At 41.2% G+C, this 72089-nt stretch overlaps 2 pseudogenes; one reads left to right on the top strand and one right to left on the bottom strand.

Moving 5' to 3' along the window:
• Positions 1–15481: 15481 nt before the first annotated feature.
• LOC149159660 (ABC transporter G family member 35 pseudogene) lies at positions 15482–56708 on the bottom strand (annotated as a pseudogene).
• A 4-nt stretch (positions 56709–56712) lies between these two features.
• On the top strand, positions 56713–57300 carry LOC149159659 (ATP synthase subunit gamma, chloroplastic pseudogene; annotated as a pseudogene).
• Positions 57301–72089: the final 14789 nt, after the last annotated feature.

Here is a 72089-nt window from a genome sequence, read left to right as displayed (position 1 = left end):
TCAACACAATGAAGGGGGGGTTTCGTGCCTCGTCTAACCCCCCGGTTAACTACGTGGGCTAGTCGTGGAAATAATATAACAAAAAGCAACATTCTCCCACTTGTTATTTTCTTTCCACAAGGGGCCACAAGAGAGCTTAGTCATTTATCCAGCCCTGCAATGCCCATTGTTTCTCTACACCAAGAGAACTTCTCAGAGCTCACAGATTTTGTCAATGCATCTGCAATATTCTACAAAGTGTCCACCTTTACCAGCAACACCTTTTTGTCTTCTATCATATCCCTCACAAAGTGATACTAAACATCAATGTGCTTTGTCTTTGAATGATATGCAGGGTTCTTTACCAAGAAAATTGCACTTTGGTTGTCACAGTATATCCTTACAACTCCCTGTACTAACCCCAATACTTGAACACAATCTCTGCAACCAGACTGCTTCCTTACTTGCATGAGTGGCTGCCATGTATTCTACCTCTGTAGTTGATAGTGCCACTACAAATTGTTTCTTACACATCCAACTGACTGCACCTCCAAATAGGTTAAACACATCCCACTTGTAGATCTTCTCTGATCCAAATCTCCAGCCCAGTCTGCATCAACAAAGCCACGAATATCCAACACTCTGTCCAATCCTGGTCTTCCTTGGTAGCACAAACCATAATCACTAGTGCCACGCAAATACCTGAAAACCTGCTTCACTACTGTCCAATGCTCCGTTCCTTGTTTTGACATAAACCTGCTCAATACTCCCATTGCATGTGCAATTTCTGGTCTAGTACAGACCATTGCATACATCAGGCTGCCGAATGCACTTGCATATGGAACACGAGACATGTCCTCTTCCTCTTCTTGTGTCTTGGGACACTGTTCAGCATATAACTTTACACCTATAGGAATAGGAACCTTCACCAATTTACTATCCTGCATATTAAATCTCTGCAATATTGTCTTGACATACTTCCTCCGGTTTAACCAGAGCTTCCTCTTTGCCCGATCTCTTTTAATTTCCATGCCCAAAATATAGTTTGCATCACCAATATCTTTCATGTCGAATTTGGAGGACAATTGGGTCTTCAAATCCTGGATAATTTTTTTGTCATTTCCAACCAACAACATATCATCCACATACAAGACCAAATAAATAACATGGTCACCAATTAATTTAAAATACACACAGTGATCTTCTTTTCTTCTGGTGAAGCCAAGTCCCCGTATAAATGTATCAAATTTCTGATACTACATCCTTGGCGACTGTTTTAACCCATACAAATACTTCTTTAACTTTCATACCAGTTCTTTCTTACCCTTCACCACAAAGCCTTCAGCTTGCTTCATGTAGATTTCCTCTTCCAGATCCCCGTGAAAAAATGTTGTCTTCACATCCATTTGTTCTACTTCAAAATCAAAAGTAGAAACAACAGATAAAAGTAATCTAATAGAAGTTACCTTGGCAACAGGAGAAAAAATATCACCAAAATCAATTCCCGGCACCTGGTAATAACCTTTTTCTACCAACCGAGCTTTGTATTTCTCCACCTTTCCTTCTACATTTGTCTTCTTCTTGAACACCCATTTAATACCAATGGGTTTCCTTCCAGCTAGCAACTCCACCAGATCCCAAGACTCATTTTTGTGCAAAGATGCCATTTCATCAACCATGGCCTCTTTCCAGAGTTTTCCATCCTCTGAATCTACTGCTTCCTTCACAGTTTTGGGATCATCATCAGTAATAGATAAAGAAAATTTTGAACAGAAAGAAGATGGACTATACCTTTCTGGCTGCCTTCTTTCTTGAACTAATCTTCTCACACTCAGAGTTTGTGGCTCTTCGTCTTCTGATTCCTCCTCTACTGTAGAGTATGATTCTTCCTCCTTTAGCTCAAACTCTATCTTCTCAGGTTCCTTTGGTTGGACTTCATGTTTAATAACATCTTTCACCTCCTTTGAACACCACATCTCGGCTATACAGAACCTTCCTTGTTACTGGTTTCCAAAGCTTATAACCCTTTAAACCATCCTTATACCCAATAAAGATGCACTTTTCAGATTTACTATCCAACTTGGTTCGTTTCTCCTTTGGAACATGTACATATGCATCACTTCCAAATACCCTCAGATGTGAAAGAGAGGGTTTTTTACCAGTCCATACCTCTTGTGGAGTTTTATCCTCCAATGCTGATGAAGGTGATATGTTGACCAGGTAACATGTTGTCTCCACCGCCTCTGCCCAGAATTCCTATCCTAACACGACACCACTGAGCATGCTTCTTGCCCTTTCCATCAACGTCTTGTTCATTCTTTCTGCAACTCCATTTTGCTGAGGTATATATGGAGTAGTCTTTTGCCATGCTATACCACACTTCTTACAAAATTCTTCAAATTACTTACTATAAAACTCTCCACCGTTAGCTGTCCTCAACACCTTTATCTTCTTCTCTGTCTAGTTTTCCACCAGAGCCTTAAATTCTTTAAACCTGTCAAAGACTTCAGATTTCTTCTTAAGGAAATATATCCATGTATTCCTTGAGAAGTCATCTATAAATTATACATAGTACATAGACTTACCCAGTGATGGAACCTTCACAGGCCTAAACACATCACTGTGCACAAGTTATAATATCTATTTCACCCTCTTACTACCAGAGGGGAAACTCACCCAATTTTGCTTCCCATATACACAATTTTCATAGAAATCAAAATCCAGAGAGCTATTACTCATACCTTCTACCATACCTTTACCATGAAGTATTTGAAGGCCCTTCTTTCCAATATGTCCAAGCCTTTGATGCCACATCATGGTATTCTCTCCAGAGACCACTAGATTTTTTGCTCCACTTTCAGGAACCACAGAACTGTTGCACCCATCAACAACAGTGCTACCTTGCAGCTTGTACAGAGTTCCAATTCGAACTCTCCACATCAATACCAGTGCCCCCTGTAACATCTTGCAAGTATCCTTCTCGAACACTATTTTTACACCTGCATCATCCATCTTGCTTACAAAAATAAGATTTCTGGCTAATGTAGGAATATGCAGAACACCTGGAAGCATTCTAACCCTTCCACCTTGCAACTTCAACTTTACTTTTCTGTGACCAACGATTCTAGCCTTCCTGTCATCCCCCAAGAAGACATTACCACCATCATATTTCTCATACTCGCAGAACCACTGTCTATGGCGAGTGAAGTGAAAGGATGCACCTGAGTCAATCAACCATGCCTCATGATCTACATGTGTACTTGAAGAAGCCAAGTACACATCCCCACCTTCATCTGAGGTGGTTTTCACCTCTACAGAAGGAGCATCGTAAGATCCCTTTCCTTTGTCAGGAGCTTTAGATTTACAGTCCCTTTTGTAGTGCCCTTCCTTTCCGCATTTCTAGCACACCACCTTTACAGGTTTTCCTGGAGATTTAGATCTCCCACTCGATGACTTATTTTTGTTCCTGTTCTGGGACCGTCCTCGTATAGACAAGGCATCACCATTCTAGCTCTCCATATTTTTCCATCTCATCTCCTCCGTCAGCAAGGATGAGACTATTTCATCAAACTGCAAGGTAGTTGCATTACTACCTATTGCAATAACTAGACTATCCCACAAATCTGATAGAGAACACAACAAACTAATGCACTTATCTTCATCTAAAATTTTGATATCAACAGATGATAACTAGCTTACCACAATATTAAACGCATTCAGATGCTCTATCACCGAGTCTCCATCATTCATCCTCAGGTTATACAACTTTTTCCATAGGAACAATTTATTCACTAGAGACTTAGATTGGTACAAAGTCCTTAACTTTTCACACATAGCCTTCGCCGTAGCTTCCCCTGATACATTCAAAAACACTGAATCTGAGACACACAATCATATTGTGCTCTTTACCTTCTGATCAAACTTCTTCCATTCTTCATCGTACACTCCCATTGGTTTAGTACCCAGATCTATCGTGATCCACTTATCTTTAACCAACAGATCCTCCATCTTGAGTTTCCACAACTCAAAACTCTAACCATTAAATTTCTCGATCTCTATCTTTCCACTGCTCACCATCTTCTTTCACCACTAGAATCAATCTCACAGATCTCCCACTGAACAGGGTCTACCACAAGCCCGAGTGAAACCCTTCAACAACAAAGGCGTCCCCTTGAAGCCAAAACACCTTCGATACCAAATGTAGGTTTTAACCCCACACAAAAATTACCTGCATACGAATTCTAAAACATAGAAAATAGACAATGCGAGAGCATAACACATAAAACACATATACACAGAGATTTTCCCTTGGATCCCAAAACCGAGACTACTAGCTTGATTTTTCATTATGTTCCTTTCAATGTTACAGTACATATTTATACATGCTAAAGCATCCAATACCATGGACCAAAAACCATCACGTCCAAAAACATGTGCAAAAATCATGCACAAAACCATAGGTGGGTCTGCCCAACCTAACATAGGTTCCAAAACCAAAATTTTCCATGGCGCTACCCTAGACCCCATAGAGTGGGGTTACCTACACCCCTCAAACCCCCTGTGACCCCCCCCCAGCTACGCAATCGGCACAATGAAGGGGGGGCTTCGCCCCCCCTCTAACCCCCCGATTAACTACGTGGGCTAGTCGTGGAAATAATACAACAAAACCCAACAATAATTAGATCATTCAAGATAGGGACATAAATGTAGCTAGGGAATTTGGTATATGCATCATCTTTATGCTTAGGGTTTTCTCCTAGCATTTGTATGACGTTAGGGAAACATCACAGAAGGGTTATTCATGTATCACAAGAATATTTTCCATCTCCAACAATGCCATATTGACATTAATGACAAATTTGACCAACACTATGCAGGAGTGCCAAACTCAAATGTTAAGTACCTAATGGCTGAGAATGAACAACTAGAAAAGAAATTGTAGGATGCTAGGTAAGAAGCAGAACAACTTCGATCATCAACGCAAAATGCAGTTTCTGCAATGGGAGAAAGGAGGAAAACGATACTTGTTGAAGTATCAACACTTGAGGGTACCATGTGGAAGTTCTATGATGGATTTGTCACCATGCATAAAGCAGTTGTCTGTGTGCATGGCCTACAACAGTGGAGCAAAGAGTTTATTCAAACTCTCAAGAACATACATGCTGCCATCGCCCATGTACAAGAGTGGACAATGTGGTACAAAGGGGCCTCACTTGACTTACTTAAGAAGATGAAGTGTAGAGCCTCATGAATGCTTCATCTTAACACTCTTCTAACTCATTTTGCTTCTCCTTGACCATTTATTTTAACTTGATAGGCATCAAATTGCAGGTTTTTGACGTAGGTAAGGTAGTAATTATCCTATTTTTCATATTTCCTTAACGTTCCTTATTATTAAGTTAAATTTTTCATTGGCTACTGGATTCGTGCAATCCTGCAGCTAACATCAGTTTCTGTAGCCAACTCCATTTTTTAACAGGGTCCGAGGCACCATTCAAGAAAAGATAGATATGGGAAAAAAAAGTTTGATCCCCTCAACGATCTCCTCCTATTCATCTGCACCAAATCTTTAGAAGAAAGCTCAAATCACGTGGTCAAAGGAAACGATCAACACATAGCTAGAGCAAGCGAGTGAGAGTTTGAGATGAAAATGCCTCATGATTTGCTTTGCTGAATAGAAAATCATTATCTATTTCTCAGTTTGATAGTTAAATTAGAACTATATTATCCAAAAGTAGGCATGAAAGCCTCAAACAATTATTAAATGGCTTTTATAAATATCATAAGGTAGGACAAAACAGGGGAGGATGTGAATGAATTTTTGGTGACTGTAATCATTTTAAAACTCTGTGTTTTTATTTAATGGAAGCGCCTTTGAAGACTTGATGCACATTTAATTGTTCATTGGAGCTTGTGACCGCCTGTTTGTGGAGGGCCCCTGCAAACAGTGAGGGTTTTTAACTCATAGATTTACCTTTCTGTTATTATTTGCTATAGTATTTTCGTACATGTTCATTTCATAATTCTTAGTTTGATTTTAGATTGGATAGAAACAATGATATTTCTTCTAAATTGGATAGCCTTCATGATTTTGGGGGAGATTGTCACAGGATTTCTTCGAATATTAATCCTAGCCATTTGTAGTTTTGGTATTCTTATGATAGCATTACAACTCTCTTTTATAGTTTATGCAGTTTATTTGACTCATTAAAATACGAGTGTGTGATTTCTTTGGAATTTCATCAAAAAGCATTTCAACTTCATAGCATAATATGTTTCTCTCTATATATTTAGGTATATAGATTCCTCTCAGCTTTATGTTTAGAGCATTTTTATTCAAAAGTTTTCTTAGTTTAATTTCAAAAAGAAGTGTGGTTTGATTGTAGTTACTTTCTTGAACTTTCAATTTTGAAGCAAGTGTGAGTTAATATAGTTTTCATTCAGCAAGTGTGAGTTAATATAGTTTTCATTCAGCAAGTGTGAGTTAATCTAGTTTTCATTCTGCAAGTGTGAGTTCTTTATAGTTTCATTTTTCAAGAAAGGAATATTGCTTTAGATTCACAATCATTTTATTTTCACTAGATAACAATGTTAATTTCATTTTTGAAGTAGGAATACAAAAATTAAAAACACATTTCCCATAAATCAATCAATTAATAAATCAAACTTGATAAAAAGGATTCTAGCATATATTGTGCACTTGCACTTCACAAGTTTATCAAGTCCGGTCGATAATTTATGTAATCAATTTAAGACAAAAAAATTGACAAACATGAAGCCACAAGAAGAGCTAGAGAAAGAAAAGGTCCAGATATTGATCCAGAACTATGAGCAACTCCCCCCCCATTCATCAATAACATACAATCCTCATGTGTGTGGTAGTAAAATAGTTTGGATGTCATGGTGAGGAAGCATAGGATCCCATCAATCGATTCCTTCATCACTGCTAGACCTGAGAACCAAGTTCGACTAGATATTGATGAGTACATGGAGCAGCGAAGATGAGAGGTCACCAGGGAAGACTTGGAGATGGACTCACACAACATGTAGAAGTACATCAACAATGTCAACAACATGTTTCACATGCTTCAGAACAAGTTGGATACAGGTTCCAAGACCATATACCCGGATGCCATGGAGGCAAGATTTTTCTTTGAGAAAGACACCATAAAACATTTTGGGGACACCATCATGCAGTACCAAGCTTGGAATCAATATGTGTTTGAGAAGCACCAAGTGGAGGTTACCGAGTTGGTATTTCCCCAAACTTCGGAGTCATGGTGGTTTGTCTTGTTAGGTTGTCTCTAGCCTATTTTGTCTCACATGGGTATATGTGGAAAATGTAATATTATTTGTAAATATGTTGTAAGTGAAATTTCAAGTGTCATTAGTGGAATGTGAAAGGTCATCATGTTATGTAATGAGTTACTTATAAAGAAGTTGAAGAGTCATGAGGGTAGTCAAAGAGTCACAAAGGGGAATGTCAAGGGTCACCCCACCCTTTGTTATAAATAGAACCTCATAACTCATAGAAGAGGCTTTTGGGAGCTAAGATTTTGGCTAGGCTTAGGCTTAGAAAAGGCTTGGGAGTATTTTGAAGAGCCTTGGCTTCTCCATAGTGTAAAGCAAGTATACCTCTTTAGAGTAGCAGGTGTTCTTGATTGTAATGGTTCACTATTGGGGCTAGTGGTCATCAATTGTGAATGTATGGATGGAAATTTCACTTATAATAATAATATCAGAGCCAACATGCTTTCATGCATATGTTTTTAATGTAGTTGGACTATTCTAGTTGCTTTAGCAATGTATGTTGTTTAACTTACACATTTTCTTATGAACTACTTTGTATGCAATTGTACGAATCATGTTGAATGTGTGTTATTGGATTAACTCATCACTTTAATTTGTGGAATATTCTTCATTTTATCTTGTGATGTCATTCCGCTCGTCTGTTCCTTTCAAGTTGCGTACTATTACAGGCTTCTACAGGGTGCACTTCCTTTTACCCTCCATGTGTCAAAACCTTCATGCATTGAACTTGAATCTTCATAGGGTCATAAACTTTCTCTCACCCAAATTTATCATACTTACCTCTACGCGCTACCCCGGTCAAGGCATTACACTACCACCCACTGTTGAGACTCTTACTCCAAACGATTTGAGGTCTAGTTGGGACATCATATCAGGGAGATCCCTTGAATGTTGGCGAGTTTAGAACCATCAAAAAATATATACAATCTCATGTTTTAGCCTAGCCATGCCTTGATTCAAAATAGTAGTAGTAGAGAATATTTATGTGAGATATGGTATAGGAGGATGACTTATTTACATCATGGAGCCTTCATGATTTTGGAGGAGATTGTCACAGGATTACTTGAGTTCAACATGGAGCATGAGGATGTGTACAGAAGGTGTGATCTCGAGAAGCACACTAAGACTAGTTTTCCAAGGAGTGATAGCAGGAAAACATGTATACTTGGTTTGGTTCATTTTGATGTATGTGGTCAAATGTCTTTAACCTCACTTAGTGCTTATAAGTATTATGTTATATTCGTAGATGACTTCTCTAGGAAGACCTAGATTTGTTTCATAAAGACCAAGGATGAAGTATTCAAGAGGTTCGAAGAGTTCAAATCTCTTGTGGAGGGAGGAAGATATGAGTGTGGAGGTCAGATAATGGGGGTGAGTATAACTCCAACACCTTACAGAACTTCTGTGCACAGGAAGGAATTAAGAGAAAGTTGACAGTTCCTTACAACCCGCAGTAGAATGGGGTTGTTGAAAGTAAGAACAAGGTCATTGTGGGAGTACTAGTTATAGCTATGTTGCATGATCAACTTTTACCATTCTTCCTTTGGGTTGTGGCTTGTAGCACCACAGTATATGTTTAGAACGAGATTCCTTATTGTGCGAAAAACTCCTAAGGAGGCTTTCTCTGGGAAGAAACCTGAGGATAGGAAATTTTGGCTCTTTGGGCGCCTGACATGGTCACATGTCCCTTCAAAGAAGAGGAAGAAGCTAGAACCCACTATAAAATAGGGTACCCTTGTTAAGTATAGTGAGACTTTGAAGGCTTATCACATATACATCCCTTCCTTGAGAAAGGTTGTTTTGAGGGATGTGAAATTTGAGGAGGATAAAGCCTTTCAATGATCTTTATAGGGAGAGAAATATGCACCTTAGGCATAGGTTACTCAAACCCTAGGGTCATAGGGTTTAGGAGGTACAGTTTCATCTAGCATCAGTTCCACACCAAATTCAGTTATCACTAGATCCCATATTGTTAGTTCATAGGGTACTAGAACACCTAGTTCAATGTCCAAGAGAAATGGGGGACAATGTTTGAGTGTATAGTATTCATCTAAACCTTTGGTAGATGAGGAGGACAAGCAAGATTGTTCCACTCCACTAAAGAAGAAATTCAAGAAGTTGCAAGAGTTCTTAAAAGAAGCTAAGAGTCAGTAGGGAGTGTTGTCAGGGAGAGTGAACCACTAGAGAGGTTCTGCATTTATTTGGCTATGGTGAGCAACATCTAAGAGGTAACCTTCCTCATATGATGAGGTTGTAGATCTGTAGATCTGGAGAGTTTCGATGGCAGAATAGTATGCTTCCACCATGAAGAACTAGGTATGGGAGGAGGTACCAAGACCAGAGGGGAAGTAAATTGTGACTTCTAGGTGGTTGTATAAGATTGAGTATGTTACGAGTGGCAACATAGAGAAGTACAAAGCACGATTTGTGGTGAGAGGATTTTCATGAGTGGAGGGAGTTGATTATGATGTTACATTCACAACTATTGCTTGATACACTTGGATCAGAGTAGTGATGTCCATTATGTGTCCATTATAGCATAGATGGGGTGGAAGATCCACTAGATGGATGTGAAGACTGCGTTTTTTAATGGGATTATTTAGGAGGAGGTGTACAGTTAGAAACCACGGGGATTTGAGATTCATGGGAGAGAGTCTCATGTGTGTTGTTTGAAGAAGGCATGAGGGCTTCACTCAATGAACCTCTGACCTATCACGTGCATTCGTGGCATATTAAACAATACCCTTATTTGACTACATATTGGAAAATAACCCTAAAAATAACATTATTTAATCCCCTACTAATACAAACCCAATACACATTACCAATTTAAAAAACCCCTACTTACACTAAATATTGTAGGTATCCAATTTTTCATTAACATTTTTTATACCCCTTTATATTTTTTCATTAACTTTGAGGTCCATTTTTTATACCTACCAATATAAAAACCCTTTACCCCCTATATATCCCCCAATATATTGTGCCATTTTTTCCTCAATATATATCCCCCAATATGAACCCACGTGGTATGGTATTGCTCACTCTGTGAATCCCTTGTGGAAGAAGACACTGTATGGACTGAAGGAAGCTCCATGAGCCTAGTATTCATCGATAGATACTTACTTGCAGCATATTGGTTTCAAGAAAAGTGAGACAGATCCAAGAATGTATTACATTTGTATTGGAGGAGATCCCCTCATTCTTATTCTATATGTGGATGAATTGTTCATGACAGGAGAGGAGAGACTAATATCTACTTGCAAGAAGGCTCTTGATTTAGAGTATAAGACGAAGGACCTTGGACCGATGCACTACTTTATGGGGATTGAGGTGTGGTAGGAGGATGGGCATATATTTTTGGGATAGGGAAAATATGTAGTTGATATTCTAAGGAGATTCGAGATGGAGGGTTGAAGGCCTATGGCGACACCGTTGATCACCGAATTTCAAAAGCTTAACACTTATGAGGACGAGTTGGTGGTCCCCAATTTATATCATCAACTCATGAGGTCATTAATGCATCTAGTCAACACCATGCTAGACTTGTTTTTGTTGTTAACACTCTTAATTTGTATTAGTTAGAGCCTAGGAGAGTGTTGCTTGGATTGCAACAAAACATGTTCTAAAATACTTGTAGGGAAAAATGGACAATGGACTTGACTATGTGTGAGGGGATGGAGACAACCTAGTTGGCTACAAGGATTCTGATTAGGCAGGAAATGCAATGGACTAGAAGAGTACTTACAAGTGTTATTTTAGTTTGGGCTCGGTAGTTTTATCTTGTCTAAGTTGGAAATAGAGGTCAGCGACACTAATTTCTCCAAAGGAAGAATACATGGTGATTAGTCAAGTGAGTTGTATGGCCATTTGGCTTCACAATCTGTTGGTGGGTTTTTTTGGTCAACAATTGGAGGCCACCATGATTTACCATGATAATCATAGTTACATAAATCTCTTAGATAATCCAATATTTCATCAATCCAAACATATTGACACCAAATACTATTTCATCTCAAATTATGTCCAGAGACGAGAAATGAAGTTGAGATGCATTTCCAAAGATGAGAAAGTTGTAGAAATTCTCACGAAGTCTCTTATGAAGGGAACTTAGTATTTTTCAAGGACAAGATGGGAGTGGTGAAGAACACTTTCACTAAGAGCGAGTGTTAAAGCTAACTAGGATAATTGTCTTCCACATTGGCTTGGGGATAGCATGTGGGATAATATCCTAAAGTGACTTGGGAAACAAATTAACTTTATGAGATATAAAGTTAAGAGATAAAGTGCACTTTAAGTGAAGTCAACAAAAGATTAAAATATAGTCATTGGATAATGGGGGGCTAAGACCAAATCTTAGCCATTGATCTTGCAGGCTAGTTGGAAGGTCAAGGGACATACCAATTTGACTTTTTAAGTGGAACAAATCCCAAGGAGATCACATTCACTCATTTGTATGAGAGATGCAAGAGAAGGTGAGAAGGAAGAGGGCTTGAATCTGAAGAAGGGAACAAATTTCTAGAGAGGAAGAACAACTTAAATAAAAGGGGAATGGAATTCTAGGCTGAGATGGCAAGAATTTCGAGCAGATATCTTTAATAGTTAGCAACAAGCTACAACACGATTTTCGAGGGTGGATTCCATCATTTATTACTCTATTCGTACAACATTCTTAATGCATTTTTCAAAGCATCCATGTAACACCCAACCAAAAATTTACCCACTTTTATAATCTCTCTAGGGTAAACATGAGATGAGAGTTACTATGCATGACCCAACAACCAAGCTCCAATTATGGAAGTGGGGTCTACCATACTAAATCTCACCGCAACTTCCCAAGGATATCAGACCACCCAAATGTCAAACAACATTCACTAATGATATTAACCTAAGATTGAACTATCTTTTCACCTGACCTCAAAGCCTAACCACACTCATGCAATGTAGAAATTATGTAGAAATTTGATATAAATTGCAAATGCTCAAGATTTTGAATTGAAAAGAAGAAGAAGAAGAAGAAGAGACATAATTCTACTCTACTAATCTATGGAATAGAAATCACAAATTAGAACAACATGCAACAAGACAAACCACAAGTACACAATGATTTATAGGGGAACCCAATTGGGAAAAACCCCTCAAGCCTCTTTGCATTAACTAGTTGAATAAAAAAACTATTACAATTGTTTTCTCCAACTCTGAGCACAATATTCAAAAGAATAATTGTTTTATTTTCTGAAAGAGAGCCTCTATCCAACACTTAGCCAATTTTCTACTCCACCAGCCTCCTATTTCCTTGTGCAAATCTGAGCAAATTCGAGCTCCTATACAATAGGGAAGTCCCTATTTCCTTGCTCAATTCCCAAGGAATTGATTTCCTATCTTCATGCAACAATTGTACACTCAACTAGAATAGAACTCATGTTACACTAGCCTTGTCTCCTTCACCACAACTGACAAATTCAAATTCCATGCATGCATGAGCTATTTTGGGTTGATTGATCAATTTACTGACAGATCTCAGATTTAGACTATTTCCCCACTACACAACTGACCTTGAATTGACTTTATCAATAATTAGAGGTCATTTAACTGAGTACAACTGAAAATAACTTAACTAGATTGCTAAAATTTAGCAATCACACATGCATGACTGAACTCCAAGCCCACTAACTCGAATTTACTAAGCTAACTAAGTGACAAAATCCATGTCACACTAGTTAACTGCCTCCAAGTTTTCCTCCTGGTGTGGAAATTCAATTTACTCAATTTGACTAAGGCTAAAGTCAAATTGAGCCCTTTATTGCTACATTTTTTAACACTCCCTCTTAGAAAGAAAGGGGTTTTCCACCACCCCTATCTTGCCCCTGTGGAATTCGAATTTACCTCTTGATAATTCCTTTGTCAAGATGCCAGCATATTTCTCCTTAGTTGGAATGTACTATAGCAACATAATTCTCCTTTGTGCATAGTCCGGTAAATGATGATACTAGATATCAATGTGGTTGGACCTATCATGAAATTCGGGATTCTCAGAGAGACTAATGTAACTTTGATTATCACAATATGTCACTATCGAATAATCTCCTGACTGAAAAGACCCACAAATGTTTTCCTCTTCCATATGGCCTCACATGTTGCTTGACTTGCATCCATGTATTCATACTCTGCTAAGTTGAGCGCCATAGACCTCTGATTCCTATTTTACCAAGAAATAGTTCTGGACCTAACACTGAATATAACACTTGGAGTACTTTTCTTATCTAATGGACTCCCTACCAAATTTGCATCGATGAAGCCTTAGAGCATCACTCCCTAAGCCCTCCTGTATCATAATCCAAACTCAGTAATGCCTCTCAGCTATAGTAACACATGCTTAGTTGCCTTCCAATATATCTTGGTGGGCCTTACCATAGATTGACTAAGCTATTTTACTGCATAAAACATGTTGGGTCTTGTGTTCACAAGATACATCAAAGACCCCACAAGATGCCTATAAATGGTAGCATCAACCTCTTCACCGGAAGTGGAATTCTCCTTCCTCTAGTTTGCAGCTAGAGGTGTGTCCATAGGCTTACAATTCTCCATGTGAAATATATGAAGTATTTCAGAGGCATACTTCCCCTAAGACACAAAAAATTCACCATCACCTTGCTATACTTCTAGCCTTAGGAAGTAATGCATTAAGCCCGTGTCTTTCATCCCAAATTCCCTTACAATATCGGATCAGTTGCTCATCACCTGCCAATATTAAATCATCAACATACAAAACAAGAATAAGAAACTTACCATCTACTATAATCTGATAAAGGTTCACATCTGCTTCACTTTGGTGAAGCCTAATCCACTGAGATAATTTTCGATCCGAGTGTACCATACTCGGGGTTCCTATTTGATACCATATAATGCTCTCTTGAGTCTGCACACATGTGACTCCCAATCATATGTCTCAAATCCTTCTGGCTACTCTATGTGAATTTCCTCCTCAACAACACCATTTAAAAAGGTGGTCTTCACATCCATCTAGTGGAAATTCCACCCCATCTCTATAGATATTGCAAGAATTGATCTGATGGAGGGATACCTTGCCCCAGGGGAAAATGTTTCCTCATAGTAAACTCCCTCTACCTGAGAAAATACTTTGGCCACAAATGTAGTCTTGTATTTCTCAATGCTCCTATCAGCTACATGCTTCACTTTGTAGATGCATCTGGAACCAACCATTGATTTCCCTTCTGGTCTTGAAACCTCCTTGTTGGCTACGTGGGGCCTGACTCAGGTTTAGCAATGAGTTTAGCCAAGTAAATCCCGGTACTACTGACCCTTTCGGCAACAGTTTGCAGAGTGCAAACTGAGGTCTCACCCGAGGTAGTATGGGAGGGTGCTGGAACTAGGTTTCCGCACCCTAGGGATGTCTTGATGTGGGAGATCGGTGCCTGATCTACTCTTCATGCTTACTAGATTACGCATACCCGAAAGCTTCTGGTGTTCTGTGGAACCGCGTAGCCTCAGCCACAGTGCGATCAATGATAACTACCCAGTTCTTCCTTAATTAGGGTTTGTTCGTTAATTACTAGGAATATTCTCAATCATAAGCATACATATAAGTGCATGCAGATAAATAAATAGGTATTATCAACACATAACTTTCAATTACAGATCTATGAACCAGATGCACAATATATCAAACCAACTGATCTTTATTAATAATGCCTTCAAATCTTGATCAAGTACATACTCGACTCCTTCCTACGCACTTAGCTGCAAGGGTCCGCACACTCAGCTGCAGACTCTACTAGGCCTCTGCGCACTCAGTTGCAGACTCTACTAGGCCTCTACGCACTCATTTGCAGAGCCTCTACCCTCTACTATGACCCAATACACTTCAGATTCATTGTTATAGTCTAACCATGCCCTCGCATCTATCTATTACTTCTTAAAATACTCAAGACTGACTTTTACACTTAGAGCCTCGCTCTATTTATACAATCCCATGGTCCACGGACCATGGGTAGGCCGACACACTTTACATTATTTTAGACAACCCTAGACTCTCGTGCTCCACACCCGCATTTTGTGGGGTCTTTACATTTCATTGACCAAAACTCGGGCTTTAAGCCCCAAAAACTTGTTATGGGGGGGATCCACTACCCAACAGGCCCCCAACATAATCATCATGACTCGTCCCAAGTCACTCGGCTGGTGCGGTGATCTTCGTGCGAAGTCCATTCAGGAGGTCGTGCACAGCTTGGGTATCCACAACACATTGTTTGGCTGTCTGTTGTATCTGCTGCATCCGAATCTCCGAACTCTTGGAAGCAAGGTCACCTTCCTGTCCAATCATAGAAAGTGCCTGCATTTGTGCCAGTTTCCCTTCAATGGTAGTGGTAATGGTGAATGCTTCATCTATCCATGGTTGGATGCATTCCTTGAGAACTGCTTCATCTTGGCACGCGACGTCTAGTTGGTCCTTTAGTGCCCTTGCCTGCTACAGTCAGGCAAGTTATTGAGTAAGGGAAACCGTCTCTACGGTACCCCAACATTGTCGTACTCCCGCTATAACTCGCGCGTCTTAGCCTCTAGGTGTTGCAGATTTGGGTCTTCCTACAGGTGTGTCAACATGGTAAGTGCTTGCTCCAGCAACCTGGTGCAATCCTGTGTTTCCTGGCCAATCTGTTCCAGCCCCAGTTGGATAGCGTGGGCACGCTGCTCTCTGACTTTGGGGGGTGTGGAGGGCTACGCCTTCAAACGCAACTCGGCGATCTATAGGTTCAGCTCCAACTGAACCTTCGCTGCCACCTCCTAGGCCTTGCGGACTCCAGCCACCATTTGGTGAATCTTTTCTACTGTTGGGAGTTCCGTCAATACAACCAACTCTAGTATGTTGCTACAGGCCTCCTCCATGGCCTGTTCCAATCCTCGGGTCTGTGCAACCAGGTCGTCGCGCTGGAGGTTGAGCTGTTCGATATTTCCCTTTTGCTTGCTTAAGACCTGGAGGGCGTGGCCCTCCCTGGTATGGAGCTCAGCAGTTACCCCATCCTGTAGCTGGTATAGGGTTTCCCTGGGAAGGGTGGCCAAATTCAACCCCCAACCCTTCATTTGACTTGTCGTGGCCTTGTCGCCCTCGGCTGCGGCTAAGACTGTGCCTTCTGGTAACACCAAAGTGTTCACTGTGCAGGTGCGCAACATCTGCTCAGCTTTGGATGTACCTGCCGCAATGTGTGGTGTCATCATTCCTGGGGGTCGCACCTGTAATGCCTGCAACTATGCTCTGAGCACCCCCAACATAGTTGTCTGCTCCATCATTAATTCTTCAAAAGCATCCTTTGTCTTTGATACCTTTGTCTTTTTCCACAGGGCTGACTTCTCCTAGACGTGCGGCCTCTTGAGTTGAGTCGATGTCGGTGCTGGGTCTGTGCGTTCCTCTGTCTAATCCTCCCCCTGTATGTCCCATTCTGTAGACATTTCCTAGCTTCCCTCAAGCTCTTTGACTGGCACGGTTGTAGTCTCTGCCGTCTGTGCTGCCGCTGATGCCTCAACCGCCTTCAGCTACATGGCCACCTCTTGTTCCTGGTGCCTTCTTTTAGCTAGCTGCGCGATGTGCAGCTTGGTGTCCTTCTTCCCTTGCTACTCGGCAATCTTCTCCATTGCCGCCAAGTCTAGGTTGAGCCACTCTGAAGGCCATGACTCATCATCGCAAAGATCGCATCATCGGTTGTGATGAATGGGAGCTTCACCCATTTGCGTGCGGGATCCTTACGTGCTCAGATATACAGGTTATGCATATCTGCCTTGAAAACTGCCGCGCTTTGCAAGCTATTATGCACGGTAGGGGACAAGCGTGGCTTGCCATTGATCCAAGTTCATATGCTCGCCTCCACAAACACCCATAACACCTTTATCTCGCGAACCCTTGTTGCGTCCTTCGTAGCCCAGAGTGAGGTGTACCTCGCGGCTTCGGGTAGCTCATTCTTAATCATGGGAAATTGGCTGTCCTTCGGTAACTCTCCTGCAACCAATAGGATGGATAAGAGCAACCACGCATAGTGGAAGGTCTTACCTTACTCCTAGGCCTCCCTGTAGTTTGTCAAAAACTCGTCACAGAGGAACTACACCTAGTTGAACTGGACCCCCTCTGCGCATTGCTCTGCCAATGCAATTATAGACGTTGACACTTCGTCTGCACGACATTTCCTCATCATCTTGCCAGCCAACAGCTGGGTGGCTACGCACACCCCTTGGTCCTTGATGCTTGCAATTGCGTACCCTTGCTTCCTCTTCTCCAACTTATATTTGGCCTTCATAGCTTCTGCGAGGGCCAAGTCGCTACTCTTTCCTGCTATGGCTGCGGGGTCATTTCCTTTGATGGGCAGCCGAGAAATCTAGTGAATTAGATTGGCCGTGATGGGAATCAGCTCCTCCAGCCAGAGATACCCATCATGTACTAGGCACAGTAGTTGCCGGATGACAAAAATGGTGACGGGCGCGCGGTGGTAGTGGGGTATCCATCGTAGATGGAGTAGCCCAGCCTTCTCTACACCATGTAGCCATTTTTGCTTCAGTAATTTCTCCACGGCCAACTGTGGGAACTTCTCGCCGTCTACAAGGTCCTAGTCTTCGAACTTCATATTAGGTACCCGTCCCAATGGCAAACCTTCAAACCTTATTTCATCAGGAAGGAGTGGGGTCTGGAGCGCACTCTTCATGGCCTCTAGATCCTTTGGTATCTTGGCTTTCCCCTTCCACGGGAGGATGTAGGGGGGTAACTTTATCGTCGAAGGCACTTGGGAGACATTTTTCGCCTCATTGTCCCGCGATTCAATTTGGGCGATCAAGGCTTGCAAATCTTCCTTCTCTTCCTTTGTTTCAAGGGTGACAACTCTGCCCTTCTCTGCCATTGACAATTACTAAACTGTGGGTTCCATGGTGATACCCAGACTGGCCCCATCATTTTCTTTTCTTTCTATGGTCACGACGTGTGTGGTGACTTTGGAACCTCTGGTGCAGCTGCCGCCTCTCTAGGCTCCTCCTGGATCATATGAGGCTCTGGGGTAACTTCCACGAATCACACTCTGGTTCTCGCAGCCATCATCGTGTCTACACTGGATCCATTCGGTCGCGTACTCAAGGGTGGCAAGAGTGCTTGGTGCTCAATGCTCTGTACTGGCTCAAATCTTAAACAACCAAGTGTTGCCTCGAGGCTAGCCCAAGGGATTTTATAGTATCGTTTGAATTTGAATTTGACCATTCCCTCCACTTCTAAGTCATTAATACCTTCTTGGCAGCAGATCGTCTCGAATCTAGCTCTTAATTCCTGTCTTAATTTCCTGCCGCCCGCTCCTTTCTACCTTAAATTGGACCTCTTGTCATGAACAGTGACATCAACGGTCACCTTCTAGCCTACCTGCACAATAGCGCAGTCGCTTATGCGCGACCGCGACCCCTGCGACATACTAACCTTGCATGTAACCTCCTTCCCTTCAACTCCTATACAGACTTGTTTATAGTCTCGCGCTCTCTTTCAACGACTTGGAGTGCTAAGACTATGCTTTCTATGGATAGTCAGGTGGGCACACCACCTGCACGAAGCTTCCCTACACCTGCCAGCCTAGTCTGCGGGCACCCCTCAATTACCCTCGCGTCAGTCAGCGTGTCGCATTCTTCCTTATACGGTGTGCTCCCTCGGTTCCTTTGTCTAGTGAGGTGTAACCACAACCATGGTAGCAGAGCCACAAATCCTTCTAATGCAGTAGTATGGCTGCCTCCCTCTTGTTCTGTCGTACTTGGTTCCTTCGGTGCGGCCTGCCTATGTGATTCCAGTTTCTAGTTTGTTGATTTCTTCGTCCAAGATCCTACTTTTATTCCTCAGACGTACTTGATCTTCTTCGAGTTCGCAAATTTTCAAGTACCCCTACCGAACGGCTTCCTAAATCTACATATGTTTTCACCTGCGTGGTTGCATAACTCCTTCACCCTGGTCCCTACGAATCGTTCCAATTATGTGAGGATTCCTTCCTCCCAAACCTATGGCCTTGACTCTGCCCCTCATCTTTGGGAACGTCTCTGCACTCAGATTCTTGTACATGGCCCTATTGGCCCATCTAACCACTCGTACGCATCGGTCCCAAGCAGTCCGTCTAGCTTTGTGAACCTTGTTCAGAATCTCGCATGCCCTTTTGAATGCTTCTATGTGGGACTTTTGCGGTGTGCGTAACTTTTCCTACCGTTGTAACTGGTTCCGAGTGTCGATCCATAGTCTGGAGTGTGTGGTTGTGAACGGCACAACCCCCGTTTATACCCATCGACATACGTGAGCATGCAGACTTCTCTGTCCTGGCTACCCGATTCTTGTTCGGCAATGAGGGCTTCCAACCTGTAATCACATCTACCTTTTACCTTCACGCCAGCTTACCATGGTCTCTTGTTGTGTACTCCATCCCCGTACAGGTGTTGCGCACAATATCCCTTCCAACGTAGCGTATTGTTGTTGTTCCGGTACTACGCATTCAACCTTGTCTAGGAATTCCTCTACCACCGTCACGTCATCATATGTTGGCAGTTCCCTTGCTTTTGTCATTACGCGACATAATGATCTAATCATCATGTTGCAATTTAATGTCATCACCTCGTGCAACTAGTTCTGCCAGCATTCTACTTCCTCATCTAAATCCAAAGTGCAAGAGTTGTTGCACTCCCACGAGATTCTTCCATCTGTAGTTGGGTTAACCTGATCCTAATCTTGCGCAATTATCTGGTAAATGCAATCCAGCTCATCGTCGGTTTCATCGTCGTGCACGAGTTCAGTGTAGTGTGCTCCTTCGAATGGGTCTAACGGGACTACTACGTGTAGGGGACTTTTTCTCGAATACCATCTTCCTCTTCTTCAGGTTGATGACACCATTCATATCAGTCGCCCAATCTATTCCTAACAACGTAGGATAAGGATTGCTATCATCGAAAATCTCTATCACTTCAAAGTTTGCCTGTGTGTTCATGCCTTCAATATCAACTGTCACTCCTTGAAACCTTCCCATGGGCACGATCTTATGTTGGTTCACCATTCATAATTGAATAGGGGACCACTACAACGCCGGGCTACCCATGCGTTCCCAGGTTTGCTTAGGTAACACATTCGCGTCTGATCCCAGTTCCAAGATTACCTGATCCATTTCATATTCACTAATCTACACCATCTATCTCATCTCCCTTCCAGTGCGCAATGTATGCTTTCCCAGTTTCCGGACCTCGTGCCGTTCACTCGACCCCGTGCACCTAGTGATCATCTCTTATAGTCCTTTAACTGCCTTATTGTCACGCGTCAATTTCATACATTTCTCCAGAAAGGTAGTAAGCATGAAAGGATCCACTCCCAGCTCTAGTTGATCCTTACTACCTAAAGTGCAGGCCTCTGTGAAGCTCTTCTTAGCTTCCATAAACATCTCCTTTGCGCATTCCAAGTCAAACTCAAGTTCCTTTGCAGGAGCTTTGCAAACCCATGTATCTTCCTCAGGCTGCTTCCCCTTGTCTTCCCCTGTGGTTACACCACTCCTAAGCATCATGTTCACGTTGGGGTCTTCTTCGTGTGGTTCAGACCTCATCATCTGGATATTCTGAGCCGGAGGAGGCTGGAGTACCCCTTTCTCGTGCATCTGTGTGATCAATGTAGGACAATCCACTGGTTCATGATCAAACAGAGCATAATATGAACAAGATATTCTCATCGGATTGGTGCAATTGCGAGCGTAGTGCCATGGTCCTCCTTAATTGTAACAAATCCACTATTCGTGGCCCCTTCCTAGTCCCATTCCTCCTCATCCTCGACCTCGCCCCTGAAATCCGGCACGCGCTATCCCCACAGCTGGGTCTAGGGCTCACATTTCTGTCTGCATCCTATATGCTAGGGTCTGATCCATAATTAACTCGTAGCTGCGAAAAGTGCGCTTGTCGTGGCCTATCGACCTATAGAAATTACAAAACAGTTGATGTGGGGCCTGTGTATACTTCTGCAGCAAGTGACAATTGTCTGTCGTGTGTTTTCCTCCTATCTGACAGATCCTGCTCCATAACACTGGTGTTGCATTCAGCCCTATCTGTGCTTCTAGTATCAACAGCATTGGTCCCCCCTGCCAAGTAGTTCGCGAATACTAAACAGTGGTCCTTGTCATGGCCTTGGCCTTTGCTTTTTATACACCACACTTCTTCGTGTGCCTCTGGACATGGTGCCCTATCCTGCTTCAAACTTTGCATCTCCAAGCATATATTCTGTAGTTGCGCATGGATTTGTTGAATTCCCAACCCAGGATCTTGTATCACGGTCTCATGCAACCTCATCACCATTTCCAATGCTTCAGCCTAGGTTGAAAGCTTCTGCTGTGACAACGTCATCCTCAGGTGCGGTGTCAGAGATGCCACAAACCATGCGTGGTGCTGCGCCTCTGTGAGCATCATATTAGCCTCATGGATCGTACTCTTCAGTCATTGATCCAGATCCCAGGGGATCTCGCCCAGGAGCATCACGATCTCTTTAAACCTAATGATTGACTGTGTCTCGGACTTTGGTTAGCTAAATTATTTGTTCAACGCATTCTGGATCTCTGCTATCCCTACATTCGGGTGGTTGTTAGAGTGCTTAATATACCACATTAATGCGTGATACTACAACACACTCACCAATGTATCCTTCTTAATGTTGTCATCTGTGACCCTTTGAGCTTCCCACACTGCTCTTACCACAAACCAGAACTGGTTTGGGTCCTCATTTCCTACTCCTCTGAATACGAGTAGCTTGATCATGTTCACCATGCTGAACTATGGGGTTAGTGGAGGTGGAGTGGGTGAAGATGGAGGTGAGGGAGGTGAAGCGGGTGGTGGCATGGGTGGAGGTGGTAACTGCGGGACACGTTGCTTTACCAACCAAACCGCACTTCTCATAGAGAACCGAGTGAGCTCTTCCTCGCTCTATCGCGACGGTGAAATTAACGGACTATTCTCTAATTCTCTGCTACCTTTGTAGATTTTTCCGCTCCGCATCGTTCCAAACATTAATGTATTCGCATGACCCAATTTTCACATAACAACATCTTAATCTAGGTATTCAAAGATTTAATATACTTACCTCACGATCCTTTGATAAAACATTTTTTTGCTTTGCTATAGCTCACATTTGTGTCTATCGCAAACTTAGTGATGAATCCCCCTATTATCTGGTCGAGCCAGTGGTCCACAGCTCTCACGATCTTGTGTTCGGATGCCTCTGGTCTGCGCACCATCTCCAAGATTCACACTATCGGTTGGTTGAGCTTATAACTTCCTTGGCTGTCGGCTACTCTCGCGATGTAGCTCTGATGGAAAGGATGCAAAGAAAATCTCGTGGATTTCTGTATACATGTAGCGATCGAGCCACCTTTTCTCAGATAGTTGCGAAGCTCTGTTTTCCTGCGCGAACTTGTGAATCTTTTGATCCAACCACTCTTCAATTTCCTTCTTTGTGGGATCCCAGTGTTCCGGCATTAGACATCCCTTAGGCAGATCCCGGTCCTGGCAATGGAACATTTGTTGGCTACGTGGGGCCTGATCCAGGTTCAACAGTGAGTTTAGCCAAGAAAATCTCGGTACTACCAGCCCTTTCGGCAACAGTCCACAGAGCGCGGACTGAGGTCTCACCTGAGGTAGTATGGGAGGGTGCTGGAACCAGGTTTCCACACCCTAGGGATGTCTTGATGTGGGAGATTGATGCCTGATCCACTCTTTGCGCTTACTAGATTACGCATACCCGAAAGCTTCTGGTGTTCTATGGAACCGCGCAGCCTCAGCCGTAGTGCGATCAATGTTAATTACCCAGTTCTTCCTTAATTAGGGTTTGTTCGTTAATTACTAAGAAGATTCTCAATCATAAGCATACATATAAGTGTGCGTAGATAAATAAACATGTATTATCAACACATAACATTCAATTACAGATCTATGAACCAGATGCACAATATATCAAACCAACTGATATTTATTAATAATGCCTTCAAAGCTTGATCTGGTACAGACTTGACTCCTTTCTGCGCACTCAGATGCAGAGCCTCTACCCTCTACTATGACCCAATACACTTCAGATTCACTGCTATAGTCTAACCATGCCTGCGCATCTATCTATTACTTCTTAAAAGACTCAAGATTGAATTTTACACTTAGAGCCTCGCTTTAGTTATACAATCCCATGGTCCGCGGACCATGGGTAGGCCGACACAATTTACATTATTTTGGGGTGGACAACCTTAGACTCTCGCACTCCGCGCCCACATTTTGCGGGGTCTTAACATTTCATTGACCAAAACTCGGGCTTTAAGCATCTGGAACCAAACATTGATTTCCCTTCTGGTCTTGAAACCACCTCCCATACAATGTTCTCCATGATGGATTCATATTCTTCCACCATGGAATCAACCCAAACAAGTTGAGAAACTACTTCCTGAAATGAAGAAGGCTCTAACTCAATGAGCTCAGTCATGAGAGCCATGTAATAAGTATGTGATCTAGGTGGATATTGGTGGCCACCCGCCAAGTCCACTTGGACCCCCACCATTGTTTCTTTCAGCTTTTCAATTTCCTTAATTGTAGCACAATTTACTATTTTTAGCAGTTTTTCGGGTCCAGAACTTCTGGAGTCGTTTTGAGGCCCTAAACAATGTTTTTTGTGAAAACTAGGAGCAACATGGGTCCATGCATAGATGTTGCTCTTCCCATAGTTGTAGTTATCGGATAGATATTTCTAATGAGATATTTTGCGTGTTAAATGGAGATCATATGCCAAAGTTATGACCCCGAGAAGTTGATGTACCAATTTATCCAAACAGGGCCCACAGTTTGGCGTTTCATCTTCTAGGGTTATGTTTTTGGATGTTTAGGGTTTTCCATTGTTTCTCAACAATAAATAGGCCTTTGAGCCTCATTGTAACATAATTTAGAGGCATGTAGCGGCCACATCTCTTCTTAGAGATAAGATACCATTGCCCTAGTTGGTTTATTTCCATTTATGTCTGTAAGAATATTTCAATATTTTACATTAATGAAATGAAGTATTATTTTTGCTGCATCTCTGTGTTTATGGTTATCTCTGTAATTTGTTGTGTTCCTATTTAAATCCGGATCAGTGGTATCAGAGCAGTCTGCTTTTCTCTATTTTTTCTTTGCATGTCCCCAACGAGGTCGGGATATAAAGAGTTAGGGCTTGAACTAGTCCAACCTTTGCAAGACCAGCTTTTCAAATCCAAACGGCCTCCCATGGCAGATGAAAAGAAAGACAAGGGGGTAGGAGATCCTATCAAAATCTTGCTCGAAGAAGCCCTCGAACGACAAAGGAATGTAATGATGGATAACTTTGCCCAAATCCTTCAACGACTACCCAGGGGTGACGCATCAACTTCCAACAACTACTCTAGAAACACCACACTATTTAAGGTAGAAGTTAATTTAGAAATCCCCATATTCGAGGGTCAGATAGATGCAGATGTCATCAATAAATGGTTAAATTTGCTAGAGGTTTATTTTTCTATTCATGATTTTTCCAGTCGGGAAAAGATTATTTTCACTCTTCTCAAAGCAGCCCCCCACGTCAAGGATTGGTGGAAAAACCTACTGTGAGCAGAAGGATGAAAGTAATGGCTCACTATTTTAAGCCACACCCACTTGGAATTCATTCCGGGATGCTATCAAGGAGCAGTACTACCCTGTCGGAAGCTATGAGGATCAATACATAAAGTGGACCACGTTGCGGTAGGGAAGGGACCAAGACGTGTGTTATAGACATTTTTGTGCCTTACAGCATGAAGCATGAAATGTCGATAATCTGAGGGATCCAAAGTCCCTAAACATGTTGTTCCTACCCCTAGAGGAATAAGGTCAGCAAACCACAGCACTAAATATCAGTTCTCCACCTGAAAACACTCAAAAACAAGCAAATTCTGGATCATGTCAACTGCTCCACTAAGCATCTGCGCTGAATGTCAACTGCTCCACTCTGTACCTGCGTTGAATGTCAATAGCAATGAAGGCTACCTGCGCTAGGCGAGATTGGCCAAGTGGCACAGTCATTCCTCAAGGTGTCAAATGCCCAGGAAGCTTCCAAAATGACACTTGGATCAGGGAATTCGCCTTGTGATGAGTAAGAGGATCTAGATCTCCAAGTGGAAGCAAGAAACTCCAAGTGGACTCAAGAACTGAAGAATAACTGAAGTGGGAGAGGACACTAGTCAGCTCCACTCAAGCTGACTCATCCTTTCTCCAAATCTCCTATATATAGAGCTCTCTCATGAGGTCTAAGGAGGCTGGAATCTTGTGAATGTAAGGAAGTGCTGTTGGTTTGAGTATAGAACTATTGGGTGATTTGCTTGAAGGAGGTGAAGAGGAGATTTCTTTCTGTTGGGAGGTGTTGCTGGATTGGGCCTCTTATGGTTGTAACACTCTCAGAACTTTACTTCTTCCATTAATAAAGCATTTGAGGTTCTTCTATATGCATGTGTCTCAATGGCTTATTGATGCTTGTATATTTGATTTATTCTAATCCTTGAATCAATTATGGATGTATGCTTCTTGTAGTTTCCCTTTCTTGTGATTTTGCAGGATCTTGGTGTAGTTGGGCCAGTGAAAGAGCAAGGAGCTGGGAGCAAGCAGCAAAGAGGGAAGATTGGATCAACCATTAGCGGAAGATAACGGTTAGTGGATCTCTTTCTCCTCTCTCTTACATCTCATAAAGAAGTAATCTTGAATAGCTTTGCATTCGGTTGTTGCTGAGGTACTATCACCCTTAGAGTGGGATAGGGTCATTCCGTATTGGATACTTTTCCCAACAACAAATTGGCGACTCCACTGGGGATCGTATCTTGTTGGTTGTTTGTGTTTTTTCTATTCATTTCATAAACAAAGGGAGTACCGAATCGAACTGCATTTGGATCTTTCAAATGCAAAGTAGAGGGCAGCTACTCTAGCTCAGTTGCTGGGCAAGTTTATGATTTGAAGAGCTGATCCACAAGGACTCTAAATAGCTATTAGTGATAGCTTTTCATCCCTTAGTGTGTACTTGACTGATAGCTTCTGATTTGGCCAAAAACTGTGAATTTTTTAGAAATCTGTGACCCGGAAACTGAGAAAAACGAAAGTTTGTCTCTTCAGTGCAGGCACTGTGAAGGCAGTCTTCATTTCAGCGCAGTTCCCGAAGGGGCTACCTGCGCTGAATGTCAAACTGACAGTGTACTACCTGCGCTGAACCAGTTTTGCCTAGTGCTACTGGAGTTCCCTCCTGTTTATTGCCCTGTTTTCACCCTTGTTTTTGCAGCCTCTTACCAGTCAATGTACCTATCTGAAACCAACTTTCCTTGCCACTATTCCGCCTTGGTTGTATAAAGAAACTGTGTTTGTTCTTTGTGTATTTCTTGTATCATTTACAGTTTCCCATAACGAAAGTGAACTAGTCTTGCTGTGACCTCTTAGATCTAGACTTGTGATAAGTGTCGTTTTGATCTTAAGAGTTAGTTTGTTTGCTGTTCATAGCTGATTAGCTTTTGCTTTCGTCATATGGTTTGAATTTATATATTTCTAGTGTCGAAACAAGTAAATCTTAAGGTGTCTTTTGATTTTGGACAAGCTTGTTTGCTTTCACTTGAAATTGAATTCAAAGTTATACAACAGCTTTCTTTTTGTATTACACCAACATTAAGAAAGAGAAAAGAAATACCTGCATTGTGCATGTGCATTTTGACAGTTTGCATGTTGATTTAGGAAAAAGTGCATTAGTGTGTGCTCTATGATCTGTGTGAAAAGATGTTGTCTTTCTTTTCCCTCAGTAGTTAGGATTTTCTAAGTTAAAAGATTTGAAGAGCTTGCTTCTCATCTTAGACTGCATTTAGGAATTTGTATCAAAACATCTCGTGGTGAACCTTGAAAGGCAAACTTTAAAAAAGATCAACTTAAAATATATTGAATGAACCTAACAACGCTTTGAAACATAACGCAAACACATAGAGGTCTAAGCTAGAGACGTGTTCCGGCGTCGTTAAACGTGATATCTTAGCGTTGAGTGGTTGGGTGATTCCTCCACGGTGAAGCGATAAGTATCAATACGGACTTGTGCTCCCACGTACCATCGCGTATATATTGGGAGACCCCTATAGGCATATATCTTTTATCCATAGGAAGCCGTGTCGGCCGCCCTACTGATCGCAATGCAGTGAACACAGCATTCACGAAGATCGACCACCCGTACCGTAAAACGTATTCTGTGGTTTTGCGAAAGGTTTGGCACACCCTCTGCCTAGATCTCCAGAGCAGTTTCTTTTGGCCTTTTTCAAACTCTATAACTGAAAAAGTCCATCCGAGCATTTGTCACTTCGGGCTCGTTAAAACATCGAAGGAGACTAGAGTCATCTTTAGCTTTTTCTCGACTCTTAAAAAGTGAAAAAGCAAGTTGTGTCTAAAGCGTCGTTATAAAATTTATTTTAAGCGGAATAATCATCACCTTTCCCTCGTTGATCTTCGAAGTTAGTCTATCACCAGTGAAGTTCCTGAAGAATCACTAAGCAATCTATTGGATAGACTCAATATGTCTGAACAACCGTCGACATCTAAGACTGTGTCGTCCGACACAGCAGCAGCAGAGCCTCCTGCTGCTACTCCAACGATGTACGCCGGTATACCATCTGAGCCGGCAAGTTATCAACAACAAGCCGGAGTCCCATCAGGGACGACGACATGGTTAGTTCCTATTTCTTCATCCGGATTATCATCTGGTATTTCTTATGTTGAAACTCAACAAATTGATCCAATGTGTCTTCAAAGGCCAATTTACCCTTTAAGTACTGGATTTCCACCATATGGAGGGCAGTATGCTCTTTCATTGTTCCCTCCGAGAGAACAACCATATGGGAGTTTACAACAAAGTTCAGGTCAAACTGGAATTACAGCCAGCGGTTGGGTACCGATACTGCCTCAACAACCAGGAGTTGTATATTCAACGCAACCAGTACACCCTGTGTCGAATATTCCCACCATACCTGCTATAGTGAATGCGTCGCAAGTACAAGCTCTACCTGTTGTATGTCGACCCCAAGTTTCTCAGGTTGCAATACAACAGCATCTTGTCTCAATGACTCAATCACAACCTCAGGTTAGTGCCTCCTTATCTGGAGCGACTCAGGCTCAAACAAGTACTGTGACTCCTCATCTTGGTCAATCATCCAGTATTGGTCAACAGCAAATGGTCCAACAACCAGAGCTGGTTCAATCTCAACAAACGCCATTCCAGCAATCATATCAAGGACCTGAGCAACAAGTCTTTGTAAGTAATGGGCAACCATACTATAATGGTTATGCCCATCAACCTTGTCAAAGTTGTCAGCATTATGCTGGTCTGCAAAGACCCATTGCTCAGGCGATACCATCTTATCCTGGATATGCTTCGCCTAACCTGAACCAACAGTTGCCCTTTGTAGCAACTCTAGAACTACCAGATCTAAACCGGCTGACGAATGATCCAATTGCTTATGCCCCTTGGTGGCCGGCAATTCCACATAAACTTCCGTCAGACATTCCTAAATTTAATGGAAATCCGGGTGAAGATCCGTCGAATCATGTGATGACATTCCATCTATGGTGTTCATCAAACACCCTGAATGATGATTCGATACGACTTCGCCTCTTTCAGAGGATGTTAACGGGTCCAGCGGCAAAATGGTACATTGAATTGCCTAGAGCTTCGTTCGAAAACTTCAGTACCTTAGCCACAACCTTTTTAACCCATTTTCAATTACCAATAAGGTATGAAACGGGAACAAAACTCCTTACCAACTTCAAACAGACGACTGCCACCCACATATCTGATCATATACATGAGTGGCGACGCCGTCGTAGGATGGTAAAAATGTACGTTCCCGATCAGCTATTAGCTGAATGGTTTATCAAGTCATTACTTCCTGCCATCACGGAAGATGTGGCAAAGGGGGGAGTCGTAACGGAAGAGCAGGTTATCGCTCGTGCACAATATCTGGACTTGGTCTATACTCAGTCCGGCACGCTCTACGACAAAATACCTGACGCCCCTAGACCGGAATTCTCAATTCCTCCTCCTCCTAAATCAAACAATGACTCTCACGCCGGCGATGGCGTGATTAGAAAACACAAAATTTCTAATCAAAATGCAAATGAAGAACTTCTTGCCTCAGAAGTAAATGCCATGTCGACCGACAAGGGTAAACAACTGAAGCAGCCAGGGGGCAAGAAGAAAAAGACAGGGAGAAAAAGGAAACCCCTGGCAGGGTGTCATATATGCGATGAGGATCATTGGACGAAAGATTGTCCACATATAGCTGAAGTTAAGAAACTCTTCAAGAGTTCAAAAACCCCAGCAGTATTGACTGATCCGTTTCCTAATCCAGGTCAAAATCTGGTTGCTAATCAACATGCTTCCCGATCCCAAGTGCTTATGTTGTCTACCTCAAAGCAGCAGAATAATGCTTTGACAAGGAATAAAGATTACGAGAATCCACGGCTGTCGAATAACAAGGCTGATGAACAACCTAGTAGTTCGACGACAACTTTGACCAAAGTTGTGCCACCCATCATTCCTGAACCAATGATAAAGTTGCCAAAAGGAGTAGTACACAAATCGACATTTAATCCTCGTGCCAAAATAGCACAGAATTATAATATAATAGAGGACCTGGCCCAATCGCCATCCGCTATGTCGACACTTGAGGTACCGCAAAATTGCCCCTCCCAAAATCAAACTTTATTATCAGCAATAGATGGGATTGGCCCAATGGATTCCAATCTTGTGGCCTTTGATCATAAAGGATATGACCCTCAGTTACCAGCTCAACTAGATTTCCTTATTCAAGTGAAAGCCCTCAACAAAACTGTTCATCGAACAATTATTGATGAGGGGGCATATACATGTCTTATGTCGATGAGTTGCTGGAAAGATTTAGGCTCACCACCCCTGTCGAAATCGTAAACGACGTTAAAAGCATTTGATGGACGATCATACACTCCATACGGGATTTTAAGTAACTTGCAAGTTGAACTGGGGGGCAAAACAGTAGGAATTGATGTTGAAGTAATTGATGGAAACCTCGATTACAACATCCTACTCGGAAGACCATGGATCTATGCCATGGCCGCAGTTGTGTCGACCTACTTCAGGAAGATTGTATTTCCCTTCCAAGGAGGAATTACAATCGTCGACCAACAAACTTTTCTCCACAACAGTTCACAAGTTACGGGAAGCATTCCAATGATCCATGGAAGGAATCATTCACTCCAAAATATCGGAGTAGGTCTCCTAAAAGACCCTGCCTTAATGGGTACTTTTGCCCTACCGCCCCCAAGTAATCTGGCGGAAGTGGCCACAGTGGAATATGAAACCTTCTATGTCTGATGGATTTGGACTCTGAGGACGGTTCTAATCTTGTGTCAACCTCATTAAAAAATGAAACAAATCCCCGAGGAAAACCTTCATTCCAACCACCGAGTTGAATGCAATGAAGCTTGGGGGGTGTGCACCTCGATTTTCATTATTATGCTGGGGGCATGCAAACTTATCACCGAGCAGTTTTAGCACATAGTTCATGCTCGTTAAAAAATAAACATAAGATTGAGCAGTGTTTTGGCGCATTCAAGCTCGTTAAAAAATGAACCCATCCCGGTAAATAACCATTAAGTATGTAACCTGATCAACCATAAAAGCCTTGATCGTGTTTTGCACCTGCCACCTCCACTTTCATTTGGTCGATCGTTCACCTCCATATGATTGTTTACCCATTTTGAGGAACAACTGCGAAGAGTGATTTCACCTAGCCATCCTTGTGACACTGCCGTGATTGGAAAATTTCAACCTATACCTGGAATCAGCTGCTATCCCTGTTCATCACTCGTTCCTCAAAAGACGAGTCTTCTTTAAGCTCTTTTCAACTGACTCATAAAATATGAAAAGATTTCCGAGTTTTGGCCTTCCAGCTCGTTAAACGACGGAAGAGCTATCCCTCCTCTAGATTTTAATCTTTTTGGACCTGAGGGATTATTGCACAAAAAGATCGAGCGCTTGTTTTGTTCGGCTCGTTAAAACTATCGAAAACTCATCCCTTCTGTATTGTTTTATATTTTTTCGGACTTAAGGGATTAGATGACGAAAAAGGAATTTTGGAGTTAACTTTATGTACCTTTTCAGACTCTCTAAAAATGAAAAGGACCGAGTTTTCCTTGTCGTTAGACTCGTTAAAATGATTAAATAGCGACAAACTTGTCTTTAGACGAGAACAAGTTTCCCTATCGCTAGGCTCGTTAAAACATAGCGATGGGCTTGCCCGAAGGGCAGGTTATAGAACAAGCATATGTTATCCTCCTCAAGCTTGACAAAAATAAAGAGGTACTGGTCAGAAATGACTGGGGAAAAATTGGGAGAACCTCAAAGCTTTAATGGTAGCAAGTCGCTCTTGAACATGACACTTTTCCTCCGTATCACATCGGGTTGGGTTGTTTCATTCACCGGTCTCATCACCATGGTCTCGCCAAACCATCCACATTTGGGGTAATGCTACCGATCCATCACATCAGTGTCGTTATATGTTCAAGAGATGTTGTTCAGAAAGAGTTAACCGTGTCCCATCCACTGCCATACATTATCCTTCATTCACCCATGATCGCCACCCTAAATCATATTTCACAGATTGTTTTCACCTCCACTAAAATCATTAGCTCCGTTCCGTGTCACTGATGTGGGATACATTAAGGCCCTCCTTTGATGGATCGCTTCTTGTCGACTTCAGCTCATTATCCAAGAAGTTGATCTAGGAACACCCCCCTCAGTACTTTGAAGCTTGCATGCCTCAATGGCAAGTTTCTCACTTCCGGCGACAGGTATACATCAATGACCTTCGACCAGAAGATTTTGCGTGGTGTTCGACGCCAAGTCCTTTATTCACACCACGTGAATTGTACTGCAGTACCTTGAGGGTCATTATCATTATCGGTGATTCCTCTCGCGCTTGTTAATGGTTTACATTATTGACTGGTAATCAAGCGATGTCTTTCCATGTTCGACTTCAGCGCAATTCTCACATGGATCGACTTGTACTTAGAGTGAAGATCGAACGAGTTTGAAGACCCCGGATCTAGTTTCATCCATCCGGGCTGCGATATATATTCAGGAAATATAAAGACATTTGGTATGTACATTATTACAGCAGATGATCATCCTACTCAAAGGATGATAATTTCAGCAGAGAATTATCAGTCTACCATCAGACGATCGTCTGTTCTATGTACCAAAATGAATTTATAAAGCTGAGCATGGGAATGCCCGCCTCAGCTAGATCATGAAAGCAGAATGAAAAATAATGTATTGTATTGTATTTTATTACAGGGCACCTCTCAGCGATTGAATGAACTTCGGATCCTCCTGATAAAGCATTTCACCCGATAAACGACCTCATACTTTAGGGGGCAACTGTTATAGACATTTTTGTGCCTTACAGCATGAAGCATGAAATGTCGATAATCTGAGGGATCCAAAGTCCCTAAACATGTTGTTCCTACCCCTAGAGGAACAAGGTCAGCAAACCACAGCACTAAATATCAGTTCTCCACCTGAAAACACTCAAAAACAAGCAAATTCTGGATCATGTCAACTGCTCCACTGAGCATCTGCGCTGAATGTCAACTACTCCACTCTGTACCTGCGTTGAATGTCAACAGCAATGAAGGCTACCTGCGCTGGGCGAGATTGGCCAAGTGGCACAGTCATTCCTCAAGGTGTCAAATGCCCAGGAAGCTTCCAAAATGACACTTGGATCAGGGAATTCGCCTTGTGATGAGTAAGAGGATCTAGATCTCCAAGTGGAAGCAAGAAACTCCACGTGGACTCAAGAACTGAAGAATAACTGAAGTGGGAGAGGACACTAGTCAGCTCCACTCAAGCTGACTCATCCTTTCTCCAAATCTCCTATATATAGAGCTCTCTCATGAGGTCTAAGGAGGCTGGAATCTTGTGAATGTAAGGAAGTGCTGTTGGTTTGAGTATAGAACTATTGGGTGATTTTCTTGAAGGAGGTGAAGAGGAGATTTCTTTCTGCTGGGAGGTGTTGCTGGATTGGGCCTCTTATGGTTGTAACACTCTCAGAACTTTACTTCTTCCATTAATAAAGCATTTGAGGTTCTTCTATATGCATGTGTCTCAATGGCGTATTGATGCTTGTATATTTGATTTATTCTAATCCTTGAATCAATTATGGATGTATGCTTCTTGTAGTTTCCCTTTCTTGTGATTTTGCAGGATCTTGGTGTAGCTGGGCCAGTGAAAGAGCAAGGAGTTGGGAACAAGCAGCAAAGAGGGAAGATTGGATCAACCATTAGCGGAAGATAACGGTTAGTGGATCTCTTTCTCCTCTCTCTTACATCTCATAAAGAAGTAATCTTGAATAGCTTTGCATTCGGTTGTTGCTGAGGTACTATCACCCTTAGAGTGGGATAGGGTCATTCCGTATTGGATACTTTTCCCAACAACAACGTGCCAGAGTTTACCAATATTTTCCATACCCTTTGCACAAAGTTGGGTATCGAGGATTCAGAGCAACATTTGGTATTCAAATACCATGACTATCTGCACAAGTACATCTAGGAAGAAATATAATTCTTGAACATCTCCTCACTTGGCACGACATACCGATACGTCGTCAAGGTCGAGAAAAATTTTAAACAGAAGTAGCGATACTCTGGATTTGCGAATCCGAAGCAAGGGAAAGGTTCCCCCAAACCATAGAAAAAAGGACAAAGCCAAGGCGGGGCAACCCAAGACAACCCGTCAAAGCTGCAAGCAAAGAAAAATGTCGTGAAGCCAAAAAGGGCACGGGAAAGTGGTGTGAGTTTTGTTAGTGTCTATATCTTCATCCCTCCATCAGTGATCAAATTATCTTGTTGCATTGCATGTTAGGTGTCTCATTCGATCAACTACATTCCATTAGGGTCATGGATCATCTGATGGTAGTGGCATATTATAAATTTTCCCTCATGATCTTTACCTGTTGGCCCATTTTCATATATTTAGATCATTTGCAGTGATTTTTTCCTTTACATCTGCAAAAGTCATTTTTAGGGTTTTCAGTCTCATTAGGTCTAGGGTTTTGTCAATAAGGCCTTGTAAACACTCAATAATGGTTAGCAGGCACATGAGGAGGTCAAATAAAGTCTCAGCAACAAAAATTTCAATATTCACATGCTCAGTGATTGATTTTTCTCAAAACCTTATTTTGAGGAAAAACAGAGTTTTCTATGTTTTATGTACAAAATTTCATGTAATTTCATTTTTTCTATATGTAATAATTTCAAGATGCAGCCCTGGTCACCTTGCCAAGCTCCTGCACTCCAGTTCCTGCAAAAGAATCAAAATTTCAAAGCATTTAGTCCATCAAAGGCAAAAAGCAAGACAAACTGCCCAAAACAGAGTTTGAAAAAACAAGTGAAAGACAAACATTAGGAAAGTGGGTTTTCATAAGTGAAAAATCAAAATCATTGGTATATAAAGTCTTTTCATGTCAAAGAAGCTCATTTTTGTGCTAAAGGGGAAAGAAGAAGTGCTAAATCATGTTTTCGAGCCTAAGGAGCGATTTTGCATTCAAACTGTCAAAATTTAGAGGCGCAACGCACTTGGGTCAAGGCGCAAGCACCTGGCCTGCGCAGCACACACAGAGAAAAATTTACACTGAGTTTCTAACTGGCGCGATGCACCAGAGAGGCGCGGTGCACCTGTGAGCGGGAACGGCGCACCAGTCTCCAAAGCCCAAAATCATCCAAATCTTCCTCCAAAGCTCCAAAATTGAAAATTCTTCATTCCACAAGTAAGTTAACACCTCCATATTGCCAATGTAAGGGTTTTCATCAATGTTTATAGTATTTCAATGGGTTAAAAACAAAACCCTAGTTCCTTGCACAGTTGTATTGAGAAAACTTCTAGGGTTTGCAAATTACAGTTTTTGCTGTCTAAATCCCATCCTACCATTTTTGCACCCCCTCACTACAATTTCATTCACTTCCTTTCTCCTTCCATTTTTCACTTACACTTACCTATTCCCCCTATCCCCAAAACTGAAAACCATAATCCCTAATCCCACTACTCCCAAACCCTAAATTGATATCCCAAAACCCTAAACATCATTCCCCAAACCCTGAAATTCCCAAATAACCCTACAAGCAACATCCCAAACCCCCTATTCACAATCCCTTCACAGTCCTTATCAAATCCCTCTTGTTTAGCAGCAAATAATTATTGACACTATAAAATCTCTTCATACTCATCTAAGAAAAATCAAGCATTGGCAAACATGGAGTCAAATTCATCTTATGATAGAAATGAGGAAACAGTCAGTGACTCCTCCAAAGAAGTTCATGCACCAAGGAGACCTCACAAGAGTGGAAAACATAATCGAAGGGAACCTACTACACTTACTGAGCTATTGGCTTGCCCTCTTGCTATAACATGCTTCCAACATCAATCTTGTTACCAATTTTGTGAGATGGTGGAAAGAGTCAAATACTAACATGAGCTTTCCAGACTTTTTGTGCTCCATTTTCACAATGGCCAAGTCAATTTGGCAGGTGTGACATTCACTTTGACACCTGAGACTATAGCTCAAGAAACCGGTATTCCAAATGTGGTTGAGCAGTGGAATAAGGGACAACTGGTGGACATAGATTATTATGAGCCTTATATCAAGGCTTCTTTTCAGAGGCATGTCAGTAGGGTCTTCCCTTTCAGGTACCTAAGGGAAACATATGCTCCCCTTATGAAACTCATAATCAAATATTTCAGCTGTGAAGGCAGATTTTCTTGCCTATACACCTATCATATCAGATTATTGATGTATTTCACTAGGGTGAGGATGATGAACCTCCCCTATTTCATTTGTCGGAATATTGAAATGACCACATTAGTGCAACGGAAACCTCCTCATCAGTAGTATAACAACATCTATCACTTTGCATTAATCAAAATTGTGGTTTTGCATCAACTTAGTTTACTGAATGTTTCATGCGAGGATTTCATTTCACATGAGGTCTTTACTAGTCCTCAAGTGCCCCCATCAGCTTTTCATGAGGCAGGAGAGCTTTTACATCAGCAAGAGGTGCATGAAACTCAAACCACTAGTGTGCCAGTGTTTGTCACTTACCAAAAGGGCACAAGGAGATTGTTTGTAGTAGAAAAATGAATACTATCTCTACCCGGGGTGGAAGGGGTCTCGTTTCCTTCAACAGCAGAGTAGGTACAGGACAAGGGTAAGCAACCATTGCATGATGAGGGGCCTTTAGAAGGCCAAGAGGCAAATTTCATTCTCATTCAGGATGATGACACTGATTTGGGCTCAAAGCTCAAGGAGATCATTCAAGAGCAGCAAGATGACATTCATGACTTGTCTCTCAACCTGGAAAGATCCAAGTGGATAATCAACTATCTTGAGCAGAGGAACAAACAGTTAGAGGATCAACAAACCATCATGGAGCTCCAAAACATAAGAGAAAACCGACAAGCTGCCAAGAGGAGGAAAGTCAAGTTGACACCACTTGAACAAGAAATTGAAGCTGATCGTGAATCTTGGCTTGAGAGGAAAAACATGCACTTGGAAAAGATGTTGGAGAAGGCCAACAAAGAGAAAAAGATATTGAGGCACATGGCCTATCACTATTTGGCGAGAAACAAAGTTTGTAAAGCACGAATTAGGACTTTTAAGGCCAAGTTGGGGAAAGCATTAAGGAAGAGAAAAGAGAAAGACAAGCTCTAGATTTTGGCTGAGGCTTCCTTAGCCCAACACAACACTTGATACAGGACACACAGCTCAAATTTCAAGAAATTTGGGATACTTTTTCTAAATTTTGAATTTTTGGAGCAAAAAACAGGTTTTTCTACCCAGTGCGTCGCGCCACCTGACGCGCGCTTTTGCTAGGGACCTCCTTTGGAGGAAAATTCAGCATTTTTGGATTCCTCATGCAAAAATATGGATTCCTACACATGTCCAAGAAATTTTGTCAAGTTTTGAGCTTCCAAAAGGGTCAAAAACACCTCAAAAATGCCCTTTCTGCCCCTTTTTGGCCACACAGGAAGCAGTGTTGGGAGAACTCATTTTTGGAGGGGAAAATGGACACCAAATTTAGAAATTCCACATGTTCTGGAAAAAAGACAGATAGAAAGTTTCAACAAGCCCACTTGGAGCAAATTTAGTGCATGGGAAGGTCTCCAAAATCAGCTGAAAAAAGGCGCAGTGCACAGGGATAGAGGCGCGACGCACAGGATGGAAAAGTGACTTTTTTGCCCAAAAACTCTGTTTTTCGCCTAGTTTTTTCTCAGTTTGACTTTTATCTCTCTTATGGTCAAAATCATGATGTAATTTTATGTAAATTGATGGATTTTGATGTAAATATGATAAAATTTCACTCATGGAGGTAGATACATCATAAAAAGGTAGTTTGAAACTGAATGAATCAGTTTCCTAGGTTTTAGAGGCAAGTTGTTCCACTGCCTACTTTTCAATTCTTAGTTTAGATCTTGTTGAAACAGCTCCTAAACTCATGAATTCGACCCCTAAAGCCTAGCATTAGTTTTTTTTTGCCTATATCTAGTAGTTTTTCAGTCATTTGTAAAGGTTGGACTCTTGTGAATGCTTTGAGCGTTATTGTACATTCATTTCTGCAGTTTGGCAAAGGAATAGACCAGGGTTTGCAGCACTTTGTGGGATTATTGTGGCAACTTTATTTGGTATTGTTTTTCCTTCTATAATTGCAAGTTTACATGTGTATGTATGCCATCATCTCTCTCTGTTCATCTTAACTAAATGAAACAAGGATATAGGTAGAACTCATTGATGTTGTAGTGCTCTACCTAGGGTCTATTTAGTTATTTATGTTGTCAACTATTTGAAGAGGATCCCTAAGACTTTCATGCCCTCTCCAACTCCTCACCAGTCTTAAAGCTCTCCATCTCACTCAATTTGAAGTACTAAACCATTTTCCTACCTCACCCCATAGAGATCTCTGCAAGACTGTGTCCATTCCCCGGACCCAAATCTGCCTTTCACATTTGAGCCAGCAAACCAAAATTAAATTCAATAAAACTCTTCTGAGCATATACCTAGCCTAAAATCAGTCTTTACATCAGTCATCTCAAGCTCTATTGACCATATTCTTCTGAGATTGACAAGGAGAGAGCCCTCTCCCGACCTGGTAGGGCTAGCTACTAGGTTAAGTGTGGTTTGATGTTACCCTAGATCCTGCCTTTCTTAGCCTGAGGTAGATTTAGGCCCTAAAAAGTTCCATAAGAGCTCCACTCACAACACAAGTGAGTGTTGGGACAAGAAGTCACTAGTGGCCAAGCTAAAGGTTTCAGAATCAAATGCATGTTTTGACTCTGAGTCAAAACCCGACAAGGGGAATGACAAAGGGAAGCAGATTATCGATTCGGAGCCCAACGCCACTTTTTCCACCATGAAGATACAGAAGGAGGAACCTAAAGATCCAGAGGAGGAGGAGCGTCTCTTCCACTCTAAAATGTGGGTAAAGGGATCCCCGCTACAGTTCATTGTTGACAACGGGAGCCAAAAAAACCTCATTTCGGCATAGGTCATGAAGCGGTTGGGCTTACTGACCATAGCACATCCACAACTGCACACCATCGGGTGGCTTCACCAAGGACGGGATCTTCGCATAAGCCAACAATGTTGCATTCCATACAACATCAAGCCCTTCATAGATGAGGTATTGTGTGACATTGCTCCCCTTGAAGTTTGTGATGTATTATTAGGACAACCATACTTGTGGAAGCGACATGATGTATGAATCAAGGCCCTGTGTTGTTATTGTTACTTTGGGAAATAAGTTGTACAGGATACCAGAGGTAGCACTACCTACCGCCATCTCTTTGGTTACTGCAAAACAATGCACTAAGCTCATTTCCAAAACCGAGAAATTTGTTTTCCTGATGATACACCCTCAAGGAAAGAAGAAGATGGTGGCCACGACCTCCAAACAGGCCCCCTCTGCACGACAACTACAGATGGACAAGGTCGTGGAGGAGTACGAGAACATCTTCACCTCCCCCACAGGGGTTCCTCTGCACTATTAGGTCAAGCACTCCATCGATCTGACCCCAGGTGCGCTGTTTCCCAATGGACCAATCTATCGGCGCTTCGTTCCGGAGAACGATGAAATCAAGAGGTAAATTCAGGAGCTGTTACAGAAAGGTCACATTTGTCTAAGTTCATCACCTTGTGGGAGCTCGATCGTGTTGGTACAAAAGAAGGATGGGACTTGGATACTCTGTATTGATTATCGGGTGTTGAACAAGATCATTGTCCATAATAGGTACTTGATCCCACAAATTGATGACCTCCTAGACCAACTGAAGGGGGCAAATATTTCAGCAAGATTGATTTGAAGTCAGGAAATCACCAAGGACCAATCAAACCCTCCAATGTGTGGAAGACTGCCTTCAAAGCCAAGGAGGGCCTTTTCGAATGGTTGGTTATGCCTTTCGGATTGACGAATGCTCCTGCAACCTTCATGAGGCTAATCAATGACATGTTGTAGCCATCCACCAACTCCTTTGTAGTGTTATACTTGGATGACATCCTGATCTTCAACCAGAGTTGGGAAGAGCACCTCCACCACATCCGACAGGTTCTCCAAACACTACGACAACACAAGTTATGTGCCAATTTGGAGAAATTCACTTTTGGCATGACCGAGGTTCAGTATTTGGGATACATTATTGATGAACACGGGGTGCATGTGGATCCAGCCAAGATCCAAGTCATTCGAGATTGCCCATCTCCAACCACTCTAATCGAGCTCCGCAGCTTTCTAGGTCTTTCCAACTTCTACCGCAAGTTCGTGTTGGGATTTTCTCATATCACTTGGCCCTTGAATCATGTCACCAAGGGAGGAGCGAAAGAAAAATTATTTTGGTCTGAATCTCAACAAAAGGCATTCACAGAGTTGAAAGATCGCCTCTGCTCGACACCAGTGCTCGCATTACCAGACTTGCAACCATTTGAGCTCGAGACAGATGCCTTTGACTATGCTATTGGGGTAGTCCTTACTCAACATGAGCATCCAGTGGAATATCATAGTGAGACACTTTCAGACACAGTCCGAAAGTATCCCACTTATGAAAAAGAGATGTATTCCATTGTGCAAGCTTGCCGATAGTGGAAGAATTACATTTTGGGGAAGGAAATGGTCATCCACACAGATCATCGACCCCTGTAGTTCATACAGACCCAAGGGAAATTGCAGAATGATCAGCATCAGAAGTGGTCCACATACCTGCAACAATTCCATTTGAATATCAAGTATAAGAAGGGCAGCACCAATAATGTTGCAGATTGCCTCGGTCGACCACCGATCATGGCGTTAACCACTATGCTCAATTCTTGTAGGCACGAGACTTCTGATTGGCCACTTCTTTACAAAAGTGACCCAGAATTCGGCCACACATTCCAGACACTCTTGGAGGGTCAGCATGTTCTAGATTTTCACCTCCAGGATGCCCTGTTATGCCACCTGGGTCACCTTTGTGTTCCTTCAAGCAAGCGTGCCAAGATGATTTTGGAAGCACAATACATTCAAGCTGCTGGATATTTCGGGGTCGAGAAAATGGTGGCAGTACTGCAGAAGTATTTCTACTGGCTGAATCTTCGACAAGATGTCAGGAAGTACATCAGATCGTGCACTGCCTGCACCATTACCAAACTGACCATCAAGAAGCAAGGCCTCTATACCCCACTGCCTACCCCTAGTCAACCTTGAGAATCCATCTCCATGGATTACATGGCAGGCCTTCCTTCCACTAAGCATGGAAACAATTGTGTTTTTGTGGTTGTCGACAGGTTCTCGAAGATGGCCATTATGGCGGCTTGCAAGAAGAATATCATAGCATAAGCCACTGCTAAACTCTTCTTTGAATGAGTGTGCGTACACTTTGGGATCCCACGGTCTATCATCTCAGATTGGGACAACAGGTTCCTGAGTACATTTTGGTCCAATCTCTGGTCAATGCTGGACGCCAAACTCACTAAGTCCACAACCTTCCATCCTCAAACTGATGGTCAAACAAAGGTTGTCAACAGGATGATCGTACACATTCTACGCATGTACAACTCAAAGAATCCACGCACATGGGATGAGAGCCTCCCCTATGTTCAACACACCAACAACTGGGCTCTCCACAACTCGATTGGCCACAACCCTTTTCAGGTGGGCTTGGGATTCCAGCCACTATGTCCCATTGATGTGGCCATGCCATTTGTAGCTACTCATGCAGATTCGGCTCATGTCCAGTCTGAAATAGATAAGGCAAACAATTTCATTGAGCACATCCAACATATTCACCAGCAGGTCCATGACATTTTGGAGAAATCAAATGCCAAGTACAAGCAACGACATGATCAACTTCTGGTGCCACATAAGTTTCAGGTGGGAGACAAATCCTGGTTGTATTTGCAAAAGGAATGCCTCACTGGAGCCTATCGGAAACTTAGACCACTCTGATATGGTCCTTACACCATTACCAAGGCTATGGGAGACAATGCATTTGAGCTCAGCATTCCCCCATTCCTTGGCCTGCACCTATTGTTCAATGTGGACCACCTTCACCCATACTTTCCACCATTACTAGACACAGCCGACATTGCAGAACAGCTCACACTCACATAGTTAAATCCAGATTGCATGGAACAAGCTGCAACTGATCGGATCATTAACAAACATATCAAGAACACTCGCCAGTAGAATATCCAACTATATCGAGTTGTCAAAGAAGGCCAACTCCTTCACCATGGCAAGTGGCTCACCAGGGACCAAGTTTCGCAGAAGTTTCCTCATCTCATGGAGGAACTCAATGCAATGGGGACCATTGTTTCCTAAGGGGGGAGGAATGATCCAGGTGGATATTGGTGGCCACCTGCCAAGTCCACTTGGACCCCTACCATTGTTTCTTTCAGCTTTTCAGTTTCCTTAATTGTAGCACAGTTTACTATTTTTAGCAGTTTTTCAGGTCCTAAACTTCTGGAGCTATTTTGAGGCCCTAAACGACGTTTTTTTGGGAAAACTGGGAGCAACATAGGTCCATGGACCAATGTTTCTCTTCCCAAAGTTGTAGTTCTTGGATAGATATTTCTAAAAAAATATTATACGCGTCAAACAGAGATCGTATGCCAAAGTTACGACCCCGAGAAGTTGATGTACCAATTTACGCAAACGGGGCCCACAGTTTGGCGTTTCATCTTCTAGGGTTAGGTTTTTGGATGTTTAGGGTTTTCCATTGTTTCTCAACAATAAATAGGCCTTCGAGCCTCATTGTAACACAGTTCAGAGGCATGTAGCCACCGCATCTCTTCTTAGAGATAAGCTACCATCACCCTAGTTGGTTTATTTCCATTTATGTCTGTAAGCATATTTCAGTATTTTACATTAATGAAATGAAGTATTATTTCCACTGCATCTCTTTGTTTATGGTTATCTCTGTAATTTGTTGCGTTCCTGTTTAAATTCATATCAGTGTGCCTCTTAGGTGACCTCCTACGCTTGTGCTATGATGTAGGAGCTCCCATATGCTCCATTGCATCCTATATCATTCTATTAGCTTATTTGGTTTTCTTTCTCCCTTCTTTGTATGTCTATGGTTGAGTGGGTGTCTCCACTCGAACTCTCTCTGCTCCTCCATATGTGGCTGCTCCACAACCTCCTAAAGCTCATCTTATGGCTGCTCCTTTTGAACTAGAAGCTCTTGCTCTGATGGGGTACTCAACTCTCGTTCTAGAGAGCATCTCATAACATTTTCCTTATCAAACTTGACATCTCTCCTCTCCATTTTCATCCTCAGTGAAGGTAAATACACCCGGTAATTGTGTGGAGTCTTGTTGCATCCTACAAAAATTGCCAACTCTGCTATAGGCTCAAGTTTCTTCCTCGAATCCTTGGAGAGATGACAATAAACTGAAGCTACAAAAAATTCTCAAATGAGACACATCAGGCTTTCCCCCATAGAAATCTTCCTTTGGTGTGATCATACCAAGTATTCTATGAGGACCATGGTTCTACAAGTAAACTGTTGTATTACATGCTTCTACCCATAGATGCAATGGAAACCCTTGATAATGTAGCATAGCTCCCTTTTCTCCCACTATTCTCACATTCTTCTTTTCAGCTACCTAATTCTACCATGGGTTATGGGGTGCTATTAGTTCTCTTCGAATGCCTTCTTTGACACAAAAATCCTTGAAGGAATTTGAAACAATTTCACCTCCATTATTTCCTGAGAGCCTTCAATTTCTTCATGGTCTCCTTCTCAACCAATGCTTTGAATTCAAAAAAATTGGAGAAAACTTCATCCTTCTTCCGCATGAAGAAGATCCAACATTTTCTAGAGAAATCATCAATAAAAATAACATAGTACTTATGTTTTGTTGTGGAGACTGTAGAAAAGGGTCCACAAACATCAGAGTGGACTCACTCCAAGATTGCATCTATCTAGTTATCTCAGCCATGGAAAGTGGATTTGACATATTTCCCCGTGTGTAACCCTTGCAAACATCTTGTTGGTCAAGGGGGGCTTTAGGGAGACTAGTGGTAATTTGCTGCATGATTTTTAAGGCGGCACAATGAAAATGACCTAATCTCTTGTGCTAAAGTTCTCCAACATCTCCGCTTTTCACTCTTTTAGCCCTATTTCTCAGTGCAATGCAATCTCCACCTCAAGTTTGTATAGGTTCTTGACTCGAACTCCAATTTGCTTCACTTTCCTGGTAGCTATGTGTCTCAGAAAGGCTTTCCCTTTACTGAAAATAACATCATAGCCTCTATCCTCCAATACTGCTACAAAGATCAGGTTCTTCTTCAGCTTAGGTACAAACATAACATCTTTGAGAAGAGGGAAGCCTTTCTCCCTCTCAAAGGTGATAATACCAATTCATGTAGCATTGTACCTCCTGTCATCCCCCAATTCAATATGCATATGGAGATCCTTCTCCTCCAGGCTACTGAAAAACTCCTTGCACCCTGTCATATGGAATGAGGCACCGAAATCAAGGTACCACACACTCCCCATAACAGTGTTGACCATGCATGTTATTAGGGTGAATTCTAATTTGAATTGTGAAGTCATTGCTTCACTTCTTTCTCCTTTTGAAGCATTCTTGTTATACTTCTTGTGCAGACATTTTATTGCATAGTGCCCATATTAGTGCTAGTGGAAACATTTTATCTTGCTCAATTCTTTCTTATTGCCATTATTTTCACTGGATTTAGGTTTGGTTTCAATATTCTTTCCTTTTCCCTTCTTCCCCTTCCCAACCAAGGAAAAATTTTCTTCATCCTCCACTTTGGATGATGTACCATCTCTGGTATTCCTCTTGAACTCTTCTTGAACCAAATTGGACCACAACCTTCCCCAATTTGGTAACTTTTCCCTTCTATTCACAGATACATGTTAGTTGTGCCAGGATTTTGGAAGGCCTAGAAGAGATAGGCTCACAAGGTCACCTTCTGTAACATTTACCCCAACCCCTCCAAGCTCATATCAAATTGTGTAAATATGGAGAGATATTGTGGAACAATATCATTTTTCTACATTCTACTGTTTCAAATTTTGTCTTTCAAGGCTAATATTCTATGGTCACTGTTATTTTCGAATAGCTCAGTCCATGTATTCCACATAGCATATGGTGTTTCTTTCCCATGGAGATTTGATACAACATGGTCTCTCACACCTTCCAGAATAATTCTCTTGGCATTTGCACATCCTTCTTCCATTGGGCTAATTGTTGTGCATCAGACTGTTGGGGTTTTTTAATGTCAGTTTTAATATATTCTAACACACCATTATCATCAAGCAATGCTTCCATTCGATCCTTCCAGACTATGAAATTCGAGCTACCCTCCAGGGAATACTCCAATCTCATTCTGTTGAAAGACATTCTCCTGAATCTGAAGAAAAATTGTTGCACTAAAGCTAGAAATTCAAAATTCCTAAGGGACAAGTTCAAAATTCTCATTCTAATGTGATTTCAAGGCTCTGATACCATGTATAAATTTGTTATAAATTGCAACTGCTCAAGATTTCAAACTGAAAATAAGAGACACAATTCTACTCTACTAATTTGTGGAATAGAAATCACAATTTAGAACAAATGGCATAAACATGCAATAAAGAAGACCACAAGTACACAATGGTTTCTAAGTGAACCCAACTAGGAAAAACCTATAGTTTTTTACTTGTAGATTCAACATCTTATGTGATATGCTAAAACATAAGACAAGAATCTACTCTACTCATCAACGGAAACAAAAATTGATCGATGAAAACACTAAGCAGAAAAGGAAGAATTTCAATTGCACATAACACAATATTTTTCTGGGGAAAGCAACTACTCAAAACCCCAACTATCTATATTGCATTAACCAGAAGATCTGAGAAGAAAATACAATTCTTGTTCAACCCGAACAATTCCTGCACAAGTACAATCTATCTCTCTACTTCACAAACTAGCTCAAGCCAACACTTAGCCAAATTTGTTTCCTACCAAGCCCCTACTTCCTTGCACAATTCCTGAGAGAATTAGCCCATATTTAATTGGGAAATTCTCTCTCCATAACTACACAATCCATCCATAGGCCCTCAACTAATTGCATGCACCATCTGTACAACTCAAAAAATTATACAACTAACAGTACACTTTCCCTTAACACTAATCTTAATTGGGTATTCCTCAGAACTGACATGCATGAGTTATTTATGAGTGAATCTTCAGTTAACTAGTGGAGCGATGAAGCTACATTGGTGCTTGTCCCCACTACTAGACCTCCTACTAGTTCCTCCAAATGTTTGAGCTAGTTTAACTGACTTTAACTCAGTTGGACTGAGTTAATTAATTATAACTCAAAAGAACTCAACCTGGACACCTAAAATTTTGGAATCACCCTACATGACTCTAGATAGACTTCCAACTCTAATTTACTAAGCCAACTAAGTCAAATTAACTTAGTTAACTATTACAAGTTTCTATGAAAATAGAATTACAATTTAATTCCTAATTTAATTCAATGACAAATTAAATTAGGATTTCTTGTTGCTATTTTTAATTCTCCCTCTCAACAAGAAAGGGATTATCTGCTGCCCCGATCCTACCTCTATGAAAATCAAATTTTCATCTTGACAAGGCCTTTGTCAAAATATCTGCATCATGTTCCTATGTGGGAATGTACTCCAACAACATAATTCTCCTCTGCACACAATCTCCTAGATGATGATACCGGATATCGATATGCTTGGACTGACCATGAAAAATTGGATTCTCACAGAGTTTGATACAACTCTGATTGTCACAGTAAATCACTATTAGATCCATCTGCTAACCAAACAAACCAACCAAAATCTTCCTCATCTAGATAGCCTCACAAGCTACTTGACTAGCAGTCGTGTACTATGCTTCTATTGAACTGAGTGCAACTGATCTTTGTTTCCTATTGTACCAAGAAACAGTTGTTGACCCAATATTGAATATCCCACCTAATTTGTTCTTCCTATCGGATGGACTCCCTGCCCAATCTACATCGGTGAAACCTTCAAGCTCCACTCCCTCTATCTATTTATACCAAATACCATACTGCGTAGTGCCTCTGAGGTATCTCAACACATGTTTGGTTGCCTTCCAATATAGCTTGGTTGGCTTAACCATTGCTTGACTAAACTGGTTAACTTCATAACACATGTTCGGTCGTGTGTTCACCAAATACATGAGTGAACCCACAAGCTACATGTAAATAGTAGCCTCCACTACTTCACCAAAAGTAGCATCCTCCTTCCTCCAATTACTAGATAGAGGAGTCTCCATCATTTTACTGCTCTCCATGTGGAACTTCTTGATTATCTTGTTGGCATACTTGCCTTGAGAGACAAACAGTTCCTCATCACCTTGCCATACTTCCATCCCCAGAAAGTAGTGCATGAGCCCCAATTACTTGATTTTGAACTCTCTTGCAAGATCCTCTTTGCAAGACTTGATCGGTGTATCATCACTTGTCATAATCAAATCTTAGAAATATAAAACAATAATCAACAATTTACCTTCAACCACAATATGGTAAAGCCCAAACTGGTGAAATAGCTAATGATCCTGGTGTACCAAGCACAAGGTGCTTGTTTTAGTCCAGACAATGCTCGCTTGAGTCGGTACACATGCAACTCTCTGTTAAAGGTATCAAATTCTTCAAGTTGATCAATATACACCTCTTCCTCAATCATGTCGTTGAGGAATGTTGTCTTTACATCCATCTGATGTATCTTCCATCCCATCTGCACTAACAATGCTATAATGGATCTGATTGATGAGTACCTTGCAACAGGAGAAAAATTATCATCGTAATCTATCCCCTCCACCTGGTAAAACCCCCTAGCCACAAACCTAGCCTTGTGTTTCTTCACACTACCATCTGCTGCTTGCTTTCCCTTGTAAATCCATCTAGAACTTGCCACTGACTTGTTTGTCGGTCTTGGGACCACAACCCAAACATTTTTCATGACAATGGAGTCATACTCCTCAACCATGGCATCAAATCAAAATGGTTGTTGCACTGCTTCCTCAAAAGAGGATGGATCAATCTCTACACATCCTCTCGTGAGAGCCATGTAGCCAGTGTACCTCTTTGGTAACCTCCTCTGCCTGCGTTGTGATGTGGGTTCTACCACATTCTCTCTAGCATCTTGTAATAACCTGTCGGCCTCTATGGTGCACTTTCTCCCATCTCTGGAAGACTCTGCATGAGTGGGTGTCTCAACTCCCTGCTCCTCTACATGTGGTTACTCCACATCATCCTGAGGTTCTTCCTTAGGAGCTAAAATATCCTTAACCGCATGTAGCTGAAGCTACCTCTCAAGGGAACATCTCATGGCCTTCTCTTCATTGAATTTTACATCTCTGCGAACCACTATCATCTTGTTGGTTGGAAGGTACACCCGATATTTGTGAGTTGTATTAATATACCCCACAAATATGCCCAACTCTGTTGTTGTTTCTAGATTTTTCTGTGCATATTTGGTAACATGGTAGTAGACTGATGAACCAAAGATCCTAAAGTGTGCCACATCTGGTTTCTTCCCTAAAAAAGCCTCTTTTGGTGTACTCATCCCGAGAATTGATGCGGCTTTTGTTCTGAAAATAAATGGTTGTGTTGCATGCTTCAACCCACAAGTGTAATGGTAGACCTTGATCACACAACATCGCCCATTCCGTTCCCATAATACTCCTGTTATTCCTTTTAGCAACCCCATTCTACTGTGGATTATGAGGTGCTATCAACTCCCATCAAATTCCTTCTGATGCACATTTTTTTTGAACTTATTCGACACATACTCTCCACCGTTATCACTCCTTAGAGCTTTAACTTTCCTACCAGTATCTTTCTCGACAAGTGATTTAAATTCACAAAACTTAGCAAAAGTATGATCTTTCTTCTACATGAAGAAGATCCAACACTTACGAGAAAAATCATCAACAAATATCACATAATACCTGTGCTTGGTCGTGGATGTTGTCGAGAACAATCCACACACATCTGAGTGAACTTGATCAAGGATCACCTGTGCTCGACTGCCTTTGTCATGAAAGGAAGATTTGAAGTACTTCCCCAATGTACACCCTTTGCATGGGTCTACCTAGTCTAGTGTACCCTTAGGAAGACCAGTATAAATTTTTTGCATGATCTTTAAAGTTCCATGGTGCAAGTGACCCAACCCCCTATGCCACAACTCACCAATGTCTCGGCTCTACACCTTCTCTGCTAACCTTCTCTTCTTTAGTGCTCAAGGCAACACAATCTTCTACCTCCAACTTGTAGAGTTTGTTCACTCAAACCCCTATCCTCTTCACCTAACCTGTGGCTATGTGATAAAGGAATGCCTTTCCCTTACTAAATATCACATCATAGTGTCTATCCTCCAACATGGCAACATAAACCAAGTTCTTCTTCAAACCGGGAACATATATAACATATCGAAAAGTGAGGGGAGAACCAAATGCCCTCTGAAAGGTAACTATACCGATCATGGTTGCTATATACCTCCCATCATCACCCATATCGATATGAATCTAGATATCCTTGTCCTCCGTGTTACTAAATAGCTCTATTTTGTTACTGGTCATGTGGAAAGAAGCTTAATTGTCTAGGTACCACACACTACCCATCATTGATGACACCATACAAGCGATGAGGGTAAAGTCTAGTTCGAACTGTGAAGTAATAGTTTCACCTACAACTCCTCCTGAGGGCTTCTTACTGACCTTCTTGAGCAGACACTTTGTGGCAAATTTTCCCAGCTTGTGACAGTGAAAGCATTTGACTTTCAACATGTCCTTCTTCTTGCATCCTTGACAAGAATTTGATCTGGAATGGGATGACTTCCCCTTCCCTTTCTTTTCCTTACCTACTAAGGTACAATTCTCCTCATCATCATGCTTTGATTAGGATTCGTCTCTGGTGTTTCGTCAAATCTCTTCCTGTACCAAGTCAAACCACAATCACTCCCACTCTGGTAGTTTCTCCCTCCCGTTAACTAAGTCTTGGTAACTGTGCCAACCCTTGGGAATTCCTAGAAGTGCTAGGCTCACCAGATCATCTTCAGCAACAGTAATCTCGACACTTCCAGGCTCATCCTGACATTGAGTAAACTTGGTCAAGTATTTTGGAATAGTGTCACCCTTATCCATCTTGATCTTTATGAGTTTATCCTTCAATTCCAGTTTCCTATGGTCACTTCTATTTTGAAACAGGTCTATCAATTCCTTCCACATTGCAAATGGAGTTTCCTTACCATGGAAATTCAAGACAATATGATTTCGAACTCCTTCTAGGACAATTCTTCTCGCTTTTGTCGCACACTTTCTCCATTCAACCATATCTTTAGCATCAAATGTTGGAGGCTTCAGAATATCATGATCTATGAACTTCTTGAGACCAATGTCTTCCATCACTGCCTCCATCCTACCCTTCCAAGCTAGGTAATTTGAGCTTCCCTCCAGGGCATACTCAAGTTGTAAGTCGTAGAATGACATGATGCTGACTCTGAAGTATGAACCTGCAAATTCGATTTCACCTGCACAACAAACTCAAATTATCCTCTTCTACAATGTATTCAGCTCTAATACCATGTAGATTTTTACTTGTAGATTCAACAACTTAAGTGATATGCTAAAACATAAGACAAGAATCTACTCTACTCATCAGTGGAAATAAAATTTGATTGATGAAAACACTAAGCAGAAAAGGAAGAATTTCAATCACACATAACACAATATTTTTCTAGGGAAAGCAACTGGTCAAAACCCCAATTATCTATATTGCATTAACTAAAAGATTTGAGAAGAAAATACAGTGCTTGTTCAAGCCGAACAATTCCTGCATAAGTGTAATCTATCTCTCTGCTTCACAAACAAGCTCAAGCCAACACTTAGCCAAATTTTCTGCCTTCCAAGCCCCTACTTCCTTGTGCAATTCCTAATAGCATTAGCCCATATTTAGTTGGGAAATTCTCTCTCCATAACTACACAATCCATCCATAGGCCCTCAACCGATTGCATGCACCATTTGTACAACTCAAAAAATTATATAAATGATAGTACATTGTCCTTGAACTCTAATCTTGACTGGGTCTTCCTTAGAACTAACATGCATGAGTTATTTATGAGTGAATCTTCAGTTAATTGGTGGAGCAGTGAAGTTGCATTGGTGCTTGTCCCCACTACTAGACCTCCTACTAGTTCCTCCAACTGTTTGAACTAGTTTAACTAGCTTTAAATCAATTAGATTGAGTTAATTAATTACAACTTAAAAGAACTCAACCTGGACCCCTAAAATTTAGGAATCAATCTACATGACTCTAGATATACTTCCAACTCGAATTTACTAAGCCAACTAAGTCAAATTAACTTAGTTAACTATTACAAGTTGCTATGAGAATATAATTACAATTTAATTCAAGGACAAATTAAATTAGGATTTATTGTTGCTAGTTTTAACAAAACCCCTATTTCCTCTTTGAATTAATCAATTGAATAGAGAAACTATTACAATTTCTTGCTCCAGATCTGAGCACAACCTGCAAAAGAATAATTGTTCTCTTTGCTGAATGAGAGCCTCTAGCCAACACTTAGTCAATTTTCTGCTCCACCAGCCTCCTATTTCCTTGCGTAAATCTGAGAAAATTTGAGCTCCTAAATAATAAGGAAGTCCCTATTTCCTTGTGCAATTCCCAAGGAATTAATCTCATGATTGCATGCAATAACTATACACTCAACTAGAATACAACTCATGTTACACTAGCCTTGTCTCCTCCACCTCAGTTGAGAAATTTGAATTTCATGCATGCTTGAGCTATTTTGGGTTGATTGATTAGTTAACTAACAAATCGTTGAGTTATATTGTTGTCCCACTGCATAATTGACCTTCAACTGACTCTATTAATAGTTAGAGGCTAGTTAACTGAGTACAATTGAAAATAACTTAACTATATTGCTAAAATTTAGTAATTACACATGCATGACTGAACTCTAAGCCCACTAACTCGAATTTATTGAGCTAATGAGTGACAAGAGCCATGTCACACTAGTTAACTGCCTCCAATTTGTTCTGTTGATGTGGAAATTTGATTTACTCAATTTGACTAAGGCTAGAGTCAAATTGAGCCCTTTCTTGCTACATTTTTTAACATGCCAAGCCATGCATGCGAACAAAAGGATCCATCCACATGCATAGGCATTTCTCCATGTGGCTACAACCAAGATTTCTTAGTTAAGAGACTGTGGTTGTGGAATTAGTGCCACTTTTTTAAGGCTAGCCTATAGGCCACTTCCCAGAACTCTCCAGAATCAAGTCTAAGATAACCACAATTATTCATAAACTGTACTTAGGCTCATATATTTTCCAACCCTGTCAGTCACATAACAAACATTTAGACAAACATATGGACAACATAGTAGCTATAGGTCATGAATGCATATTTGTTCAATGTCTCATTAATTTTATCATAGAATCATCAGAAAGGCTCACTACCCTCTAAATCTAACTGCAACAACACTTAGCTCATGCATTCATAAAACCATTAAATAAATTATCGAATCATGAAAAAGATCCATAACAAGAGCACATGATTTAACCATGCTTATAACCAACATTCAACCAAAATGAAACCATGAAAAACCAGTCATGAAATCAACACAATAACCAGTACATGTAATCATTGAACTCAATCAGAAATAACACATAATAACATATGTATAAATCCAACCAAGTCAGGGACTTCCACATACCACCCGACCATAGATTGGGCTAAACAAAATCTCTCTTTAATTCAATCACCCTCATGCCATATTCCAAGCATGAATGTGGGATCACATGGGATTAACCAAATTAGAACCAACCAGGGCTTCCAGAGGCTAAACAACCTCAACCCTCAACCACAAATATTTCACCTAAACCGGTCCAAAAATCACCAAAACCGACAAGCTTGGATGCCTTTGACTTCTTCACCATACCCAGAGGAATTTTCCTATCTCCACCCATCCTTCAAGAGTTCCATGAGAATGCCCATCTCCACCCTCGACCCTTGGGAGTTTTCCTGTGACCACCTCACTAAGATCCAAAATCTACAAGCCATACAAAGCTGAACCAAAATAGGAAATCCACTACATCATGGCTATCTAGGAAATGGTAAGGCAAGGTTGAAACCACTATCAATCCAGGAAAATCCTATGCCAATGACATCAAAGTAACCAAATAACCAAATGCATGTACCATGCATACAAATTTCAGCAAGGAAATCACACATGCGACCTATTACCTGTAATGTTCTTCTATTATAGCTACTTTTCAAGCCTTCTTCTTCGATGCCCTGATTTCCTTTGCTTGCTTGGTTGCTTGCCTCTGTCCAAGTGTTATCTCTCTCCAAGTCCAAGTGCGAATACCTCAATGCCCAAGTGAGTTCTAGAATGCTCCAAGAGTAGCCAAAAAGTGATCAAGACTAAATAAGAGTGACTAAGAGAGGCATAGAATGTTCTCCCTCTCCTTTTTCTTCCTTTTCCTTCAATTTACTTCATTGTCCCTTGCATGCGTATTCTTGTCTCTTCATCTTCCTTTTCTCCTATTTTCCTTTATTTCTTGAATTTATTTCCCTTTTCCTTTTGCCAATTTCCATAGCCATAATTAACCACAAGTGATGCATGTTACTGCTCAAACTAGAAGGGTCCTAGAGGGGCACTTGCTAGGTCTAGAGAAACAATGAAGCTAAAGCCCAATGTCATCACAACTAAAGTTTCCTACTGTTTAAAAACTTTCAGCGATGGGAGGAGACACGATATATAGAGAATCACTTCTGAAGGATAGATCAACTAATATGGCTGTGAAGTGATCTCGGGGACCCTTTCCTAGTGGAGGCTCAAGAATGGGACTTGCTTGCTTCTTAAGTAAGGTACAAATATTCCTAGGATAACGAGATGAGGATTTAAGGGATAGGTTAAAGGAATATGACATGTAAAGGAGTTTCCCAATCCCTAAAATCCTTGCAAAACTTGGATTCCCGAGTTGCCTTGGAAGAATTAACTTTTCAAAGATATGGGACCACACGGGACCAAGTTGATTTGGATCTTGGGGAGGGCCACAAGATCTGAGTAATTTCCACACCAAGAAAAGAAAAGAAAAAATCCAAACCAGAAAAATAAATCATGAACCTACTTTTATTAGATTAGAAAATGATAGTTGCAACTACATTGTGCTGGACCCTCTGTCCTCTTACAAAAAGAGGCTTGTTATTTATAACATTTTTTAGTTACATTACCATGCGTGGGAAAATACCATGGGTGGATTTCCATTCATATCATTACCATGGATAAGTACCATTGGTGGGAAAATACCATGGGCAGATTTGCATTCAGACCATTCCTTCCTTCTTAGGAAGCAATGGCCCCCATTGCATCAAGTTCCCTCCAAAGAATCTTTTGTCAAAGATGAGTTGTGGATGACCAAGTGTTGTCGAAGACAAGGGTTTTGTGTGGTTGACCCATAACCGAGGGTTTGTGGATGACCCGTAACCATGATGCACAAAGATCCAAGGATAGAGATACCCTATAATGCTTGTGAGCCAACTATGATATTGACAGTGTGTGGCCAAGAAAATGGATTTCGCTGGCAAGGGTTTTGCATGGTTGACCCATAACCATGATGAACGAAGAGTCGAGGATAGAGATACCCTGTAATGTTGGTGGGCCAACTGTGAGGTGGACAGTGTGTGGCCAAGCAAATGGACTTTGTTGGAAAAGGGTTTTGTGTGGTTGACCCATAACCATAATGAACGAGGGTTTGAGGATAGAGATACCCTATAATGAACCTCGATATCACTTTTCAATCTATCCGGTAGAGATATAGTGGCTTGTCTTTGTAAATTTTCAAAGGACCCTTTGCAATAAATGTATCAAGAAATCCAAGTGCCTATGTTATGCTTAATTGGAACACCCTTTCTAGGTAAGCCATATAAGCTAAAGTTGGGTCCCTTCCATTTTCTGATACTCTTGCTGTTAGCATGAGCTCACCATATGATTTCATTGTTTGTACAACATTCAATGGTCTTGACATAGCATACTTGACCTTCTTTTTCAATATGAATTGAAATTTCCATCTTCTCTCTAAACCGAAATAAATATATTTTCCCCACAAATCATCAAAGTGTTCATGGAGATACCAAATGGTAATAGACTGAACTAGAAAACCAAGGATAAAAGCATCATGTTGAAAAAATATATGTTCCCTTCCATTAATTGTGGTGGCATCTAGAAACAATAATACTTGTGGGAAATCATTATATGAAGCCTTTTTATTTATAGCATGCTTCCATGACATTGGTGGAGCAATGTGAATCTCGAAACCATGTTGTTTTTTATAGTCATAGATATTCCAATATCCATAGAGGAACGAGGAAAAAATGGTAGTAATCAGGTGATCAGGTGTCAAAGCAACAAACATCATCCCATATAGGGTAAAATACACAAAGCACATGAACATGTAGAATATAAAACAAAAAAAATTGACTGTTTTCCATTGGAAGTCGATTATTGAATAGACAATGAGAGAGAAAATAATGGTTTGGATTAATATATATGGAATCTCAATGGCATTCTGAGCAACTACATAAGGAATAGTTGAGTGCATCCCAGTTGCCTTTCTTTATAGAACATAGTTCGTTGAACTCCCACAAAAGGTTGCACAGTTAAAGAATTGCTGACCCCGAGGAAAATTGTTGAGGCATACATAGCACCTAGGACAATGAAAAATATTGTTGTTTGCGTGTTTTGTTGCCTAGTCCCCAAAATATACTTCCAAATAGCAGGGTTGTCACAGTAGTGAAAAAAAATCGAACAACATTGTATGTTGGGTTCTTCCAGTAAGACCAATGTTGCTTCCACAAGCAAGCTATGCATTGGACACAGAAACTCTGAGAGTATTTGGTAGGGAAGTAGAGGTCCCTGGAGCTAGGTACTGGTGTACTCAGCTCTTTGATAAGTACTTGGTTCCGTCGGAAAACAGGGGAATTTGAGTACACTTCTGCAAAGTCTATGCCAAGATGAGTTTCAACAACTGGAGAACTAACTTCTAGCATCTAGGTTGTTGGATTGTAAACATCTTTGATTTTAGGCACTCCTAGGATAGCCTCAAAGTACTCGATTATCTTGTAGGAATGATGCCCAACTAGTCCTACATATATTACTTGTCATCCCCTTTTCATTAGTAAGATCTCATCAAATGCCTCAAAGATATCAATGCTAGGTTGGTGAATTGTGCAGACAACAATGCGCCTAGTATCAACAGTATTCCGTACAGTTCTCATGACAATAGCTGCAGATCGGGCATCGAGTCCTAATGTGGGTTCATCCATGAAGATAATTGATGGGTTTGCAACCAATTCAACAACTATTGTAAGTCTTTTATGTTTTTTAGTTGAAAGTCCATTTATTCCAGGAAGACCCACAAGAGCTTGTCTTAGAGGTGCCAGTTCGACAAGTTCCATCACTTCTTCCACACACATCTTTCGTGTTTTGGTATCAACCTCTGAAGGCGGACACATCCATGCTAAATAGAGGAGAGATTCATATATTTTCATAGAAGGAGAATGGATATCATTCTACTGACAATAGCTTTGGTACACAAACAAAGGTTTCATGTTTCTTGGTATAACCAGATATATTGATGGTCCCTTCAATGCAACCTCCAATTTTTCTTCCTGCAAGAACATCCATTAAAGTGGTTTTTCCAGCACCACTAACACTAACTAAGGCTATTAGGACACCAAGTCTGAAGGCACCATTAAAAGCAAGGTTAGCAGGGCATAAGGTTAGTGAAGAAGTCGACAAGTTCAAGCTCCTATATACGAAATCTATGTCGCTGATAAAATTCAAGCTAATCATTCACACACTCCTATTACTTACCCCCAAGGGAGAGGTCTGTGATATCAAAGACATCTTTGTCGATGCCTCTAAGGATGATATGTTCAGACTTATGACAAAGGAAGGGAGGCTCACTATCGAGAGGGAAATGGTTTAAACCCCAACGTTGAATTTCTCCCCAATTCTCCTTTTCGAGAAGGACCTCGTTCAGATTCTAGATGCCCTACTCTCTCTATATCTCAATAGCCATATTTTGTGTGTGCTTCAAAAGTTGCTTGCCAGCAAGCTAGTGAATATGATGAATGCCATGAGTAATTCGAGTGACAATGCCAAGGAATTGAAACGGTCCCTGTCAGTGACTTATAACAGGTAGAAACAAACCAAGATCACATGAGAGATTTTAAATATTGTCACAAGAGAAAATTCCATGGATTGTTGTCATCTGTCAGCTGTCGATCTCGTCCTCCATCTTTTTACACGAGATATCATGATTGAACTTGTTGTATTCTAGAAATTTGGCCAAGATCTTCGTGATATTGAACGCAGTTGCAGAGCACTAGATGCTCAGCAAGGCAAGAAACGCAAATCCAAGCCCGGAAAAAGACCCCAAACCACTAAAATGATAGACTCAACTACTCCATAAGCCCAACAAACCCCTGGAAAGCACAATGTGGAATGCTCTAAACACAATTCGTCTTGGCTAAGTGACCACCAAGAACCAGAGAAAACAGAAATGAAATGTGAGTACCCAAGTTGCTTAGTAGTGGATAATGGCTTTGAATCCTCCAACCCAATGAATAGGAATGCCATGAGAGCGTAAATGATGAATCCTTGCTATGAAAATCCAAGGTTCCAACTAATATCAATCTTGGGGAGGGCCCCAAGATCTGAGTAATTGCCACACCAAGAAAAGGACAAAAACAAACCAAACCAAAAAAATAAATCAAGAACCAACTTTTATTAGATTAGAAAATGATAGTTGCAACTATATTGTGTTGGACCCTTTTTCCTCTTACAAAAAGAGGCTCGTTATTTATAACATTTTTTAGTTACATGACCATGGTTAAATACCATGGGTAGGAAAATACCATGGGTGGATTTCCATTTGGATCACAAGTGGACCCGGGTTAGGTTAAGGGGAGGGAGTTTAACAAACAATGATGATCTTAACCTAAACAAGGAAGGGGAAAGGATCGAAACAAGAGTTTTCACTTGGAGGTGCCAAATGGATCATGTGAGGTACTAGCCTAAGGAACATCCGGGAAAAGTTTGGTCTTAAGGTTAGGGCTTGGGATATCTTGCAATCCTACCATCAGAATTTCTTCAAATTTGGAGACCTTGAGGACACACCAACACAATAGAGGCCAAGAGTTTGAATTTTTCTTATGAGTGGTTTGTCGGGAAAATGATGTACCCCTACTAACCTCATATATTAGGGGGCATCTATTATAGCTCCAAACCTCACTCTTGATGTTTGTGATGCTGCACTCATGGCCTAGGGCAACCCCTCCTTCCAGACCTGGTCCAAAATTTAAAAAACAGTGTTTTATTCCCTATACGCGACATTGCCCTGAGCTAAATGGGTGTGTACGCGGGTCTGTGTATACCAAACCCGCGTATATGTCTTAAAACACTTAAAAAAAAATAAAACTCCTTAATTTCGGGCGGAGATCACGGGTTTTACCTGCTGATTACCTATTAGTGCCCGTGGCCCAACTGTTCCCAACGAATTCCAAACTAAAAAACTACTTTGGGAGAAGTATAAAAAGGCTTCAATGGGAAGGCCTAAGGGAGGAGAGAAGAGAGAGAAAGATTACTATGCTGAAATTTCCTTGACCAGGTCTGAAGATCCTAGTGCCTCCTGCACTTCCCCCATTTACAGGAAACCCTTGTTTCCTTGTGTGATGATGTCTATCTACTACTTGAGATATCATGGAGTAAGTCATGGAAGGAGTTTGTTAAAGGCTTGAGACTGGACGAATCCAGAGGACGGTTCCACTTGGAGCCTGTGAAAGGATGAATCAGGTGAAATTATTCCTTTCTGTACTTTATTTGTCTATAATAAAAGAAACACTTGTCTTTGTTCCTGATATAAATCTTCTTCATGTTTATGATATCCATGTTATGATTCATATATGAATGGTTGTTTAATTGCATAACTAACTACCTTTCAATATATTATGAAGATGATTTCTTTATGATGTTTAGTCCATATACTGTTGTACTTTCTTGAATTGATCGTTTTGCAGGTTGAAGGAGCAAAAGGAACTCCAAGAGGGTTTGGACCCTGGCAGGATCTTCTCAAACGAAGGACCCCCAGGTACGCCCCTTATCATATAGTTTTCTTATATTAGCATTATGGTTGTATGGAATGTGTGTTTCTCTGTATAGACAACCTTCGATCTGCTAGGGTATCAACCCAAGACCCTAGGGGAATTTATCCCTTAACAGAATCGGCGACTCCGCTGGGGAAAACAGTATTGTTTTTCCTAGTTTGGGTTTATTCAAGCCAATCAGGGCTCAGTTGTCTGTTTGTTTGCTGTTACTGTGTAGTCTGTTCTTGTAGGAAATTGAATTGTAAGTTTGATCAATTTCTTCAAACTGTTTCTTGTTTTTTATTGAAATCTTTTATATATGTTGTTTTTCCTATTTACAGAGGCGTATATACGCATGTTTCCTTAAGTTAACCTGCGTATACGTAGGTTTCCTTAGGCTCAGTCGCATATACACACAGCTATACATCAATACAGTTGCGTATATCTTGTAATTTTCAAGATTTTTCAATTTTTTTTTGTTTCTGAAGGTCTGTCTGCTGGTATGGTTCAGTCTTGAATAGTTACTTTTCCGTGTCAATCTTTAGTTTTACAGCAAGTATCTGATTTCAAATTCTCTTTGATTGTGGAAAGTGTTGGTCTTATTTTTTTTTTCTTGCAAACATCATCGTTTTTGCTTAAGCACACAAGATTTCTTGCTAGGAATCTTGGCTGCTCTGTGTTTTCAGGGTAGAAAGATTGATTTCAATCTTTGTGTCAAGTTTTGTTTTGGTGACTTTTTGGTTTGCATGTCAAAACTGTATCTTTATGACCATCTGCTTTTCTTGCTTTCCGAAAGTTGTTGGTTCACACTTTCTTGAAAGTTGTCTTTTCAATCTTTTGGTCTTTATTGCCAAGCTCTTGTTGTTGCTTTTTGATTGTTAAGAGCATTTTGAAACACATTTTTGTTGAGTTCTCACTTATTTTGTGTTGCAAACTCGCAAAGTGTTTCATTGCCTATTCTTCGATCATAAAGTTTCAGTCTTGTTTAGAGCACTTTTGAAAAGTCATTTTTGTTTTGCTTTTGAAGAAAACTTCTTGAAACTTGGTCTTGCTTTCTTGAACTTGGTTTTGATTTAGTTTCCTTTTTATGAATGAAAGTGCATTTTTGTTTGTCTTGAAACTTGCTTTTAGTGTAGAGACGAAAATGAGCATTAGCAACTCATATTCCATCTAAACATTTTAAGTGGCAAATCATATTGATAAACAAGTTACTTTCATTTCTTGATTTAGAGTAGTTTTGAGTTTTGCATCAGCATGTACTTGTTGCATTAGGATAAATTTGTGCATCTTTTTAGGCATCCATAGTTTTGTTAATTTTTGAGTGTGAAGCGTGAGTAAAAGAAAAGAAAAGAAAAATTTGTTGCTTTCTTTGAAGTTCCTCTGAACCTAGTAGAAATTTCTTTCATCGAAAAACGAAAACAAGTGCATTTGCATATAGTTTGGTTTTTATTAATTTCTTTTGCGTCAAAACACCACTAGTTTCACTTTTGCTTATCCCTTGACTTAAAGAACAACCCATTTAAAGACAAGCGCTAATTAAAATATACTAGAACTTTTTATAATTGTCAAGTTAGACACACTAACAAGTTTTAGGATATTTTAGGGCCTTGGATTAGGCGAGTGGAGAGATAACTCTCCAAGGCCATTTAAACTGTCAAACATAGGAGTCTGAATAATGAGTGAAAGTCCAATAGTGTTAGCGAGACCAGGAAAGCTCCGAATCTGGGAGTTAAGCACGAGGGTTTTTGAAGACAGGGAAGAGAGATACCCCCTCTCCTACTTGTCAGATCTTACCTCAAGACTATTCCGCTTGGCTTCTAACACGAGTTGGTAACCTTAGTTGCTACTCCTAGGGATCTACACAGGTGGCTGCGGAGGGGAATCCCATGGCACCTGAGGTCGACATTGTATCACTCTCAACAGTACTACTGGAGGGCACCCTTGTGAAGCTTGGGGGCTTGCACCGGCGCAGGCTGTTGTTAGGAGGTCAGCGTAACTTCCTTTGTTACCTTCGTTGATAGGACTGGGCTGTCATTATCCCAGACCATCTTTGGAAGGCCCCTTACTTCAATTTCTTATATTTTGGTGTCTAGTCCTCATCACCCGGAGTGGAAATACTCGAAATTTGTTTGACTGGCTGATATCTTTTAGGGACTTTTTAGTGTGTGCTCTTTGCTCCTAGTTGGCCCAGCTTTCAATTTTTTGAGTCTTTAGCTAGATCTTAATAAAAAATTAAAAGTGGTTGACTGATCACCTAGATGGTCTCGAAGACTTCGTGGTATTTCACCACCAAGTTTAGAGCCTTCTCCTAGAAGGCGCAGAGGTAATACTGCTGATGGGTTTCATCCCATGGCAGCTGACGCATCAGGGATTGATCCTCCTCTCAGGGGCATTAGTGTTCAGAATAGGCCTAATACTTCCACAGAACAAGAGAGGAACACTCCAGTTCTTTCTCGAGTTCTCTTTCAAACGGAAGATAACATAAAGGTAGAAGAACTCCCAGAGTCATTAGCATCTCTGATTTCTCCCCTACCTTCTAGTTATCCAGAAGTATTGCGATACGTTGGGACTCTGACGCATAGACCGTCAAGTCCAGGTCACATTACGCACTTACCATCGATGACCACTACTGGAAGCATGGCTTCTACTACAAGTGCTACAACTATGTAGACTCCATCCCCTCTGCTTCTCTATTTGGATCTTTTTCTAGCACATCCTTAGTTGGGTCTACCTCCATTCCTTCTACGAGTGGAAATTCCCAAACCAATTCTTTTAGTTCTGGATTTTTTCCGTTTGGCACCCATTCACAAGGTATTCCATCAATTCTGTTTAGTGCCTCCACATCCATGATGGGTGGATCGACTTCATTCTAGGGTTTTCCTTTCGGAAGTGATCATATACCACATTCCAACCCAACAGTAGGATCTATGCCTTTTTCTTCTATAGGACAAAGTAGCAATCCTTTCCAAGGTTGGACTAACCCTGCGGTTAGTGGCACGGGAACTGGGAATCCATTTTTCGTCCAACAAGGGAATGGGCCGTACTCCACAATTAGTTCGTTTCGAAGTATTCCTCCCTTAGCTTCTGCTTCGAATCCTTATCAGGGGTTATCGACTCCTTATAATCCTTTAGGAGGAAGCTTCGCGAGTTATGGAGATTTTACGATCGGAGTTGGTCAAACTCCGAGTTTTGCTGGATCACAAGGCTTGCATTTTGGTTTAGCTGGTTCTGCTGGATACTTCGGGCAGCCTAGTGCCTTCCAAAATCCAGGCCCATATTTTCAGAACTTTGGGAGCTCTGCCCAGTCTGGGTGGAATCCCCAAGGTCCTCCTAGACTTCCTTTTCTGGCAACTTTGAACTTGCCAGATCTCACAAAATTAACAAATGATCCAATCAAATACAACCCGGCCTGGCCTCCGATCCCAACCAAACTCCCTTCGAACATTCCAAAATTCGAAGGGAAGGGCGGTGAAGACCCAGGCGACCATGTAACCACATTCCATTTGTGGTGCTCATCAAACTCTCTTATTGATGACTCGATTAGGTTGAGACTTTTTCAACGCACCTTGACTGGTAATGCAACCAAGTGGTATATAGAGTTTTCAGGGGGCAACTTTACATCTTTCGCTGAATTAGTTAATATTTTCTTAAATCATTTCTAGTTGCCTATCTGTTATGATGCCGGAACTAAACTTCTGGCCACTTTTCGTCGGGACACGACAACTCACATTTCTGACCATATTCAGGAATGGAGATGGAGAAAGAGACTCATTAAAGTCGAAATCCCTCCGAAATACCTTCTTTAATGGTTTTTGAAATCTTTACAACCTGAAATCTCTAAGGATGTCTCTATGTCTGAAGTCTATTTTGAGGAGCAAGCTATTTTTAGGGCCCAGCAATTAGAATTGATTTACTCTCAGTCTGGGATCCTACAAAAAATCTTGCCAGATGCTCCTGGGTCTAAGGTTGATATAGCCAAGTCGAAGCCAGGTCCCCATGCGGATGGTATCATTGGATCAGTAGACACAAATGCGGTGAACTTGTTGAGCCAATTGCAACAGTTGTCTTTGCAAACTGCTCCTAACAACCAAGTCACATCATCTAACCCTTCGTCTTCCCAACCCTCTTCGATTAATGCCGTCCAATCTGATAACCCCAAAGGAAATCAAAATTCCAATGGGAAAAAGAAAGGACGAGGTAAGAAAAAGAGTCAGGATGGGAAGGCTGACGCAAATAAATCTGGCAATAATGCTGGTGGTGGTAGAAATGAGTCTAAAAAGAAAGTTAAGTTTCCATGCAAGTTATGCAATGGAGACCATTTAACTCATCTCTGCCCCAAGATTCAAGACGCTCAACGCTTGTTAGGGCAACAAGGAACTTCTAGCTCTCAAGCTATGTTAACAAACCCTTTTCCCCAAGGGCAACAACTTCTTGCTGGCACGAGTTCAAACCATGGTACCTTCGCAAGGGGCAACCAGGAAGGGGAGAAATCATCAAATGTTTTCATGATGGGTTCTCACGCTAATGTGGCCACACAGTCATGTGATTATGGTGAAGACGAAACTTCCAAGCATAAAACAGTTCCCGAAACTACCAACCCACTTCATATTGAGCGACCCTCTATCGAGACTATACCACGGGTACCGAAAGGTTCTGCTAAATGTGCGACTATCAACCCTAATATTAGGGCAGCCCAGAATTACTCCATTGTTGAGGATCTGGTGCAGAGTCCATGTGCTATGTCCACTTTAGAGGTGCTCCAGTCGTGCCCCCCTCAAAGAAGTGCCTTACTGTCAGCAATGGGGGCAGTGGATCCAAATAATTCTTTAGCTCTCACTTTTGATATGCATAAGTAAAAAAGAGACTTCCTCATCATATGGCTTTCCAAATAAAGTCTACCTACCGAAAAACTAATATTTTTCGTACGGTTATAGATGATGGAGCTTCCACGTGTGTCATGTCTATGTCATGTTGGAAGGCTATTGGATCAACTTCGGTTGTTCCTTCACCCACCCTCTTGACAGCGTTTGATGGTCATTCTCATAGGCCATATAGGATTATCTCGGCCTTTCCTATATGTGTTGGAGGGAAGGTCGTTGATATCGAAGTAGAAGTCATCGATGCTAACCTAGACTACAATCTCCTCTTAGGAAGGAACTGGGTATACGAAATGGACGTCGTTGTTTTGACTCTATTTCGTGTCATTTTCTTTCCTCATGAAGGGAAAATCATTAAGGTTGATCAATTGGATTATTGTCCAGTTGATCCTCAAGCAACTTCGAACTCTACTATTCCCTTAGTGGATAACCCCCGTCCGCCTACTAAGAATTTAGGAGTCGGGATGTACTCTTCATTGATGGGTACGTTTGATCTTCCCCCTCCTACGACTAGAATAGATACAATTTCATCCTCCAGAGACCCTTTACAGAAAGAGTTTGTTCAAGCTCATTATTTTTTAGATCCTGGAACCTTATCTTCATCTGTGACCACATCAGATGATGGCAAGGTGGGTGGAATAAAATCTCTTACATCTGCAGTAGAGCTTAGATGTGAGTCTATCATCAACTCTGCAGACAACCATTCTACTCCTTCCTCTGAGAAAGAGATAGATGGTGATGTGGCTTATCCTCAGACCCTTGATTCCACTTTTGCGTTGGATTGCTCGGATATTATTTTTCCATCTGACGAAGCGATATTCGAAGCAATGACGGCTGTAGATCGACCTTTGGAAGATTTACATTTTCGGTCATGTTTTCATTCCCCTTTGCATGAAGTCAAATCCAGGTCCTCCAGTCCGACTAGCAATGTTTGTATGGCTCCTTTGGCTCCAACACAGTCATTCGCCAAAGGAAGTATATTGATTGGCTCAATAATTGGCTCGATAAACATCCCTAGGAGCAAGTGGGTGGAGCCCCCTGACGGGCTCTACCTTAAGAAGTATTTTGCTTAGTAGCTAGGCAATGGATTCTCTGTACATTGTGTATATTTGTACATATCTCATCGAGAGTTTTTGATATCAACACTTTTTGGTCTACTGTGGGAGGTGTTGATGGATGAATTGGTCTATTTTGGATTCGCCGATGGTGCTAGTTGGCACACCCGGAACCTCGTTTCCGTAGCTTAGGTACTTTACTATCCAACTGGTCAGTTTATGGTATCAAGGGGAGTATGCATTGGTCCCACTTCAGATAATATGGCTGAGTATAGTGCCGTCATTAATTTACTATCGGAGGCAATTTCTCATGAGATCGACTCGTTGGTAGTTTATCTTGATTCATAATTGATAGTGTCACAATTGAATAACATTTATCAGGTAAGGGATCCATGTTTATATCGCCAGTATTTAAGGGTGAGGTTGTTGCAAAGATCATTTACTTATATTAATTATTTTCACATTCCAAGACCTCATAATTGGTTAGCTGATTCTATCGCTAATCAAGCATTAGACTGGCACATCAATCATTCATCACAATAAAATCAAGCATCAAAAAGTCGAACTGTATATATATATATATATATATATATATATATATATATATATATATATATATATATATATATATATATATATATCATAAAACATCTCGAGTGTACATAAGTCTGTCCAAAAATAATATACAAAATTGGGACTCAAATGCCCATAGTCATGTCTAGTACATCTAATGCCCCGGCTCAGGATGAGCAGCTAAGTAGGCAACTACTGCATTGCCCACATGCCTAAGAGTGCGGACCCAGTCTTGTGGCATGCCAACCACATGACGCCACATATCTACTGGAAGATCCTCTACGGCTACCATTGGTACTCCATGAGTTAGTCTCACCAAGTGCCGCTGAATGGTGTGAAGTAGTCGCTCTATGTCTACAGCTACCTCTTTGGCCCCTCAACCGCGATGTTTGTGCCGTGGGAACTCATCTAGTCGTACCAACCCAATGTCTGGAACATGATCATCATATTAGTCATTTGAATCCTATCAAAAAAAAAATTCAAAATTCATTATCATATTTGAAAAATCACAAAAAAATCATAAAATCAAAAAACACTTACCAATGTCGCCCCATGCTGCGGTCAGTGATAATACTAGATCGAGATCTCCTCGGAAATCCAACCTAGAATAAGGGTAGTCATCTATGGTAATGATCTGCTGAGCCCACCAAGAAAAGAAGTCATCGTTAAATGCAGTCTGTGGGACGTCCCCACCTCCTAGACGTTACATTAGGTCAGCCCACCTGCCCATTCGTGGATCTCGTGGGGTGCTGATTGAAACCGATACTCTAGTACGAAGTGCAAGCACCCTCTCAAAAAAGAAAGAACCTAAAATAGTCCCATATCCGAAGTTTTTGGTCTGCCCTCTCTTGATGGAAGTGAGCTGGCTTTTCAGGCTAGCCAGAAGAGGAGTACACCAGTCAAATACGGTGGTGAGACAGTCTACTGCCAAGCTCATGGCTAGCCATGATTCCTGGTGCAGAGAAGCTGATCTGTTCACTCTAGCTATGGTGAACAGGATTATCCTCAGCAATAAACTCTCCACATGTGTGATTGAAATCTGACTTCCAACCTTTTTTGGATGTCTCGAGCAATATATATGTACGTAGTCCTCGATCGAGAGACTACCTCGTGTCCTGCCCCTGGAATGTACTACCTCTCCCCTTTGGGAAAGGCCTGTGATGAAATAAATATCTTCCACTTCTATCCTGAGTGGCATCTGGTCAATCATAAATACATCATCCTCGATACTCCAGTAACCAATGGGCATCTCAAGTAGACGTGTGTTTACTTTCATATTTGGCAATTTGAAGAATTTTAGCAAACCACATCCCCATAAGGCATCCAAAGCATTAGGATCATTCATGACCTCATCATCCACTGAGGTATGCTCTCTTTCTCGCCAAGTGACTGGCATCCTGAAGAAAAAATGATTTTAGACCATTAGTTTTTTTGTTTGAAATGTTCACGGTGTATACGCAGGTCCATTTACACACAGTTGAATTTGGCGTATGGAAAAGTTTTCTCCTTTTGCTCCACTTCTTTGCTCTCAAACTCAAATGGTGAAAATGGTGAGTCCTAAACTCTTTTATAGGCTTTGAAAATGCAAATTTTTTTCAAAACTTAATTTTGTTTGGTCTCATGTAACTTTTAACTTGGGAGCTTGGAATGTCGAGAATGGTTTGACTTTTAGGACATTTTGGACGTTTTTTTGACAGTTTCGAGACGGTTCCATGACTGCTGACCCATCATGGCAGGTATCATTTTCTTACTGGCATATAGGTTAGGGAAGCCATTTTTCCATTGCATTATGCATACTAGCCTCCATTTGTCGATACATTTGCCATAGGGTCGATCCCATCGTGTTATGGTTCGTAAACCATTTTCACTCACCGATTCTTTAAATCATGACATGATGGTAGAAGCCATCCTTTACATGGGCACCGTAGTTAGCACCTCACTGACATTTGTTGCCCATGCTACTTCGATTTGAGTAGGCTCGGGAGTCCTCTGCAGTTCTGCCATGACTTATGAGATGAAGACTCATTCCTCTTTGCTTCTTCGCTTCATTCTGGCCTTATACCCTAGAGGCTCCTTTGTGTTGAGTTGTACTACTGCATTGCATTTTGACCATTTGCACCTTTTGGCCTTGAGCCGACTTCACTTGGACTCATGTTTAAGCCAACTTTTGACCTTGGCGACTGCAAAATCAAACTTGCATACCTTTAACTTCTGCAACTTGACACACCTTGACTCGTGGAAGGAACACACCTTTGAGTGTCTTTGACCAATTTTCGCTTCCCTGCATTGAGCATAGGAATGTTCCAATCCCAGGAACTAGATCATCTTCTTCACCGACAGTCGTTCTTTCCACTGTACAATAGCATTCTTTTATTCTTTTTCTAGCTTAAAAGAAAAAGACAAAAAAATATATATATATATATTCCAAAAAAGAGCGGGAACGGGACAATATTTCCATTTATTGTTGGCAGCTAGAGTCAGTCAAGTCGCCCTTGAACAAAGCACTAAAAAACAAAGTCTCCTCCATTTGGGTGGTATTTATTTTGACTTAGGTACGCCTTAACTTTGTTATTGAGTCAGTTCTCCCTCGATTGGTTATCTCTTCCAATCATATGGAGGGTTCGTTGATGCCTCCTGCATGACGAACTTATACAGAGTCATCATATGCTGCCACATAGTCACATTGAGTTATGCTTTTGTTCAAGGGAAGTTAGCCTGAGTCAGCCTCTCTGCGGTGTCTCTTGACTCATTTTTCAGTCGGCCATCCGTAGTTGCCAGTATCATGTCTATCATCACATCAGCTATATTGGTCCTTTACTCATGCCGATTTAAGAAGGTCTCCATTGACTTCTTGCTAGCGGGTCTTGTCCTTATCGATGACGACATCTTGCTCTAAGGACAGGCCTAGAGCTGCACCCTGGCCCTATTTTCATTATTGATAGGTCACCTTGTGCTCAGCATCAATCAGTATCATGGGTCTTTGACTGAGTGGTTTCCATTGTGTTCGACATCAGCTTACATTATCACACATTGGGATTCATGTAGTACCTTGGTTTCCATTTAACCCTATTGGTGGATACCTTGCCTCTATGTCAACTTTCATTATTGGTTGGTTCAGAGGGTTTCTGTCGTGCGCTAGTCACATCTTGTGTACGCCAGAAATGTATTTCGGTCGGGTTACTACATCTTTTTCGTCCGATTCCTTCCACATTATTGGCCTACGGGTTACACTCGCGCTAGTTTGATGAAGGATGCCTTAATGCCTTCCTTCTAGCGGATCTTTCCCTATCGACTTCGACTCATTGCTCTTGGGAAAAGATCTAGAGTCCATTTGGCAGTACCTTGGGGTTTGCAGTCATTAGTGGCAAATCCTTCGCTATCAATAGTGGGAAGCCATCATTGTCTCCTGATTGATAGATTCTTACAGGTGTTCGACTTCAGCTCATCCATTCACACTTGTTATATTGTACTGGGTACCTTGACGCTCATTATCATTATCGGTGAGTAGTCTCGCGTTTTTTAATGGTATACATCAATGACCAATAATCAAATGATTTCTCACATGGTCAACTTCAGATCATTTATTCCCATGGTGTAGAAATGTACCATAGCGGTTAGTGAAGACCTCAGGTTGTATCAGCATTCATTGGTTCACTTGACAGTTGCTCCTATTGCTACTAGTTGATACCATTCCACCTTATATGTTGCAGTCAGTCATGGCGACATTCTATATGCTGGCACCTGAGTTTGCAGTGTAGTACCATCCTATTCCATCATGTTCATTTGGTACCTTTTGTGATCAGTCTTTGATATCAGTGATCCGGTTCATTCTTCAACATCATTAACATTCTTATATGTGATATTCAGACATGTACTTGTTCGATCGTGATCAGATGATCCATTATGTATTTTCCAGTTCTGTATACTTGTATACTTAGTGGATCCGCTTGTACTTGATATGCGGACATGCTTTACTTTCTCTGAGCATGGGTATGCCCGCCTCAAACAGTGTTTCTTTCTGATCTCCTTTTGTGGCTTGGCAGGCTGAACTCTGGTGAAGTCCTTCTCAGTTTTTGGCAGATTTCCTTTCCGTGAACTTGCTTAATACATTTCGGCCATCATGTACCCCTTCTAACCTCATATATTAGGGGGCATCTGTTATAGCTCCAAACCTCACTCTTGATGTTTGTGATGCTGCACTCATGGCCTAGGGCAACCCCTCCTTCCAGACCTAGTCCAAAATTTAAAAAACAGTGTTTTATTCCCTATACGCGACATTGCCCTAAGCTAAACGCGTGTGTACGTGGGTCTGTGTATACCCAACCCACGTATATGTCTTAAAACACTTTAAAAAAATAAAACTCCTTAATTTCGGGCGGAGATTGCGGGTTTTACCGCTGATTACCTATTAGTGCCCGTGGCCCAACTGTTCCCAACGAATTCCCAACTAAAAAACTACTTTGGGAGAAGTATAAAAAGGCTTCAATGGGAAGGCCTAAGGTAGGAGAGAAGAGAGAAAAAGATTACTATGCTAAAATTTCCCTGACCAGGTCTGAAGATCCTAGTGCCTCCTGCACTTCCCCCATTTACAAGAAACCCTTGTTTCCTTGTGTGATGATGTCTATCTACTACTTGAGATATCATGGAGTAAGTCATGGAAGGAGTTTGTTAAAGGCTTGAGACTGGACGAATTCGGAGGACGGTTCCGCTTGGAGCCTGTGAAAGGACAAATCAGGTGAAATTATTCCTTTCTGTACTTTATTTGTCTATAATAAAAGAAACACTTGTCTTTGTTCCTGATATAAATCTTCTTCATGTTTATGATATCCATGTTATGATTCATATATGAATGGTTGTTTAATTGCATAACTAACTACCTTTCAATATATTATGAAGATGATTTCTTTATGATGTTTAGTCCATATACTATTGTACTTTCTTGAATTGATTGTTTTGCAGGTTGAAGGAGCAAAAGGAACTCCAAGAGGGTTTGGACCCTGGCAGGATCTTCTCAAACGAAGGACCCCCAGGTACGCCCCTTATCGTATAGTTTGCTTATATTAGCATTATGGCTGTATGGAATGTGTGTTTCTCTATATAGACAACCTCTGATCTGCTAGGGTATCAACCCAAGACCCTAGGGGAATTTATCCCTTAACACCAATCATGAAGCTCCAGGGCAAGAAAAGACAATCCATACATCAAAATTCATCCATGCTCCAAATATTTCATCCACCGAGAAGGAATAATGAAAATATTAAGAGAGTTACAAGTCCAAACCAAGTGATGATGAGAAATGAACTCTCATCATTTGTGTTTATACTCTCCTAATGATTTCGATTTACCTATTTGATCCTACATTCGCCCATAAAATAAAAATAATGTGCAAATAACTAATTTTGGTGACAAACCCACCAAACTAGCTCATAAACAAAATAACAAGCCTCTCAAGCATTTGAATAATCAATAATGCATGTCGTTGGGCTCTCTAAGAAGCTTGATGAATTCCATAAGTTCCAAAATGATGAATTGGACTTCCAAAAGTAATGGACAAGGGGTTTGCCCCTTGTTCTCCACATAATAAACCTGTGGTGCTCCCAATGGTTGTGAGGGCACACACGCAACCTAATGGGTCTCAAAGTAAGTCAAAGATGCATATAGACTATCTGTAGATGATGGTGTAAGTGATGCCACTTTAGCATACAAGTATTAGGTAATCTTCCAAGTGCATGGTACAACTATGGAGTTGACTGGGTGAAGGTGAACGAGGTGCATCTTCCTCATACAATAGGTGAATATTGAGAACTATCTAAACATATTTGGGGATCCATGGAGTGTTTTCTACTGTTGTGGAGGCCCATGGATCTCAACACACACCCTTCATGTGCAAATGTAGCCCTCGGGAGTGTTAGGACCTTGTATAGGGAGACCAAACCCAAGATGGAGACCACCCACAATCCTTCATAAGATCCAATGCATCCCCTAGCCTTCCAATACAACAAGTCATCAAGGAAATCGAGTAAAATATCTTATAAATTATGGACAACAGGTGGGTACTTCATAATGACATGCCCTTCCATAATGGGCTTTAGCATGTGATAGTGTCTCCAAGCTTTAAATGGGGTTAAATAAGTATCCTATTAGATGGTTTCTACTTATAAAGGGGATAATATGTCGAAGGTACAACCTTTAAAATGTGGTGGCATGTGATAAAGAGATGAATGGAGTAGGGAATGAAAAGGGGCAGCCTTGGGCCACATGCCGGGGTACAAGGCTAGTTAGTAAAAGGGAAGCTCACATTTGGGTATATATTGTATAGGAGGGAGTAATCGTGGTAAATGAGTTTCCACGGCCTTGATTTTTCCACCCTTCTTTATATGCATTTTCTCTTTTATGATTTTTTGATATGTAAACTACCGTGGATATTCCTTTGGACAGTTCTTCACAACATATCTGATAATATTATATTAAAAATCTGAG

Source organism: Pinus tabuliformis, chromosome 5_2 (assembly GCF_031772625.1).
Source record: "Pinus tabuliformis cultivar Carrire ecotype Pingquan chromosome 5_2, CPIR1, whole genome shotgun sequence".
NCBI lineage: Eukaryota > Viridiplantae > Streptophyta > Pinopsida > Pinales > Pinaceae > Pinus > Pinus tabuliformis.
Note: the sequence above shows the minus strand (reverse complement) of the source record. Positions and strands in the feature narration are given on the sequence as shown.